The sequence below is a fragment of the Cheilinus undulatus genome, linkage group 15, assembly GCF_018320785.1.
Source record: "Cheilinus undulatus linkage group 15, ASM1832078v1, whole genome shotgun sequence".
NCBI lineage: Eukaryota > Metazoa > Chordata > Actinopteri > Labriformes > Labridae > Cheilinus > Cheilinus undulatus.
Genome location: NC_054879.1, coordinates 30,558,455 through 30,630,543, shown reverse-complemented (window position 1 = coordinate 30,630,543; position 72,089 = coordinate 30,558,455). Strand labels below are relative to the sequence as shown.

The following is a 72,089-nucleotide window of genomic DNA, read 5'->3' as shown; positions in this document are numbered from 1 at the left end:
CATGAACTTTTCCGGATAATAAAAATCTATTTTGCTGCTTTTTTTATTCACTTATGACCCCTTTTACAACCAAAATGCATGTATTAGCTGCTGAAGCTTGTAACTCTTTCAGAATAGTCATAGATGTCTTGGTGGCCTCTGTCACTGGTCTCCTGAGGACAGCCTGATCTAGGCAGATTCATGCATGCACCATATTCCATCCATTTCTTGATGATGGACTCTGGGGATGTTCAGTGCCCTGAACTTTTTTTTTGTTCATCCCCTGACTTATATTCTTCAATATCATTTTCTCTGAGTTGCTTGGAGTGTTCTTTTGTCTTCATGGTGTAATGGTAGCCAGGAAAATTGATCGACCAGTGACTGGACCTTCCAGACACAGGTGTCTTTTAACTACAGTCACTTGACACACATTCACTGCACTCAGGTGATCCCAGTTTCAGTAACTGTCAGACTACTAGCACCACTTGACTGGAGTTCTGTTGAATTAGGTCAGTCACTTTAAAGGGGATGAATATTTATGCAATCACTTTTTTTTACATTACATATTTTTATCTAACTGACATAACCTTGTAGAGATCTGTCTTAACTTTGGCATTAAATTTTTTTGTCAAAATAAAAAAAAATATATTGACCATGATTAATTAATAAAATCAATAAAAGGGTAAAACATCCAGAGGGGTGAAAACTTTTTATTAGCACTGTACTTCATATCTGATGCCTCTCAGTCATGACTATTGTGAGCATAGCCCTTCAGGAAACTGCCTACTGTTACCTGATGGTAAAACCACCAATGGTAGCAGTAAATGAACTGTCAAATATGGGCATGGCAAACTCTGAACTACTTTGGGAGGACTTAAAGGCTGGCTGATGCTAACCTTGCATGACTTACAGCGACCTTCATAAAAGTTGAGTACACAATCAAGCTCATTTAACAACTTGACCTTCAAACAACTTCACTTTATATATTAAGAATGAGGATAAATTCATAATGAGCTGTTGCCTCTGTGCTTATTTCATGCTGGACATTAATTTTTAACCCACGTTAGCATTTCTAGCATTGTCTATTGTTTATCCGGTATGCAGTATTTATTATGGCTTGCACGCTTTACTCACTAAGGACTTCTAATAGCCCCATATGATATGTGTGTGGTTTGATCCTGTGCTGTGCAGCTATTTAAGTTAACTGTATACACGCTAACTGAAGTTCATAACCGATAAAGTTATTTGAAGTTTGAAGTTGAAGTTAAGGCCGTACTGTTTCAGAGGAACAGAACTCTGGAGCTGCATAAACAGATGTTGTCCTAGTGTTGGGCAGTGATCATGATATACTGTAGGTTTGTCCATCAAATTTCAGGGGGCAGGATTTTTAGCTGTTGTTTGATTTTTGTTCTTTGAAGTTCTTTTTTCCTAACACTGGAAACAAAAATTCAAACAGCATAGAATTAGATTTATTCACAGGATGCATTAAACATTTAAGTCTTACTTTAAACCAGGGGTGTCAAACTCAATCACAGCAGGGGCTGGATTCTGGATTCAGGACTGACCTGAGGGCCTAACAGCGTCACCTTTATAACCATAAACTGTCAACCACATTTCACCAGTAATAAAATATGAAAAAAACTTAGCACTGATGTTAAACAATTGTGACAAGTTAAAGGCTCACAGTCTGAGAAAAGTAAATTTATTAGTTCAAAGAGGTCAAAACATGGAATTGAAATTGAAAAATAATGTTTTTAATGTCAAATATATTAGAAAGAAAGTCAAAATCATGAGTTGAAAAGGTCAAAATATGAAATGAAAGGATATCAACAAAAAACTGTGTTCAGGCTCCTAAAAGGTGTGTGCTTTTCAAAGCAAAGGCCCAGTTTAGCATCTCTGTGGAGAAACCTACCTTGTTTGAAAAGAATGCTTTTATATTTATTTCCTGGCTACACAATGAAACAAGTTACTTGTAGGAAGATTAAATGAGGTAAAACAAATGAAGAATGACTGGCTGTGACAGCAGGGAGATGCAGCTAACAGCTCAGTATAAATGCTATGACATTAAACTGGAGCAGACATGTGTAGCACCTGCACACAGACAAACATGCACCCAGTCTGAAACTGACAGTAATCAGAACAGTTCCAGCTGTACTACCTTTGTAATGGTTTAATTTTTCCATTGATTTAATTAATTAATTGCATTTGCCATGTTAAAATTCTGTTATGTTTACATTTGTCTTGTGTCCTTTGGCAGGAACTCAAATTGTTAGGATATAAGTAAAGATTCATCCACTACAATGTTCATGGGATCGCCACTGGGTAGCAATCCCACCTCCCCTATCCCACCCCAGAGTCCCACTTCTGATCATCAGTCTGATGGTCCTTCCCCTACACCCCTTCCTCAGTCCCCGCCATGTTGGATAACACAGGCACAATGCGACCTTGCCCAGGTAGAGGCGGAGCTACGATGCCTACAAGAACGCCACGCCAGTGAGACTGAATCTGTGAAGCGCGGTGTTGAGCGGGCCATCCTGGGAGCACGCAGAGAGGAACGGCGCCTACTTGAGAGGGTGGAGCAGGACCACCGGGACACTCAGCAGCGCCTGGAGCAGGTCCAGAGAGAGAACACGGCAGCAGCCCGGGTCAGCCAGGCCCTGTTGGACCAAAGACTTCGTAAACTGGATCAACTTAAGCAGCAGGTTCAGAAAACGGGTCAACAGTCAAGTCTGGATGAAAAGGGGCCCAACAAAAGCTTGCTGCTGAAAGAAGTGTCAGAGTTCTTGCAACCCTGGGAAATATCAGTTTCCCTAAAGAAAGTAAACTTCAAGCCCAGCTCCCAGCCTAATGCTGTTGCATTTGGAGATATTCGTGTCCAAGAGCAAAGCCTGTCCCTGCATGCTGGAGGGTGTGGCCCACATGGGCAGCTGTGTGCTCTCCACTCACAGGAGATGCATTGTGAGGAAAAAAACCATCAGGTGTCTGGGGGACAGAAAAGCACTCTCCAGCAAGGGTGGACCTCACCAACAGGCAGGGTTGTCAGGAAGATCAGCATCTCTAACCGCAGCGATCTGGAATCAGAGGAGGAGCCAAAGTTGTCTCCAGCAAAGATACGCCACTGGTTTCAGAAAGGGGAACAGTCTGACTTGGAGTCGTCCCAGGATGATGAAATGGATTCAGCCTCTTTCCAGACTCAGGGGGAAGATGTATTTCTGGCTGTTCCCAGTGTACTTAGAAACATAGATGCTGATGGAAGAGAGTCAGGGTTCAAGATGAGGAGTAATGGGAGACACTACTCTCCTAGGAGTCAGAGGAAATCAATGACTATAGTCACTGGTAGGAGGCCATCCCCCTCACCTGAACGAAGACGGGAACACACTAAGCTCAGTCACTGCTTGAGTTTGGACAGCCAGCAAGGCGATAAAGGAAAGCATAGACCAGAATCCAACAGCAGACATTCAAGGTACAGCAACAGTGGTCTATCTTCTCCAAAAATGACTCCAAGAGAGCACCTGACCAGCCAAAGCTGCCTGGACCTCACCTCCAGGGGCGGGCCTCACTCTTGCCTCAGCCAGTCCTCTGATGAACACTCTCTCGGGACACATGGCGATTCTGGCCGAGCACCATCCCCGACAGACAGTCTTGACTCCAGCTACACTTTCATTGTTAGCCCATCGCATGACTACAGCATGAACAGAGGATCCCTGAACTACAGTTGTCGTCTATCAAAGTCTGCCGTGGACTTAACTCACAAGACACGCCCGTTGATCAGCGTTGGGACAAATGAGCACATGTGGAAGGTGAAATGTGGCAACTTCAACTCCATGTCCAGCTCCTCCTCAACCTCGCCAACTTTCAGTCGAGGACCAAGGGTTTCTGACATGGGAGAAGCATTTGGGTATCCTCCTTACAGAGTATATAATATGCTGCAACATCCACAGAAGAAAAACACAACTGGCCCAAAACCTTCAATGGTAGCTAGGTCTTTGTCCATGCCTTACATTGAAGGTACATCATATGAAACAAAGAGAGGAAGAGGGGAAAGAGGAGAGCCAATGCTTGAAGAACTGGAAGAGGAGGTCGACCCATCCTTGATGGCATTCAACCCTAGAGGAATCCATCTAGTCAGGCAATTTGGGAAGCAGGGTTCAGGTCGGTCTGATCTCACCTTGCCAAGTGGTATTCATGCCACACCACAGGGCCAGCTCTTTATAGTGGACTGTGGGAATGCACGTGTTCAGGTATGTTGAGCAACTTTTAAATTCAGAATGTGGCATCATTTAAAACGAAATAAACAGGCTTTCCAGTGGGATAAGATTTATTGCCAAGAAGTATTGTTACAGAAATGTTTAGACTAACTTTTCATCTTCAACCAGGTGACTGATCCTCGAGGCAATGTCCTCCAGCAAGTGGCCTCCCCATCCACTGAAGCCTCTTCAAGACGATGTCGTAATTACTTTGACATTGCTGTCAATGCAAAAGGCTTGATTGCCATTAGCTGTGCAGCAGAGCGAGCCCTGCTTGTGTTTAGCCGACATGGTCGCCTGCTCCAGACATTTGGAGGGTCAGGGTTAAGCTCCGCCAAAGATGAGCTTGAGGCTCCTAGGGGTGTGACTGTCACAAGAATGGACGAGTTCTTGGTAGCTGATATCAGGAAAGGTACCCTCATTGCACTAAAGCTTGAACCTAAGACAGGCTGCCGTGTTGAGCGCACGGTGGTGACTGGATTCCATCGACCTTATTTAGTGGCGGCCTGCTTGAGCTCAGGCATGATAGCTGTGTCTGAAAGGGGCAATGAAACAGGACGTGTGCCTTGCATCAAAGTCCTGGAACCAGGCTGGAACACAATAAGAGTTTTAGGTGTATGTGCAGGTATGGGACCAGTCCTGACCTCTCCCTGGGGGATCTGTATAGATACTGATGGTAACGTGCTGGTTGCTGACTGGGGGGAGCAGCACAGAGTCCTGCTGTATCCAGCACAAGGAGTGGGGTGGCCCATAGTAAGCCAGGGGTTGAGTAGTCCTCGTGGCCTGACTCTGCTACCAGAGGGCCAACTAGCAGTGTCAGATAGCATGCACCACTGCATAAAGATATATCAGTACAAAGTGATCCAGGACTAAAGAGAGTATTGTGATGTTCTCAAGATGCATGAGTGAGAAAATTGCGGGAGCATTGGCAAACACAGCTGAGACCTAATCTGGAAACTCTAAAAAAAAGCTAATCAGAGTATGCAACAGCAATCAAAAGAAGCTCTTTTGTTGACTCTAAAAATAGATGAGTTGATGTATCAGTGATCAGGTTCAGCTGCACCGTGAGAGCACACAAATGCCCATAAGGATTTAGCAGTCAAAGGCTATGCAATTGTCATATAAGTAAGGTTTATGGAGCTAAACTATAGAGAAGAAAAACCTTTTATTAGTTTAGTTTGGTTGCTGATTTTTGAATTCATAGTCCATTTAAAATAATGCCTATAAAAGTATTAAACCCCTTGCATGTTTTAACCTTCCATTTGCTTTTTGACATAAAGATTACAACAAAAACCCTCTTGATGTGAAAGTGAAAATAGTTATGTCAATTAAATAGAAATATTAGATGTAAATAAGAGGTTGCATAAATATTCAACCCCCTTAAAGTGACTGACCTTATTCAACTGAGGTCCAGTCAACTGGTGCTTGTAGTCTCACAATTAGTGAAATATGGATCTCCTAAAGGCAGTGAATGCATCTTAAGGGATTGAAGTATAAAGACACCTGTGTCTGGAAGGTCCAGTCACTGGTCAATCATTATTCCTGGCTACCATTACACCATGAAGACAAAAGAACACTCCAAGCAATTCAGAGAAAATGTTATTAAGAAGTATAAGTCAGGGGATAGATACAAAAAAGTCCAAGGCACTGAACATCCCCAGAGTTCAGTTAAATCCATCATCAAGAAATGGAAGGAATGTGGCACATGTGTAAATCTGCCAGGGCCAGGCCGTCCTCAAGATTGGGCATCTATAACTACTCTGAAGGGGTTAAAAGCTTCAGCGATGGGAGAGACTCTGCATACAACAACAGGTGTCCAGGTTCTTCACCAGTCAAAGCTTTATGGCACAGTCGCAAAGGGAAAGCTACTGTTGAAGCAAACTCATTAATCATATCTAGAGTTCACCAAAAGGCATGTGGGAGACTCAATGGTGGTAGAAAGTTCTAGTAGTAGAATGTTTGGCGGACACCAAACAATGCACATCCCCACAAACACACCATCCCAACTGTGAAGCAGTGTGGTGGCAGCATCATGCTGTAGGGGAGCTTCTCGTGAGCTGACCCTGGAAGGCTTGTAAAGGCAGAGGGTAAAATGAATGCGGCAAAATACAGAAAAATCATTAAGGACAATTTTATTCAGTCTGCAAGAGAACTAGGGCCTGGGGGAAGATTCATTGTTTTTTTACCTCTGATGCATATGGGGAAAGCTACTCAGTTAAGGTATACAGACAACAAGGTGGATGTTCTGGATGGGCCGAGTCAAAGCCCAGACCTCAATCCAGTAGAGAATTTGTGACTTGACTTAAAAAGAGCTGTTCACGCTCAATGCCTGTCAAAGCTGACAGAGCTTTAGCAGTTTTGCAAAGAAGAATGGAGTAAAATTGCAGCATCTAGATGACTCAGACCTGTCCACACAGACTTAGTGCTGTGATTGCAGCCAAAGGTGCATCTACCAAATACTGACTTGAAGAGGCTGAATGTTTATGCAGTCATTTGTTTTACATTCCATCTTTTTATTTAATTGATATTAATTTGTAGACATTTGTTCTTCACTTTGACATTAAAGAGTTTTTTTGTAATTTTTTTTTTTTGTCAAAAAAGGCAAATTACATGAACATGATTGATTCATCAAATCAATAAAAGAGGACAACATCCAAGGGGGTCAATACTTTTTTCAGCGTTGTATCTGAGTGTACTGCCTTTGATACTCTTCAGGACATTTTATCTGCAGTCAGCTTTTACTCTCAGGTGTAAGCCTGCAGAGATTGTACAAGATGCAATAAAATATGGATGCAATCATAACAGCTGACATCATCTGTTAGTCGAAAGGATAATTTACTTGGAGATGCAGAGACCTCTCGGTCTTTCAGCGTGGCATTTTTATTTTGAAGTGTAAAATGAGTTCAATGTTTCAGTGGATTCTTGTCACTTTTGGTTTTAGACATTTTTTTGTACACTGTCACTGATCTTTAATGACAAGTGGCTTTTTACCCTGCCTACTCCCTTCTTTCTCCACCTGTCTGTCATGAATATATATCCCCTTCTCCTATATGGATTCTGTTTTTAATGTCGATTTTCTGCTGCCAGGTTTTACAAGGTGGGCGAGTAATCAACACTGATTCTATTCTGTAAAATGTGTCTGTTTAAAGCAGATGTTTCATTCAGAGGAATAATGCTCACTGCAAATTCCGCAGAGGCTTAACATTATTAAATTAATTTAACCAAGCTATGTGTCTTTGCAGTAATGCAACCTAAGAATTTCATTTCATCGCTGGTACTTTGAATTTTAACTCATCTCCTACTCAAAGATTCACATAGTCACATAGCTGCTCTGTGCTTTAAACCTACCACTTCAAAAGGGAGGCATCTTATCTACAAATGAGCTCTAGTGAGAGTGAAACAAATTTACTGAATGGAGAAGCTGGCATTATGTTTCATATTAGCAGAGTATCAAGAGCATACTGAAAAAAATCATTTACATGATACGTCAGTGGGTTTTTTTCTAGTGGGAGTTAAATTCTGCAGCACACAAACCATAATAACAATCTGAGAGCCGAACAAAATTAATACCCATGATTCAAAGTAGCACACAGAGAAAGAACAGAAGGAGGAATCTCTTGGGTCTCACACCCACTTGCTCATATCTGTTGCCGAGTGAATTGTAACATAAGAGCTTTGTTTGCATTTTAACTCAATTTCCTCCACATCTGAGAGATTCATTATCACAACACAAACCCCTGCTCTTATCAAACTGTGCAGACTCATTCAGGCTGGTGCCTTTAAGATCTGGGCTCATGCACAAGTGTAAAAGCAAGGGTTTATGGGAAAATATCTCATAGCCAATTATACACAGCCTTTGTTTACATGAGCCATCATTAAAACAGCCAGATGAGGTTTTATTTTTTATAGAATACCAAATGTCTGACTCTTTATAACATATAAAACAGATGCTTAGCCAGAAATGATGCTTTTAAAAGCCATGTTGTGTTTTGAACTATCTGGTGTGGTGGTAAACATTTGGGAATAGTGCACTTGAGAGCCTCAATATCAGTAATTTAACATTATGAGACTTTCTTTTTTTTTTTTTTTTTTTTTTGGAAACAGAAACAAAATCTCATCATTACTGTCAAAACAGCCGAATGAGATTCAAACATTATAGGGTACCAAATGTTTGACTCTTTAAAACATATGAAACAGATGCTAAGCTAGAAATTGAAATGGAATCTCATTTTCAACTGTCAAAACAGCTGGTAGTCATAATAAAAAAGTTTGGGCATTTTCATGGGAATTTGGGAAATTTGTTTTAGTGTTCGAGAAAATGTTTTTAGAAATATTTTGCTTTTTACAGCAATTTGGGAAATACATTTTCAATTTTTGAAAATGTGATTTGAGTTTTTATGGGGTTGGGATGGTTTGAAATTTTTGGTATTTTTAAATAATCTAAGATTTTTATGAAAATTTCAGGGAATTTAAGATGTTTCTATTTTCATTAAATTTGCTTGAAAATCGTCATTGAATTTTGGGGATATTAATTATTATATTATTGGAATGTTTATGATAAAGTTTCACTGACACATTTGGGAAATATTTGGAGAAATTGTGGGGTATATATCTATATTAGGGCTGTCAAGATTTATTGAGTTGATCATGATTAATAAAGGTCCACAGTTAGTGCACTTTTTTTTTTTTTAATAATTGCATGTTTTATTGTCCCCTTCAGCACACTTTGGTTAAGGCATGTCAGTGTCTACCTGCAGCCACAGTGATGTCAAATAAGTCCATTACTGTTTGTTAGTATCTCATTTTACTTCAGCAGACTCACAGACAGCTCAGTGGACACATCAAAAATCATCTGAACATTTTAATTTTCTTTTTTCATTTTCAATCTGTAACAAGTTCCTTTTACCATTTTTACAGGAAGTTCAAGTTAAAATCAAAACAGAGTCAATTACCTCTTGACAATAGAAACATTAAAAATTACACAACACAGTTAAAAATGCTATATAATATTATATGAATATGCAATAAAAGGGTGAGATAAGTTGTGATTAACTACAGACATTCTGAGAAAATCACAATTCAAAAATTGTATCTTTCAGCAGCCTTAAATTTATTTATTTATGGAATCCACCTTGTTCCTATCCCCCATGATTCTTTGCGTGAAATATGGGCACAACTTCCACTCCGTTCTATCTAATATTAAAAGTAGACCGTTTGAGGAAATATTAGCTTTAGCAGTGAAAACTGCTGAAATATCAAGTGTAAAACTCACCTGGAAAAGTAAACGTCCTGGAAACTTGTTGTTTTCTTCGAACAACTGAACAAGGTAGGTTTTGGCTATGTGTATTTGCTGGAATTACTTTGTATTTAAGATCCGAAGAGCGAGACTGCTGTTTTAGGTCTATTATGTTGCTGACAGGTGTTATGGTTTAACGAGTGACCTAGTTAACTGGTTGCATTCCTGGATGTTATATAATTATTAAACACATAAACTTCAGAGACTCTGCAACTGTCTCTGTCTAATTTATTGATATATTATCATAATGACCTGACCTACCAGATTTTATTTAATGAAAAAATACACAAGACGCATCTCAGTCACGACAACACTGACACATTTGGCTGAAAGTCACTAGACAACATGGTCACTAGTTAAAGCAATACACCACTCAGCAAGAAATTAGAATATCATGAAAATTGTTTGTTTTTCCTGTGGCTTAATTCAAGAACTCAAACTTCCATATACTTAAGGTATATCTCATACAAAGTGGAAAACCTAATGACTTTTTTGTTGCTTTAATGTTGATGATTACGGGCTCTAATTAACAAAAAAATCCACTATCTCAAAATATAAGAAAATCACAAAAATGCCAGTCCAAAAATGATCAGTGATTAGTGTTGTTTATATCAGTAGTTCCTTTTGATTAATTCATCACAGGGATGAGGAATGTGATTTAAAAAATCAAACTTTGATATCATCACACAATCGTCTAAAGTAGCTTTGAAACCTCTATTGGAACACATATAAAATTCTCTGTTCTCTTCCTTTTCATTAATTTATGGATAAAATCCCCACTTTTTTAATTGACTGATGGCACAAAAAGGTTAGCGCTCCTTTTACACAAATATACTGCATCTATGCGATGCAGCATGGAGGCAATCAGCCCGTGGCACTGCTGGGGTGTTATGAAGCCCAGGTTGCTCTGATAGCAGCCATCAGCTCGTCTGTATTGTTGAGTCTGGTGTCTCTCATCTTCGGGGTTCAGGTCAGACTAGTTGGCTGGCCAATCAAACACAGTAATACCATGGTGAGTAAACCAGTTTCTGCCCTTTTCCTGGACCTGTCTGTGTCCTAGCTTCAGTCCACTCCTTGGGAAGTTCCCCTGATTTCTTGAATCTGCGTTGTTTGGCAATCCTCTGAAAGCTGAGCTCACCCCTGTTGCTTGGGCTCCTTTTCTTACCTCACTTTTCCCTTCCAGTCATCTCTCCAAGAATATACTTTAATACAGCCTCAGAGTACAGCCTGCCCTTTCAGCAGTGACCTTCTGTGGCTTACCCTCCTTGTTGAGGATGACAATTATATTCTTCTGGACATCTGTCAAGTCAGCAGTTTTCCCCATGATTGTGGTTGTGTGTACTGAGCCATAGTGAGAGAACAAAGGCTTGGGATGCCTTTGCTAATCGGACTTTTCCACAATATTTATATATTTTGAGGTAGTGGATTTTAGAATTTTGTGAGCTGTAGGCTGTAATCATCAAGAGTAAATTAAAAAAGTCTTAAAATATTTTACTTTGTTTGAGATGAATCACAAATAAATGCACCTTTAAAATGTTTTGGGGGAATCCTTGTGTGATGATCAACTCAGGCACAGTCATGTACTTTCTTGCCCCTGCCACTGGGTGATACTCAAGAGACATTTTCTGCTAAAACCTCCCTTCTGGAACTTTAAATGATCTCAGTCCATCTGTTTTGTGTTGAATCATTCATCTCCTCCATTCATTGTAAATTTCACCTCCTTCTACATAGAGCAAACCTTCCTGTTTCCCATCAGCTGTTTCCTAGCTGCTAAACTATCCTGTTTCTCCATTGTTCTCCACATAAGCAAGTCTTCTTGTTTCCTCGCCAGCTGCTCATACTGTCATCCAGCTTTCCTGTTCCTCAGTCCGATAACCTCATTCTCCAGTTCACTTGCCCTCTGTTACCTCTAAAATCATATAAAATTAACATGCTTCTAGATAGTCTAGCTTTCAGTTTACTTGTAGCTTTGCAGTATTAACAAGCAAGTAATGCCCAAGAAGGATTTTACACTCTCATAAGCCGCCAGAATAATTAACTCCAAAATTTGTTTTTGCAGTTGATTCCAAATTACTTTTTAAAAAATTCTATTACCAGTCTTCCAAGCAAATAATCCAAAGCAATCGTTCATTTGTCTGGAGGAGGAAGTTTGTTTAAATTGCAGAATAATTGTTTAATATGAGCATCATAACCCTGAGCATGGTGCATTCAACAGGGCTGCTGCTTTCATTCATTTATTCAAGCTCAAGCTGTAGAGAGAGAATTATGGAAATGAGAGGGCTCCTACGCACCCGCACCAACATAAAATTACCAGATTGTTATGGGCTCTGCACATTTCAACAGCAGAAGAGGTTGTATGTCTCACATTCAAAGAGTGACGCCCAAAAAAAGTCACACTTTTAATTAATGTGCCTGTTCACTTGTCTGCATCTGATGTTTATCTTTGAAACCTGTCTACCAAACAGAGCAGGTGATTTCTTCCACAAATATTACGCAAACACATTTCCAAAACATGTTTGCTCTTTCTACTTACCTTAAAACAGTCAGGTTGACTGACATTTTATCTAGAGAGAGAGAGCAGCAGTGTGTTTTAAAGCTACAGCCGACCTTTCCAGCTGATCTTTAAAAAAGCAGCAGAACACCTGTCAGCTATTCAAGCAGTGCAACTCTCCTGCTTTATGTATACAATCATAATATGTAAAAAAAAAACATGTAAGCTTAAATAAGCAGCTGCATAAATATTCACCCCTTTTAAGTGACTGACCTTATGCATCAGAGGTCTAGCTAGTTGGTGCTTGTAGTCTCACAATTAGTGAAATGGGGATCTCCTGAAGGCAGTGAATGTGTCTCAGTGATTGTAGTATAAAGACACCTGTGTCTGGAAGGTCCAGTCACTGGTCGATCAGTATTCCTGGTTACCATTACACCATGAAGACAAAAGAACACTCCAAGCAACTCAGAGAAAAGGTTATTGAAAAGTATAAGTCGGGATGGATACAATTTTTTGAAGGCACTAAGCATCCTCTTGAGTTCAGTTAAAGCCATCATAAAGAAATAGAAGGGATATGACACATGTGTAAATCTGCCTGGATCAGGCTGTACACACAAACTGAGTGGCCCTAAAAGAAGGAGACAAGTGAGAGAGGCCACAAAGACACCTATGACTAGTATAGAGTTACAAGCTTCAGCAGCTGAGATAGGGAAAGACTCTGCATACAAATGCTTTTGCCCAGGTTCTTCACCAGTCAAAGCTTTGTGGGAGAGTGGCAAAGAAAAAGCCACTGCTGAAGAAAACTCAGATTAAATCAGGGCTACAGTTTGCCAAAACAGTTTGACTCCATAGTCAAGAGGGAGAAAGTTCTTTGGTCTCATGAGATGAAAATGGTGCTTTTTGGACATCAGACAAGATGCACATCACCACAAATACACCATCTCTACTGTGGGTCCTGAAAGGCTTGTTGAGGTAGAGGGTAAAACGAATATGAAAAATCATAGGAAAATCCTGGAGGACAATCTTATTTATTCTGCAAGAGAACTATGGCTTAGGAAAGGATTTATTTTCCAGCAAGGCAGTGACCCAAAGCATACGGCGAAAGCTACACAGATATGGTTTGGAGATGATAAGGTGAATGTTCCAGAGTGGCCGAGTCAAAGCCCAGACCTCAATCTGATAGAGAATTTGTTGCTGGACTTGAAAAGTGCCTTTCACCTCCGATCCTATGCAACCTGACAGAGCTTGAGCAGTTTTGCAAAAAAGAATGATGGAGTAACATTGCAGTGTCCAGATGTGCAAGCCTGACTGATACCTATCTACATATACTCAGTGCTGTGATTGCAGTCGAAGATGCATCTGCTATACAGACTTGAACAGGTTGAATATTTATGCAGTCACTTATTTTACATTGTATAGTCTTATTTAATTTACTTTACTTTGCAGAAATTTGTTTTCACTTTGACTTCAAAGAGGTTTCTTGTATTTTTTGTCAAAAAACCAAATTATATTGACCATGATTGATATGTAAAATGGTTAAAAGGGTAAAACATCTAAAACGGTGAATACTTTTTATAGGCACTGGTTATCTTGGTCTGGTTCTTGGTTGCTGTGGTGACAAATGCACTCAGACATTCAAACGTACTCTTTTATGGATGCAGATGACTGTCATTATTCATGTCTGTAGTTTCTTCTATTAGTTTGCCTTCCTGCATTATGCTTCTCCACAGAAAGCTTTTCAAAACCCTACATTGTGCATAAAACAGGTAGAAAAGGAGCTGTATACAAAAAAATAAATAAATAAATAAAAATACAGAAAAGAAAAAAAAGATTCCAGTAATTAAATCTGCATTATGTTGTCTTCAGTACCCTTTGGTACTTCACACAAGTTATTTTTTGGTCCATTTTATGTAGCTTTCTCGTGGTGATTTTATTCAACAGTCTTCCACAAAAAATATGAAGTTACAAGGGTATTTCCATCCTTGTTCAGGAAATTAGACTACTAGGATTTGATTTGCATCCAACAACAGCTCAAATGAGCCAATTTCTGGGCTCCTTCACTGTGTTAGCTGAATATTAAAAAATATTGTGCTTTGAAATGACTTGATTAGCTTTGAATAATAATCCAGACATGCTTTAGAAAGGAGATGAAATTAACTCTCTTTGGGAAACTCCATTTCATCAGTTTCTTTTTCTCTCTACATGTGGATTATTTTGTTTGTAATGTTTAAAGATACAGTATGTAGAATTTTCGCTCTGAAATATTTATATGAATGTAAAAAAGTGTCTATATGTACATCATACTTCTTGATTGAGGTCTTACAGTACCTCAAGCACATAAAGTTTATTATATTTTTGCACTGTTAGTGGGACATTTCTTGTTATTGTGGCTGCCATAGGACGCCCATACAGTAGACGGTTTTCAAATCTTAAAATGATTTTTAAAACGACCACAGACATCAGGACAATTTCAAACAATTTTTCGTCTTACATCATCTGAATGCACACACTACACAACTCAGCCAGACTGCCAGATCACTGGAAACCATACACCTGCCGACCTGCCTACGACCTTCTTAAAAAAACACACACGTATGTCTGTCAACATCCTCTTGATGTCCCTTCACAAAAGGCTGCCCTGGCATGTGTTACAGGTGCAGCAAAAATCAAACAATGAGGCAAAGACTTAGGATGAAATTCTGACTGGAATTAAGTTACAGTTGTGTATGTGGTTGTGAGCGGTGTATGATCCGGCTTGTGACACTACCTCATCTTCTCGCTCTCATTGGTTGTGGGCACGTTGTCAGAGGCACTACGACCTAGAATCATAAATATCAAACATGTTTAATGACTGTGTAAGTTGCACTCAGGCTGAAGAGCCGATTGGCTGGTAAATAAAGCCAGTATATATGCTCTACAAGGTGACATTTTTATTGAGCAGAGACCTCGAGAAGCAGAGATGGTCAGAGCTGGACAGTCTGTATACTTGTCATATTGTGTTATCATTCTGGTTGAGAGCCCCTTGGTGGCAGAATTTTACATATTATGTGTTTAATTCATCAGTTCTGCTGAGATACAGATACAGTTCAATATGTGCAGGTGTGCATGTTTCAGGAGACAGCAAAGTCTGTGCATCATCATTTCACACATTTTGTATCGAATTATATCATCTGTTGTATCGTATCTTATTGTATTCATTTGATCACATTTTCATGATTGTTGTGGGTTTTACAAATTTTAAACCTATAAAAAGAACAAATAGATAATGGCTATGACAATTCAGTGTGAAATCATTGAAAAATACAGTGTTTTTCTACACTATCCCTGAAAGGTAGTGATTTTGGAGATAGGAGGGTCGGACAATTGCAAGTTATATTTTAAATAAACCAAAACCTTTTAGGAATGCTAGAGGTTGCATGCAATATGTTGTTGGATATGAAATATCATGTCTTCTATTTCTAGAATGCTTTTCTTTTATGATTGCATTTTTTTTCATATTGTGTAAATTTTAGCATTGTTCCTACTTATTTATTTCTCCTTTCCAATCTAAGCCACCCATTTTTCTGGTTCTGTTTTCATGCATTACAGTAACAATAAAGGTCTAAATATCTATTGTTATGTACCGCTATGAGAATTTAAAGTGCTATAAATATTCTACTATTAGAGAATCGTGTTGGCTTTAGTTAGCTATATTTGTTTGCAACACATAACCTGAGTCCAAGACAAATAAATTAAAAAAAAACATCCTTTTTTCACCACTACGTTGGTACCAATAAATCAGAGGGTACCTGATAGCTAGTTTGAGCTTCATCAGACTGTCTTACATTGTTATAAGAGTGTGGCTGTAATGCGCAGGCCTCCATTCAAGATGACAAATGTACATACAGTATGCTTAGTGAAAAACATAACTCCTTTCCTTGAAATATTTTCCATTTGTTACAATTTGTGATGTGTGTATGGCGAATGCTAACTCTGCATTATTGATAAAAAATATAGTTGATTATGGAGGCCTAGTGTGATGTGTGTCTGGTTGCACTGTACCACAAACCACAAACTGGTTAAGGAGAGGAAGCTGGAGACTTCCTCACATAACCAAATTAAGCCATCCAATTGTTGAAGGTAAGTTTAAAGAGATTTAAGCTACTGAGGGCAAGAATTTAGGCCATGTCAAAAAGTTCAAATGTGTCAGATGTCTAATACATTGTGAACTGTACAATGTACCCAAAATAAATCCGTCTAAATGAGCAGCAATTTGGCCCTAAAACTAGGTTGAAAAAGTAATCGCATTCACAGCACAATACTTAACAAAAAAAGGCTCTGTACCCTCCAGCGCAGGGACAACATAACAAAGCCTCTCAGGCAGTCAATGTTTGTCGAGGCAAATATTGACTGAGGAGCTTAATGGCATCAGGAACAGCACGTGTGTAAAAGAAATGTAGCTCAGGAGTCTAATTCCCAATCCAAAGGTATGTCTGAAGGATAAGACACATCAGAAAAAGGAGTATAAGTAAATCTGGAGCCCTCCTTTCTGTTAAAATCTGTGTTAAAGCACTAGTTTTGTAATCCCATGAGACCACCATCAGCCCACTGTCAGCCTTTTTATCTCAGTGTGATGCTTCACATCAAAGCATATCCGTGACATTTTGTTGTAGAGAGCAGGACATAAAACATTCAAATACTTTCATAAATAAGGAGACAGCAGAGGCAGAAAGTCTTATGGCATCCTTTGCCATTTAATGAATGAATATAATTAAATATTAATTCAATGAAAAATGACAAAAAAAAGAAAAACTAGAAATTTCTTTTGATCATGAACAAGTTTGGAATCATTGATGCTCTGTTTTTCTGATCCAGCTTCTCTTCCTTCCTGCTTGCTCACAGTCACACAGCAAGAGCCAAGCTGGTTTGGCTGTGTTCTATAGTTTGTATCATAAACACCGCTCTGGGTTACGATGCATTTCTGCAAAATGATTTTGGTTTACAGCAACAGGCCTGTGGGCGATGCAGGCCAGTTTATAGTCAATATAAAAGGCTTCAATAAAGATCAAGGCCACAAGCTTAAAGCTCCTATACAAGGATGTTTACTGTGAAAACAGGGAATCTTTACTAGAAAAGAATAATTAAAAACATATTCCAACCTAGAAACCAGCGTTCTTTATTTAAAAGTCCCCAAAACAATGGAAAATAAGTTCCCATATGGAAATGAGCAGTATACTTTAAATGAAAAACCACAAACTTGTCAGTAGGAGCTCTGCTCAACAAACAAAATGGAAAGCCAGCAATGTCAGCTTTGATGTCTTTCTGTTATTTTCTAAAGCTTGGGGTAAAGAAACAAATTAGTTTTCTTTTATCTGCACCCAGAAAGTCACTGAAACTCTGTGATAACTACTGCCTCAAACTGCAAAAATGTCCTTTTTTTACCTAAAAGAAACACATTCTTATTCAAATTTAAGTTTCTGTGAATGCAATAACTATACACCATTTCAGAAAATGTTAGAAACCAGACAATAACTTGCAACTTGGCAAGTCAATTATAATCCTTAATAAATTAATGTGAAACCCCATTATATTCATTTAAAATGCTACAAAAGTCCTTGAATTGAGACAGTGGAATCAGAAAGTATTTGAGCAATTGCTTGCGATTGAATTGACATTTTAAGACCAATGTTTCTCAGCCAACCCCATACACTTAATAAAAGAAAAGGTTTGGGAAAGGAGTGTAGCAATAGCTTTGGTTAAGTACAACCCAGGCAGTCAAAGGGGGGTCTCTCTCTTGTACAAGGCTGCACTGGTGGGACCTTCAAACTGCAGTTTAATGGCCTGTTTCAGATTGAGCTGTGGATCAGCAGTTGTCATTGCAACCATAACATCTTCCGGCAAGGCACTACAAGGTGAGACTGGAGTAAAATTGTAGCAATTCGGTGACAAAAAGTTCTTTTGGGGTACAGAATCCCAAGCTTTCCCTTGTAGTTGGCTTTGAAGCCTGTATGGGTAGCCGAGAGGAGGACTCTCTCGGTCTTTAGCACCAACTGCAGGGTTGTCTTGCCCTGGCATTATCCCAAGGGAAGTCATGACTGATTGCCATTTGCCACCAGCATAGGTTTGTTGTTTGTACATTTTGTTGTGATATTCAAGACCGGACGACAAGCCTTTCTGAGGCAGTTCACAGTTGTGCACCATGGCAGTGACCGTGCAAACAGTGGGAGGGCTGCCTTTTGGATGCCTCTGGGTGCTTCCATGGAGGCTGCCCATGCCTGAGCTCCCAGGTGGGGGGAGGGTTGAGGGACGGCTACGACTGCGTGGCAGTGAGTGCTGTTGGATCTGCTGAATAAAGCTGAGACTGTCAGCTGGCACTGTCTGAACTGTGGCCAGTGAGTGACAAGTAGATGAGGTTTGGGAGCTCTGCATGGAGTGAAATCGTTCAGCAGTGGAGCCGGGAGAAGATATCGAAGACGAGGAGGTAGTGGCGGTGACTTCACCTCCGTTAATATTTGAGATGCCTGAGGAGAAGAGCTTGTTGGGTTTTATAGGGGAGAAAGTGCTGGAGGTTAGCAGGCCTAAGTAAGGCTTGGCTCCATAGCTCTCCAAAAGCCTGACAATGTTAAAGTGGCCATGTTTCCCTGCCACTTTGATTGGACTACGGGCATATTTATCCATGTGATCAGGGTTTGCTCCTCTTTCCAGTAGCATTGCAACAATATTGGCATGTCCCTCCTGGGCAGAAATGCTCAGAGTTGTTGCCCCCTGATGGCAAGCAAGGTCTATATTTACACCGTTGGCTTCAAGGAGACGATGTCCTACTTCAACATGTCCTGTCCAAGCTACTGAATGCAAAGGTGGTCTTCCCTCTGTGTCCTGTGCATTGGGGTTAGCACCATGTCTTAAAAGTAGGTCTACCATTTCCACAGATCCTTGCCATGAAGCCACATGAAGTGCTGTGCGGCCTTCAGGGTCTCTAGACTCCAGAGGCACCCCGCCTTTTTCTATGAGAAGTGTAGCCATGTCAAGACGACCCTCTAACACCAGGAGGTAGAGAAGAGGCCTTCCCTCTGCATCCCGGACATCAGTATCAGCACCTCGCCTCATAAGCAACTCTGCAACCTCAGTATGGCCTTCAAGGAGAGCGGCACTCAAAGCAGAATGCCCATCATATGCCCTGTGGTCAATGGGAGACCGTCTATCCAACAACAGTCTGACAGTGCTCCAGTGGCCTTCCTGAGCAGCAAGTATAAGAGGGGTGCGTCCTTCGATGTCCATCTCTCCAACTCGTGCCATGCTACCTCGCTCTGTCAAAGCGGCACAAACAGCCCGATGGCCTTCACAGGCAGCAGCATGAAGTGGAGTCCAGCCAAGGTCATCTTTGTGGTTTTCGTCCAGGCCTCTGTCCAGCAGGGATCGGACAACCTCAACGCTGCCTCTTGCTGCTGCCAGGCAGAGTGCTGTCCTGCCTTCAGAATCAATTGCATCCACAGCCGCCCCCCAGAAAAGCAGTCTTGATACTGTCTTCATGTGACCCATGGCTGCAGCTGCCAGCAGGGGGGTAACGGCAGCTGCAGCAGGGACATTGCCATCAGGGCCAGCAGTCTCATCTACATCAGCACCAGCTTCTAACAAAAGCTCAACTACGTCATCATTACCCTCATAAGCTGCCAGAAGCAATGGTGTCATTCCATCGTTATCTCTGCGGCCGGGATCTGCTCCACGCTCCAGCAACAAACTTGCCACCTCACCGTAACCTTTGACCCCTGCAGCTGTAGGGACACAGAGGGCAGCAACTGACAGAGCAGTGCGTCCATCTCCATCAGCTAAGTCAACTTTTGCATTGTGGTCCAGCAAAATTTCCACAGCTTCATGATGTCCCATATAGGCAGCAGCTATGAGAGGTGTCCGACCTTTGCTATCCACTTTGTCAACCTGTGCCCCAAAGTCCAAGAGGGTTAGGACAATTTCTTCATGACCACCCCATGCCGCAGCCCTTAGAGCAGTCCTGCCCTCAGTGTCACATCCATCCACTTCTGCTCCTGCATCCAGAAGAAGCCGGACAGCCTCGCTGTGTCCTCCCCATGCTGCGGAACGCAACGCTGTCCAGCCTTCATTGTCTACATGTTCCATTATCCGCATTGCAGTCTCATGCTCCTGACTCTTTGCCCACTCCAGGAGCACGGACAAGACTTTGACATGGCCCTGCCTGGAAGCCAAAGTCAGTGGTGTTTGACCGTGAACATCACATTCTAGTGGATTGGATCCATGTGCAAGGAGGAGTTCAGTTATATTTGCAGAACCCTCATGGGCTGCACTGGCAAGCAAGGTCCGTCCATCTGTGCAACCAGCATGGTTTACAGACAACCAGCTGTCCAACAGCTTCTTTACAGAAATGTCCTTTTCAAGTTCCTGTTGTGAGTTAGTTTCTTTTTCATCCATAGAGTTCACTTCAGCACTTTCATCAGCATCTGCAAGAAAAGCTGTAGAGACCAGCCCACTCCTCTTTAGCAGCTGCAGGACTTCCTGGCTGACCAGAATAGGAGGATGGTTCGTAGTGCTGCTGCTGGGAGCAAGAACAGGCACACCAGCCCATATCATCCAGAGTGCTAATAAAGAGGGATTTTCTTTATGGTGACCTGAGCAGACTAAATGTGTGGCAAGCTGGCAAGTATCCTCAATATCCAAGTATGGTCCCTGCAAAGTCAGAGCCATGGCAAGCATACTGTGGCCTTCAGTTTTGCTGCACAAGTACTTCTGTGTGCAATACTTCACATCCATCAGCCACTCAGCAAAGCTAGCATGGAAAAGTATCTTGGTGCCCCCAGGACCATCAATCAGGAGAGGAGAGAGGGTTCGTAGCTTGTTCTGGAAATCCTGAAGGCTGAGCAAGTTGTCATGGGTCCAAACTGCTGTGAAGAGTTCTTTGGGTGTGAGGGGTCTTGGGGCAGCCAAGAGGACATTGAGGAGAGGCCGGACATAGACAAAGAGCCCTCGGGGAAACAGTCTCTGGCACAACCAAAGGTAGAGTCCATTCAGAGTCCCTGGTATATCCCGGATCTCTCTGAGACCCACCAGTGCTCCTGCAACGCCATCCAGCACACGCTCGAGGAAGAGCATGCAGCCGCTGCTCTTGATGTGCAGGAGATTCAACATATCAGCTGTGTCTGGGGTGAGCTGACGACGGAGTGCTGCTTCTTCATCAAGCCGGCAGAGGATGTACTGCTGTACGTCACGGACTGGTGGGGGCTTCCTCAGATCATCCAGACAGAGCTTACGGAAACCTGCAACACAAAAAAGTCAAAATTGTTTTAATGCTAGCATCATAAACAAAGGATGTTTTAATTTCTGGTTACTGTCTCTCTTTCTCTTTCCCTGGCTGTCATCATATGACAACCTAAATTAGAAAAGCAGATGGCCTAATGCTTAAATGACTGGGAAGGCCGGATGTTTCAGCTTGAGAGATTTCTTGTATTAATTAAGCATTCCTTTACCCTTTGAATTTACCATATTGCTCAATGGAGGAGAAGACCTTTGTTATGCAAGTTTTGATCTTGGAAGAGGAGATAACATTCTGTGCTGTATAATTTGGTCATTAGTTTCCATTACACAACACATCCTTCCTCTATTTATAATTCATTGCTAAAGCAAAGCTGGGGCGTATAACAAGAGCACTCAGTGTAGCACCAGCTTTTAACAATAGTGCAATTAAAGGTCCTTTTTTCCGTAGATGCATAAAAATTGGATGCTTGTGCCTACTTTATTGGGGTTATTTTTGTATATTTTTGCATTTATATTCATCACCAACATAAGGCTGAGCAGATTGCTTTCTCTGCAGTTACTAAGTCAGTAGACGCATGGCTAATGTGGATGGTGAAATCAGCTGCAATAACGATCCTGTCAAAGGATCAAAATTGAGGATATCAACCCAAAACGAAGATAATTAAAGAAGGGGAGTAATCAGGGGAAAACATACTGCTTGATCACATGTGAATCATTTCCTTTAGTGTTGAATATACAGTGCTGTGAAAAAGTATTTGCCCCTTTCCTGATTTCTTTTTCAGCATATTTGTCACACTTAAATGTTTCACATCATCAAACAAATTTTAACTTTAGGCAAAGATAGTCAGAGTAAATACAAAAAGCATTTTTTTTAAATAATGATTTAATTTATTAAGGGAAAAAAACATTCACATCTACCTGTAATTGCCCCAATTTGATAAATCAGGAATTAACTGTGAGTAGCCACAATTTTTGGAAAGCTAAGATCAATTTTAGTAGCCACACCCAGGCTTGATTACTGCTAGACTTGTTGAATCAACAAATCACTAAAATAGAGCCTGTCTGGCAAGGTGAAGTTTATTGACATCTGTCTGGAAAGGGTTACAATGCTATTACTGGGGCTTTGGAACTCTAGCAAACCATGGTGAGAGCCATTATCCACAAATTGGTCAAACTTGGAATAGTGGTAAACATTCCCAGGACTGGCTGGCTAACTGAAATTACTTGAGGCACTTCGATGACTCATCCAATAGGTCTCAAAAGAACCCAGAACTTCTAAAGACCTGCAGGCCTCACTTGACTTAATTAAGGTCAGTGTTCATGACTCAACAATACGAAAGAGATTGGGCAAAAATGTCATCCATAGGAGAGTTCCAAGGTAAAACCCACTGCTGACAAAAACAACACAAAGGCTGGTCTAACATTTGCCAAAAAACATCTTAATGATCCTCAAGACTTTTAGGAATAACGAGACAAAAGTTGAACTTTTTGGGTTACATCTGGTTTACAGCACCATGCCAACAGTCAAACATGGTGGTGGCAGTGTGATGGTTTGAGGCTGCTTTGCAGCTTCAGGGCCTGGACAAATTGCCATAATTGATGGAACCATGAATTCTGCTCTCTACCAGACCATGTTTGGCCATCAGCTCTTGAACTCAAGCACACTTGTGTTATGCAGCAGGACAATGACCTGAAACACAATAGCAAGTCCACCTCTGAATGGCTTAAAAAATGAAGGTTTTGGAGCGGCCTATTCAAAGTCCTGACCTAAATCTGATTGAGATGCTTAAACAGGCCATTCTTTATCCAAAACCCTTCAATGTGGCTGCAAAGAAGAGTGGGCCAAAATTCCTCTACAGCAATGTGAAACTCATTGCCAGTTATCGCAAATGCTTGCTTTCAGTTGTTTACGCCAAGAGTGTTAGGTTTAGAGGGTTATTGCTTTTTCACATGGGCCAGGTAGATTCTGATGGCTTTTTTCCCCTTAATTAATTAAATTGTCATCTAAAAACAGCATTTTGTATTTACCCAGGCTATCTTTTTCTAATATTAAAATGTATATCATGATCTGAAACATCTAAGTGAGACAAATATGAAAAAAAAAATCAAGGGGGAAAATACTTCACAGCACTGCATAGCCATTAACAATCTCAGTAAAATAAGAAAGTAATTATTACAGTTAGTGTTTACTGTAACATTATGACAGATCGACATCCATTTCCCCTATCTTAATCCTGCCTAGACCAATATATTTAAGTGCAGCACTCATGAAGATAAGCTACCTGTTCTTCTTACCTGAAAACATCTTGCAAACAGTTTTATTGTGACGGCGGACAGAGCAGACTAGCAGCAGCCAGCCGGGCAGCAGGTGTTGATTGGCAGCCAAAAGCTCTGCAATTGAGCTGCTCTTTCCATCTCCAATGCCTGCCTCATATCCTACATCAAGGGAGTCCACCACCATCATTACAGTCTGGGCAGGAGGAGGAAGGTCCAGCAGGGGTCCCAGCACTGCTCTGAGGGTGAGAAAAAGACCAACATTAAAAGGAGAGGAAGAAAAATGCAGTCGTGGGCAGACGGCTTAAAGTAACACTAACAGAGCAGGCTTTTCTCTAATATTGCCTGCAGTGAAATTCCACAGATACAGAAAGAAGCAAGTCAGCCATTTCATATCAAGTCAGTGACTCTAAATGAAATCACTCAATCACTAGTCAGACAGCTATTTTCACATGACTTGAGGCTATCACTCTTCCTATACGGAAATGTCTTTTTCTTCCATATCATTAACCTTAGGAACAATCCAACCATAACTCTCAGGTTGGAAAAAAACATTTAAGAATTGAACAGTTTCATTTATGTAGTGAAAAAGAATCCCAGCATGATTGACTCTTCAAAAATTTCCTGTTGCAAAAACATAAAAAAAACTGAATCAGACTGTGAACTTCTTGCATTTTCATAGTAAAAGAGTGGGAGTGATATCTCAGCATCCAGGTGTTGCTCCATATTCATGACAAGAAAAATGCATTTTTAAGATATCATTATTCTCTCTAATAACTAACATCCAGTATTATAAAGCAAGCCTGGCACATACTACAAGATCCTTTTGCTGATATTCAGCCTGATTCCCTATTCAGGCCAAAGTGAACTCTCAATTAACGGATAGCTCAAAAGATTGTCTGGACAAATTGTCCTGTTGTGTGATGTGTGTTAAGAGTGATCTTTCCTTATCCAGTCGTCTCTGAAGATGATAGGAGCAGCTCCAAATATAAAGCATGTTCAATGTTTACAATCAGAAATTTCAAATGGCTCTATACTGCCCAGACTTACAGCACCTATTTAAAGTATTGACCCCCTTGGATGTTTAATACTTTTTGAACATTTTTATAAATCAATCATGGTCAATATAATTTGGCTTTCTTCAAAAAAAATAAAAAAGACCTCATTAATGTTAGTGAAAACAGATTTCTACAAAGTAATGCTAAGTAGTAGTCTAGTAGTAGTCTCACAGTTACTGAAATGAGAATCACCTGAGTGCAGTGAATGTATCTCAGGTAACTGCAATATAAAGACACCTGTGTCTTGAAGGTCCAGTCACTGGTTAATCAGTATTCCTGGCTACCATTACACCATGAAGACCAAAGAATACTCCATGCAACTCAGAAAATAGGTTTTTGAAAAGTATAAGTCAGGGGATGGCCTCAAAAATACCAAAGGCACTAAATATATGACAGAATTTGCCACGTGTTTATCTGAGACTTTTTTAACCTAATCACATCTATTTTGATGCCATTTTAGTCACTCTTGGCATCTTATTTACAGCCAAAACACACTTTAATAAGTAAAATTTTAGACATATACCACACATGGACAAAAGTATGTGGCCACACCTGTTAATTTTTTAATTCTGGTGTTTCAATCGGATCTGCTGCTAAATTTGTATGAAATCAAGCACACATTTGAGATTAAATCGCAAACATATGAGATACAAAATGGGTTGTTCTGAAGAGCTCAGTGACTTCAAGCATGGCATTGTGATGGATGCCACCTTTGCAGTTAGACTGTTGGTGAAATTTCATCCCTGCTGGATATGCCACAGTCAGCTGTAAGTGATATTATTAGAAAGTGTAAGCGTTTAGGAATAACAGCTACCTAGCGGAGGACCATGATAACTCCCAAAGCAGCATCAAGGATTGCTAAGGCACATGGTGTGTTAATGTCCCTAACAGTCTGCTGATACCAATGCTGATGATATCCGAACTTTCACTTGCATTAATGTGCACACAAAAACTGTGCAGTGGGAGCATCGTGGAATCGGTTTTCATGGCTGATCAACACTCTACAGAACGAATAGGCACAAATTCCCACAAAAACACTCCAAAATCTTGTAGAAAGCCTTAAAAGAAGAGTGGAGGCTGTTAAAGCAGCAAAATGAGGCCATCTCATCTCCATACAGTCCATGTACTTGATTACAGTGTGATTACAGTCCCTGTTGGTGAAATGGTCTGGCATTTGAATACTTTTGTCCATACAGTGTACCTCATTATTTGATGCAGATCTAAGACTATGCATCTTAAGGCCTTAAGCATGTTGAAGTAGAATCGGTACAACAGTGCTTAACCTGGAAAAAGTCTAATCTAAAGTGTATCTTTCCTTCAAAGAGCGCAGTCAGCAGTCGTCCTGCTGTGATCTTTAGATGACTCAGGTTAATGGAACTTCTCAGATTTCCTGCCTCACCCTGGGCACGCTCACACACACACAGGTTGATATGTGTACACATATAAAAACACAATCCTGACATACCCTAGCACACTTCACATCTCGCCTTTGAAGTCTTTCCTGAGCCTTAAACCCCTCACGGTATCAAATCAGAGCTTTGATTCTGTAAAACCCTTTACCTCCTTTGACCATAACATGAAGGATAAATCTGGTATTACATACATTTTCAGCATAATTACTCTATGCACATTCAGCTGAACATGGTTCACAAAATACTGAACAAAAAAATAAAGTGAAATGCTGCAAGTTTTTACATAATGTATCACAAAAACGAGAATAACAATGAAAAAATGACCTGAGCACAGCATAGGAGCACAGGGAGTGATGGAGTGTCAGACAGCAGTTGTAGCTGCAGGCTTTTATTCCTGAATCCTGACCTAAGACCTGACATGAGTTTATCTGAGGAGAATGAAATCCTGCACTCAACATGAAGTACAGAGCTGTCTGGCTGAGAGTAATGCGCACCAGAGCCAAAGACAAAAAACACTCCTGCTTCCTAACACATATAGTAATGATATGGTAGCTGTGTAGTTATAGTTATTACAGAAACCCATGTTCATCCATTGTTAACAAAGCCAAGAAGCAGCAGAAGTGCTTCAAACGCAGTAATTATTGGATTAATTAACAATTTGGTGGACACTGACATCATACATTTCAGATAGTTTAAGGTAGTGGCTGTAGCACTTTTAAAAAATGGAGAGATATCAGTTTTTAACAGCATTCCTGGCTGGTTGATCTGTGTTTTGTAGTGATTTTATATTTAATGTTTCATGTCTGTAACTCCGGTAATTGTGCTGCTGCCCTGTCTTGGCCAGGACACTCTTATATATCAGATTCTAAATCTCAATGAGGCTTTTCTGGTTACATATATCTAAATAATAATAGCACAGACATGTTAACACAGTTTGACCAAAATCTTTAAAAATTCAGTGAACTAATTCATTTTCTTGTGAGAATAAATCTGTATTACTTTGCTAATACTGAATGTGGTTATTCAAAATGTTTAAGAATTATACAAATTTGGTAATCAACTTTAATTCTACCAACGATCACATAACTCAGCTCACAACAGATATTCAAAGGACAATAAAGATGCCCCCAATGATCAAACGACGGTCACACTGGGTAATTTTCATTAAAAATACGTGGTTTGTGTATCAGAATCAATGCTTCTAGTCAATGACCTACAAACTAGACTGACTTTGATGTCTGCAGCTGAGAGGAGCACTGTGTTTAATGTTTGGTGATTCATACAGGCTAATTTAATTGCAAGCTAATAATAATCGATGCAAATCAGCACTATGACCCAGTTTAAACTGAAAAGCAACACCTTTAACTGTCAGCTTGAGAACAACTCTATCAACCTGTCTACTGCTGCTATGAGTCGGTCATCCCCCTCATTTACTCAGAGCAGCTGAGATAAAATCCCCTAAATCTTTGTTGAGAGTCCTTTTTGTTAAAAATATTACTCAGTGTTTAAAACTTTGTTGAAACCTGCAGGATTAAAGCTAGTTAGCTTATGAAAAGAGGTGATATCATGTTTCGTTAACGTGTTAAAGGTCAGGTTGGTAAAATTACTCTAAGGGCAAGGTAAGTGGAACATCATCATTACGTGTTTAAATGTAACTTTAAAAAAGGGGAATTTAGGTTTTGGAAAGAAACTCGAACAAATATAGTTGTTTGGAGGTGAAAAACTGTTGCCTTAGCAATCAAACAGTTGGAGAGTTGCTCTTTGTACTAATTGGCCTATAGGATTGATCATTGTTTTTTTCTGTGAGTAATTGTGTTAATTCACAATAATTGACACATGTAATGCGGGAATCATTACACTGTATAATTTAGTTGTCCTTACTGTAGGATGCTTGTTGCATTTCTCCACTGAAGGTTTTAGTACTGCTCTATGAAAAAGGTAAAAACATGTAGTTGTCTGAATAAGGATGACTTTTGTGCTCCTTTTATCATGTTACACTGCCCCCTGTAGGAACTCTCTGTGCACTACAAAGCTAAGTAGACAGGCCAACTGCTAAACTAGCTGCTAAAACCAAACACTAATGGGCAGATCCACTGCAGACAAGCACAGCAGTTGCGTGTTTTTAACTAGTCGTAAAATGCGTGCAAACTGCTCAGCTGAGGAAACTGCACCCAGTCTCATTTACATGTATGTAAATGGCGAATAGGAGGGGGAGAATTAGCAAATTCAGAAAGTAATCACAAAGGCCAGCACTAACTATCACAGGCAGTAAAAGTGGTGCAAGTTAAAGCAGATATTAAACTGGTGCTAATTTTATCCCCTCTTTCCCTTTCATTTCAGCTCTTTCCATCTCAGTCAGCCGTTACTCACTGAATGAGGTGGAAAGCATCTTTATGTAATATAGATAAGGGTTTCAGGGTTTTGTTTTCAGGAAAACAAAACATGTTTTCTTACTTTAATGTTTTAGTTTGTCAAAATCCCAGTAAAACAACCAAAATATACACCTCATCATGGGGCATAGAATAAAATAATATGTATGCATGCCTGCCAGTTTAGAGTTTCTATACTAATAAATGCACTGGTCCTGTCTTTTTGTTGAGTCACATTTTGTTCCAAATAAGATACAGGGGTCACTATTCTTTGTTAATAAAACTGATGTGTTGAAATTTCATGACTCCTTGTTAAAAAGGTGATGGTGGGTCCTGAGGCTTGACCAGTTGAGAACCACTGCTTTACAGGGTACTACATATAACAAACGTCAGACTCTAGGCCTGCTGAAAGACCCTCAAAATTATTTTATACCAAATATTTAATGTAGCAACTCCAACCCAACCCTTTTTTTGCAAGTCTAAAATCGACTCATCTCCTCTGACACTGTAGCAGAACAGCAGTCTACTGCCAGACAAATCTAAAATTGTCTTCAAATGTCAATTGTATCAAGTTTTTTCTTTTTTTTAGCAATATTTCAACATTTAGTTCTTGTATTCCAGTATGAATCCAGCCTTCTGCTTCACTCTTTGGTCCGTTATCCACATCTTTCTTAGAGCAAGTTTGTGTTTTGGGCAAAACAAAATTGAGTTTTTATTAAGATCAAAACCCAGGACTAAATTTACTGATTATATCAAATTAATTAACCCCTTTCTTGTCTTCTGAACAAACTGATTTCAGATTGTGATTCTATAAGGTATCTTCAGTGCTGTGAGTTTATTTTGTACTACTGAGCCCTGGCTTTTCTTGACTAGAACTATCAAAATAACAGTTTACAATCACATAAATTCACAAATAAACCTCCTTCATAGCTCCAGTTGTACATTGTGTTTGGTACTATTTATACCGCATGCTAATGCAATTAGCTGGTGAGTGCATAGTAAACACCACTTCAGCATTTCACACCAGGATGTCTGTATTCTAGCTATGGTCATGTCTGAATGTTAACATCTGCCTTGGTTCTTGGTTTCAAGAACTGTCATGGCCTCTTACTTCTTGCTTATAAAATGAGTTGATGAGATTTCCTTATTATTTTACATGTAAAACAAGTACTGCTCACTATCTGTAAAATTTCAGTTTAAGTTAGAGAACGTGAAGATAATCCCGTCAGACACTCCTGTTACTTTCTCATCTCTCTCTTTCCTTGTTCGTCATCCCTGTCAACACGAGTGACAGAAAACAAAATACAAACAGGGCAATGAAGCCGTTATGCTCCGGGTTAAGATACTCCGATAGTAATCAATCAAGCTGATTCTGCCCACACTAGCTGATGTCCTGTGCTGCTGGGACATGCTGATGTACAAGGTCCATTTTGTTTGTTGACCCTTCTTAGTGGATTTTGTGGAGTCTTGTTTTAAAGGTGACAAACAGTGATTAACCTGTGACAGCAGAGAGGAATGAATGGGTCACACTGCAGCTGAACTCGACTCAATTACCCCCCTCAATAAACACCGGGTGTGTGTTTGTGTATGCTGTCATTAGCTGTAATGTCTATGTTTAAGAGTGACCAAAAGGTCCAGTCACCTTTAGTCACCAAGCATGGGTCCTTTAAATCTGCTTTCAAGAACCCCCCCCAATATCTAAAATCCTTTTTAAAATCTATAAGAGAAAGAAAAGAAGATGCTGCTTTTGAGTCTCTCAATCAGCAACAGTGTCGGCAACTCTGTAGTGATTCTGATGCCAAATAACAGCAAATCAAACAATGCTTCCAATTGTTTAAAAGCAGAATCTTGTGCTGGCAGCTTCACAAGTGTTTATCAAACACAAAAAAGAGGTCATCCATCCTGTAAACCAAGGAGCTGAGGAAGAAATACAAGAATATTTCATTTTATTCAACCTGATACTGAAGCTGGGCAAGTTTATTAAACAGAAGTGGAATAATGAGTAAATTGAGGCAGCTGGGCTTTTTAACGGACATGCCAACATCGAAATCTTAGAATCAGGATAAACATACTGTTTTGGCTGGGTTTGACAAATGTAAGTCCTCTTTATGTATCATCAAGCTGCACATGTCCTTTTACTTGTCTTTCAATCATTAACCATACAATATATATTTTCAAACAACTGCCACTAATGAGAAGTAGACACAGGATTACTTGGTTAGAACACCCAAATATATTAAAGAAATTATTCAGCAGAGGTAGTAAACATCTCAACTTATGATTAATTAGTTTCTACATGACAGCCTGAACAGGAGTGACACATCCTCTCTAATTAACTGTCATGTTTGTTATCTTATCCTGAAAGTTTGTATTACTTCTTATGAAACAATATAAACTCTAATGATGTTACTGGAGGCACTGTTTCAGGCAAGATGCTATAAAAACTGCAGCGGTGTCAGCTGATGAGTGCATCACAGCTCCATATGAGAGAAAAATGGGGTCCAACATCTCAAGGTGAAAACTTTAATTGAATTTTTTTCAATGAAGCAAAATCCTAAACTACAAAAAAAAGCCTACATTTTTATGACAAAAGAGCAGGAATTGCACATGTCTTATACAAACCTAAATTCCAAAAAAGTTTGGACAATGTGTAAATTGTGAATAAAAACAAAAGTGATCTGCAAAATGCACTAGGCCTGTATTTAATGAATGCAGCACAAAGGCAAGATCCCTGATGATGTAGCTGATAAACTTTGTTTTTTGAAAAAATATGGGTCAAATACATGACATGTTTTTTTTTTGTTGTCATGTCATATATCATTTTGTCCTACAAAAAACCTACTTTGCTTGAATACAATTTCAAAATATATTAGTAATATAATATATTTCATATTTGGCATCTCAAACCCAAAAATGTCAGGTGGCGAGACCATCTGAGTAAATGAACTGATTACTGACACTATTAAAAATAATCATGAAAAATTTAAATTAGAATACTTTGGTATGATTTTATGGTTGAAATCACTAAAATAAACAAATGCTATTAAAATTCACGATTGTAAAGCAATCAAGATCAACAAAAACCTTTTGTACTGGAGTTTGCAATTCTTTACCCTCATGAGACCTGAGCTTTTGTTTGGTAAGCATTTTTAGTTTCTCCCATATCCCATTTATTTGGGATAAATGGACTTGATAAGTATAAAGCCTTAGCCCTGTCTTCAGAAGTAGTTTTCAGAGGACAAGAGGCTTTTCTTACTGTACAAAACACAATATTTTTAAAGAATAAAATTGGAGTTTCATTTTGTTTCAGCCAGTTGGAAGGGGGGGACTATTCAGTCAGCAAGGCCAGGTATGAACTTACACACAAAATTTCTAATCAAATTCCTAATTTAAATAAGTATGTTCCCCCAACATTATGTGGAAATTTTGGAAAAAATTACCAAACAAATTCCCCCAAACATTCAGACAAATCCCTTCAAAATTCCATTAAATTCAGGAGAATTTCAGAGGAAATTCCCCCAACTAAATTTACAATCACATTCTCAAAACTTTGAAAATAAATTTCCCAAATTCTCACGAAATACCAAAAGAAATCAATTTTAAAAACATGTCAAAGCACACTAACGTGTCTCTCCTCCAAATTTTCCTTCTGGTCATCCAATACATTCTGGGTCTCAGGTGATTAATGTCAGGGTGGAGAAAACATAATCATGGGTATTTTATTTCAAAATGAAGTCATAAAAACAGATTGTACAACAATGTAGTATTTGCCTGTTTAGTTTGAAATTAGTTGCAGATGTCAGGTGGTGCAACCACATTGAATGAAGCCTTATATCTCATTGACCAATTCTGAATTTGATGCTTGCAACATGTTTCAAAAAAGTTGGGAAAGGAGTATGTTTACCACTGTGTTACATCACCTTTTCTTCAAACAACACCCTGTAAGGATCTGGGGACTGAAACTGTTAATTGCTGGAGTACTGAAAGTTAAATCCTTTACTGCACTTGCTGGATGTGCATCTTACAGTGCACAGTTATTTATTTTGCACTTCATAATGCCACATACATTCTAATGGGAGACAGGTCTAGTGTTAGGAGATGGTCTTATAGCCTTTACCTTTAACATGTTTGTCTATAATTTTCTTTCTAATCTCCTGGGATGACTCTCTCCTTAGCTTTCTGTGGTCCATGTTCAGTGTGGTACCAAACAGCACAGCGACTACTTTTCACCCTTTAAATAGGCATATAGACTGATTAGTGAAGTTTGAAGAAACCTGTGATGCTGACTACACACCCAACAGCTTAGTTTAACGTGTCCCTGTCAGATTATTTTCAATCTTTTCTAGAGGTACTATCATTTTTGTCCAGGCCAGTTTCATGGGTTTTTTATCATTATTTTGTTGAACCACAACTCAAAAGCAATGTCTGATTTTCATTATTTTCAGTATTTTTTTTATTATTACTTTTATCAGTTTCAAGTTATCCAGTGACAATTATGGGTTTTTCTTTCTTTAACAGTAGGGTACCAATAATTTTGTCCACATGTATGCAATACTCCAAAACCTCTTTTGTGCCTCCTGTTATTAATTGTGCCTGCACAGGTGTGCACAGATGCTAGCTTTTCAACGTTGTGTTGATAACATTCTGGACGGCTGTTTATTTCCAAAAACAATTTGAAATGTGGACCATAACACTTTTCAAATTTAGGTCAGTCCATCCCAGATGAGTTCAGGCCCAGAGTGCCACTTAAAAATCTTGTTATATGGCACAAAGTATACAAGAACAGTATGACTGATGGCACCCTGAGCCCTGCTCCCTCCTCCAACCAATGCAACCATGCAGAAATCACTTAGTCAGAGATGTCCACCTCTATTGAGTATCTTATTTAGAAGAACATTTACAGACCAAGCCTTAATGTGTGTGAATCACCTCAGCCCTGTCTCACATTATCATACACAGTTGACTTTATTGTTGAGCATATCCTGTAATTAAAAGCAGATCTAAACCCTGCCATTGGTGTCTGCTTCATCTCAGTTTCAACAGGCTTATCAGTCGTCTGTGTGCTTTAGTCACCTGATTAAAGCGACACTCCCTCACTGGCACACTTTCAGCTCTGCAGAGGAGGAGGAGGAAGTGTAATGAATCCTGTGTAAGTGCTTCAGGTTTTCCGCTTCACTCAGCCCACACAGTCCTGGACACAGGTCTGCGGGTGACCTTGGACCCTGAGGACTTGTAGAGGGGAGCGTGTCACATTCAAGCGTCTGATAATTAGGATGTTCCCTCAGCCAAACTTTTTACTTAAATCACTTCACTGGCTGTCAGACCCATTCACAGACTGAAGTGAAATCCAATCCAGCCCTCAGGTGATGGTTTTCAAATTGCACATAGAAAAAGATCCAAATCCTCTTGTCTGGTGCAAACTACCTGAGTGCTCTTTACAACATTCATACCACACTCTTGTCTGTTCTTCTGGATGCATGATTGTGGTTTTTGTTTGTGCCAGTCTTTTCTGTTCTTCAAACATTTAGTTTTTTTTCCTTCTTTATTTTCCAATTTGCTGCATGCATTTAAGTAAAGAAAAGGTTATTTTTAGTGACACCTAGATCAAAATAACAACCTGATTTTGCCTCATTATTTACTTGCCCTAAGCATCAAAGATCAATAAGAAAACTATAAAGTTTTGCAGCTTTCAGTGTCAGAGATGAGCTGATGTGAACTCCTTTCTAGCAACACAGCGCTGATGCAAACATCTTTTTTTGTAGTTTATAATTTTAAGCTTAAAGCCTCTGTGAGGAGTTGTTCAGTGGTTATGAAACAGACTGAAATCAGAACTGACACCTCTTCAAATGCAAAGACCATCAGCATTAAGGGTGAACATTTCTTTATTTCTAATTGTTGTAAACACTACTTAGACTAATCGTCAGATGGATTGACTAAAGACTCATTTGCACTCCCTTCCCACAACAGATCAGTTTATTTTAAACAACAAAACCATTATTACCCATATACTTCTTAAATGCAATCACAAGATAGCATGTTCACAGGGGCTGTTTCGAGATCTGGTTCACAACTGTTTGACCAGGTCAACAAGTCCAATGCCAAGTGTCGGATGAAGTGGTGTAAAGCACACTGACACTGCACTGTGGAGCAGTGATGTATTCCTTGGAGTGGAGCTACGAATCATGCTTCTCGGCTTAGCAGTCAGATGGGCGATTGGTGGCTGTCTAGAGAACATTACCCACCTGACTGCATTGTGCCAACTGTGAAGGTTGGTGGAGGAGTGATAATGGCAGGGGCTGTTTTCCACAGTTTGGGCTAGGCCCTGTATCTCCAGTGATGGCCAATCTTAATGCTTCAGCTTCCCAAGACATTTCAGATAATGCTTTGCTTCCAACTTTGTGGCAACAGTTTGGGCATGGCCCTTTTCTAGTCCAACATGACTGTGCCTCAGTGCACAAAGAAGGGCTATAAAGACATGGTTTGATGTGTGTAGTGAGGAAGAACTTGATTGGCCTACACAGTCGCCTGACCTCAACCCCATCAAGATGAACTGGAATAGAGATTGTCCAACTCATCCAACATCAGTGTGAGCTCATAAATGCTCTACAGGCTGAATGGGCACAAATTCCTGCAGAAACACTCCAATTTCACAATAAATTACATGTATTTAAATACACCATTACAACCCCTGTTGGTGTCCAAATACTTTTGTACAGTGCATTTCTAAATGTAAAGGTAGCATAAATTAGCCTTTGCTAAGGCTTGGTATCTCTGCATATGTTGTGCAGTGAGGCCACTGGCAGTAAAGACTGAATTTTTGATACATAGAGATGTAGATAGGGCTGGTGGCACCACTTTTTAACAGCTTTTCTCCATCATTAGGTCTAAAGAAACTGGCACTCAAGTAAATAAACTTTTCAGATATAAGCGTGTCCATTGGAAAGACTACTAAAGCAACACATCAAGTGACCATTAGGGATAAAGATTTTACAGTAATGGTTTTAAAGCAAATCAAACATTAAAGCGGATGAAATAAGCAATGTAATTTTTTACTCAATATGTAATAATATAAATATGAAAAATCTGTTTATAACTACAGTAGCAGTTTGTCAGTGTGCTGTGGGGATTGTCTTTGATAGATTACCAACCTGCTCTCCTGAGTTCATTTAACACCATAGAGCAGTGAGCCTGAGGTTCTTTGCTTTCTAGATCAATAAACTTTTATTATGATACATTATAGAGACCTTACAAAGGTTTTCATGTTCTCAACATTGTTTTATCTGAGGTCAGATGATGAATGTATGTTTCCTTGGGTCAAATGCTAAAATAACCCACCTACAGCTTAGAGCTTACTCATGTTAAACTCTCTGGAGTCTACGCCTACAAACCTTGGAGCTGCACAGTTTTCTTGACTTTAGATGTTTTTACCTCTGCACTGGCTGAATGGATTGAAATCATTCAACATGCACTTGGAAGCTGATCTCTTTGTGATGAAGAAAGACCTCACTAGGGTTTGGAAAACACCAAAGTCCACAGCTGGTAGCTCACAGTCAGTAAACATGACCGGCTCTGCCATTAAACCCTTAACGTAAAGAGTTTTAATTAATAAAACTGGAGCAACAGTGATGTCTGAATATGTCTGTGTTGATGCTTTCTTTATATTTTTAACCATTAATAACCATCCTTTCAGTTATCATCTCGTTTAATCAGAAGTGGGATTTGAAGTACCGAGAAGCAGCACGCTATAGAAAACACAGTGGACTATCTGAAGGTCTGTAAGTAATTATGATTAGCAAGTACTCAAGTACTGAAACCACTGTAAAATCCCTTTCATACTACTTATCTCAGCAAGTTTAGAGAGGTGAAGCTGCTGTTTGTCATACACAAAATGGAGGTGAAATTTCAGCAGCGTCAGGTAGCATGCAATGTGTAATAGTTGTGACCCACTAGTGTAGACAAAGGTGGGAAAATCTCAGCAAAAATGCACTCTGATGCCCCTATGGATAGATAAGCATGATTAAGAGCCCTCTTTGGTAACTTTTAGTGGATAAAATATGATATAGTGCCCTAGAAAATGCCCTTTGAATAAATAAAATTTAACAAATCTCTTCTTTGTGCCCTCCAGTTGGACAAAATTTGGCAAAGTACCCTGTACGTGGAAAAGATTTGACAAAAAGTCTTTTAAAGTTAAAAAAAAAAAAAAAAAAAACGACAAACTGCTGCAAAGGGAGGGCCCTTTGAGTGAACACATTTGACAGATTGCCTCTTGGCCCTCTCTGATGCCCCTAGAGTGAGAAAGAAATAATAAAAAGCCCATTTTGCAACCTAAGTGGTTAAAACTTGGCTTCTTAATTCCCCAATAAAAGGTCAAAACTGTAAAAAGTCCCCTTTTTCTTTTGCCCTCTGAGTGGACATAACTGAACAAAGTGCCCTGTAATTGGAAAAAAATGTTCATGTGCTCTCATAAGTTCCTTCCAAATAGACAAAACTTGACAACTTGCCCTATCAGTGTGCTCTGAGTGGACAAAATTTGACAAATCCCCACTTTAGCATAATCTCAGTTGACAAAATTTGACAAAGGGCCCTGTAAGTAGGCCTGGGCGATATGCCCTAAAAATCATATCACGGTATTTTTCTTGCCTTTGACGATAACAGTACTATATCACAGTATCACAAAATTAAAGAGAGATAATGCTCTTTAGTTTAAATTCAAGTAGTATTAACCCCCTTCTCCCCTTGATGGCATACTCAATTTATCTTTAAGTATAGGAACACAGAAAATATGTTTTTTTTTTAAGTCTCTCTAGGTTTGCTTCTGTCTAACTGCACTCCAAGTTTCGCATTTCCTCTCTAACCTGATGAGGTGAGTTAAGCTGCTAATGACTTGAACACGTTTCCTAGTGAAGGAATAAAAGCGTTTCAGAAAAATAAGAAGAGCTTGACGGAAGTACTGTGTTTAGCATTGAGTTAGCTTAGCTTTGGCTGCTGTACCAGAAAATACGGCTAGATTACAGCAGCTTTTCTGACCTCATTTAACTTCGAAGCCAGGATCTTTGACTCACTGTGGACTGAGAAAATAAAGTCATAAGTTAAAATAGACTTTTAAACAGTTGTTTATGCCATTGTAAGAGGAAGAACTGCAGCGCTGGGCTGTGAGACCAGCCAAAGCAGCACTTACAGCCCCAGGTAGGCTGATAGAGACCGCACACTGACTTTGTTGCGGTACAGCCGTCAGACTTTGAGAGGAAAAAACACGTGTTTTTGCCTGCTAACTCACACTGAGGCAGATACGATGACATCATTAACAACCGTTATCATGATTGGTCGGTAGAGTCCAAATCTCTACCGTAGACCAAATTTATATCATTTATACCGTCTACCGCGCACCCCTACCTATAAATGGATAAAACTTCAACAATTTTCCTCTTAAGTTCTCTATAATTGGATAAAGTGCCCTCATAAGTTCCTTCCCATTGGACAGAATTTAACATTTTGCCTGTTAATTGCCCACATGTTGTCTTTAGTGCCCTCTGAGGAGACAAAATTTAATGAAGTGCCCTCCTTAGTGCCTTCTAAGTGCACAAAGTTTTGACAAATGGCATTTTTAATGCCCCCAAGAGGGCAAAATTAAAAAAAAAAAAGCCCTCCAAAGTGCCCTATTAGTGGACAAAATTTTGGAAAGTTTCCCATTTGAAGGCCATATATGTAGACAAAACTGTCAATTCTAAGTTCCTTCTACATGGACAACATTTGGCGAATGGCCTTATTAATGCCCTCTGAGTGGACAAATATTCACAAAGTTTTCTTTTAAGTGCCCTGTGAGCAGACAAAGTTTAACCAAAAAATCCTATTTAGTTCCATTTCGATAAATGTTTGACAACATCTGTGTGCTTTTTCCCCAACACTTACAGCAGGTGCCCTATATAATTTTTCACCCCTGACCCTCCAACATTTTGAGTCTACCACTGTCTAAATCAGTGGTCCTCAAGTGGTCCTGCCTCAGGACCCACTAACAACTCCTTAGTGAGCAATCACAACCCAAATTTCTGATGATTTTTTTTTCAACCAGATTTTTTAAATGAGCCGTAGTGCTGTTTGGACCTCAAACAGTACATTTAAAAAAACAAAGACTGAAAAAAATACACCAAAGTTTCAGTAGAAGTATCATTCCCAGTTTCTGAGACATATTTCAAAAAGTTTCCAGGAACGTTCTCAAAAAATGCCTGATGTTTCCACTGTAAATTCCTGAATTATTCCTGGAAGCCTGCCAGAAAAGACTTCTGAAATGTTCCGTGAAAACTTACTGCAGATGAAGAGTTCCTGGATCCTTGCGATTTTTTTGAAGATTTAAAAGCAAGGTCCAAAGGAATACTACCAAAGGAACCCAGAAAAATGCCTACAGAATATTCTCAGACATTGAGGGGAAATTAATTTAAGTTTCCCAAAAAGTTTAAGGGGGAAAATTTCACCAAGATTAAGGTAAATTCTCATTTAAAATCCTGAATTATTTAGAAAAAACTCTGGCATTGCATTTTTGTTTACCTTTCTGCTAACAACAGAAAACAAAAATTAAAAAAGCCTCATAGACTCTTTGTTCATTTTTGTCTCTGGGCATACATTCGCGATCCACTGGAGACAGCTCCACGACCCTGTTTTTGGTCCTGCACACCAGTTAACATGATAGAGTAAACCTTTGGATGAAAACAGGTCTATTAAAAGTGCATCTTGTACACTGGATTCTCTGATACTTGCTATATTTAGTGTGTTGCAAAATGCTAGTGAGAACAACATGGACCAAAACTTCAGAAAATGTAAGATATTTTGAACAAGTGAGCCAAACTTTATCTGAAAACTAACCTACAACTGTCAAACAATGACACATCAAGTTGTTTGTGCTTTTCTGATTACAATCCACAGGCTGTAACCAACTTTTTGAACTCTACATCTAACAGTTGGAGGTTGCAGGCAGTGGGATCTGCACCACAGAAAAGTTCATGAAACAGTTAATGATGTGCCGACTACAGACAGCTACCAGCCTGTTCAAGGCATTTGTCCCATGTGTTCCCTTTCGCTGCCAGTTCAAGCCTGCGTTTCATCAGTTTGTCTACGGCTGTTCTCACATGGCAGAGTCCGCCTGCAGCCACTTTCTCTAACAAGAGCTCCAAACCCAAACAGCTGCTGGATGAGAGCCAGCCGGGGGGGAATGTGGAATCCAGCTCGGTACTTCACACCAGAGGAGAGCAAACACAAGAGGAGCGTAAAAGAGCTCCGGCTCATCGCTGAGTAAACACGCCAGGAGAGAGTGAAAAAGTCGTGGAGAGGACTGCGACCTCACTGACTGGTGCAGAGACGGTCACTGGGGTACTGGAGGCATTTTTCACCTCTTTGTTCTTTTTTTCTCCTGCTCTGAAAGGATGTTGTGTCATAAATAACACTGTAGCATTCATTCACACTACAGGCCCATTGTGTGCGCTGTGAATGGGCGGCATTATGAGAGGAGAAATAAATATAAGACGAGGAAGAAAAGCTGCTGCCGCCTTTTCTCCTGTGACTGTTATGGCCTCTCCCGGCTTCAGAGATGTTTTTACATTTTACAAGCTTTGAAAGTCTCTTTGTGTGCTGACAGTACAAACACCTGCAGGGAATTGCTTCTCTTTGGAGAGAAATAGTTGCAGGCAAAAAGCTTTTGTGAATCCTTTTTTTTTTTCTAAAAAGAAAGTGGCAGCTGAGGCAGTTTGACACTTAATCATCTGCTTTTCCAGGCAACCTTGGGAGCTTTGTGTACATTCATGTTTAATTACAGCAATGCAAACATTGCAGGACGGCTGAAAATGCAAACTAATCGAGTATCTCTAGATAAGTGGTAGCAGTTCCACCCACTGTTTCTATGATGTATCTATCAATTAAATATGACTAAAGATTTAAACTTTTTATCTTTCAAAGTGCTATTTAAGAATGTTACCAGCTGACTTGAGAATAACTAAATCCTCAGACAATTTTTTTAGATAAAATCCAGAGGGAGTTTAATATTACTGTTGATCCAAATCATGACATTTTATATTTCAGGTACAACTTCAGAATGGTTTTTATCTTACCACAGAAACTGAGGTAGGTTTCGTGCTGCAAACATGTCATTATTTTTACCAGTTAGGTACGGTGTGCCCCAGGGGTTAGTTTTGGGCCCAATTTTATTTTTGGTGTACATGCTTCACCTGGACCACATAATGCAAAGAAATGGTGTTTTATTACACTTTTATGCTGACGACACTCAGCTGTACCTGCTTGTTAAAACCACTAGCCCTGGTAAGTTGATTGCCTAAATCAGGGGGTCCCAAACTGGGGTCCAGGGACCCCTCGAGGGGGCCCAGGACCCTGTCTGCTCTGACATCAAAATTAGATTGACATGTAAAGTTTTCTTTTAAAAATAATCTGTTTTTGAGGAAAAAGTCCATATTTTAGTGAAAAAAAAAAAAAAATTTGAGATTATAAAGCTATATATTTATAGAAAAAATTGAAATTTCCTAGTTTAAAAGTCTAAAAACTTGACATGATAAACAAAAAAATGTGAAGTTTTTAAAGTGTTACATTTACAACAGTGTAAGTCTAAATTTCAAGAAAATGAACTGAAAACAGTGGTTTGATTCTGGACTACTTAGTTCTGGTTGGTATTTTTTTTTGTCCCTGTAAATTAACTTTTTAAACTTGAGAATTTCGAGTTTCCTTTTTTTCTTGAGCGGCCGTAATACACTTTCATAATAACGGATAGTTTATTCATTGATTGTTTATCAAAAACAAGTATATAAGACTATTATGCTGGGATTTTTTTCATCACATCAGTTAACACTGATGTGTACTTTTTCCAAGTGGGTCCTGGGGGATAGAGGTTTATTTTATGGGAAAAGGTTGGGATGCACTGTCTTATATGACTGTATTTCTGATAAGAAAGACTGGATGTCTGAAGATATCCTGCAGTTGAATGCCACAAAAGCTGAGATCTGGTAATGGGGTCCCAGCAGATGGCAAAACAAATTCTGCTGTCTGTTGGTCCCTGTTAGGAAAATCAGCATCTGGTTTGACAGCAATTAGAACTTTGAGCAGCATATTGCCAAACTTGTATAGTTGTATTTTTATCTCTGCAGAAATGTTTAATAGATTTTTAACTTTAAAAGAAACAAACACATTTACATGCTTTTGTCTCATCATGGTTGGATAATTGCAACAGCTCAAAATCCCTGGATAGGCTACAGATGGTGCAGACTCCTGGTGCCATGATATTAACTGGAATTAAAAAACACGAACACATAACACCTGTTTCAGCATTTTTACACTGACTGCCAGCATGCTTTAGGAATTTATTTTTAGATTTTATTGATCACTTTGAAAGCACTAAGCTGTCTCGGTCTGAGTTATATCTAACCCTATTCTTCCGCATGCACATTAAGATCCTCGGACAGAGGTCTTTAATTCATATCTGACGCTAGGCTGAAAACTATTAACTTCACTCATAGCAGTCCACAGTCAACATTCCCAGCTTCACCAATCAGGGATGTTGCTTGGACACTCTATGGTTGTGGGTAATGTAGTGATGTTGCCTGAGGTCCTGAATAAAGCGTCTTTCTTTAGGTCAATAAAGAATGATACATGCTTGTGTCCTCAATTCTTCATTTAAACTGGCTTTGGTTGAAAAACAACGGTTTAATTCACTCAAAGGAAGCTGAAGTTCAACATTGCAAGACAGTCCGGCTGCAGACTGTACATGTCTGACAGCCACTCTCACAGACTGTTCATCTGAGATGCCGTGTATCTCAGAAAGGACCCAACACTAAAGCTGTTGAAATAAAAATGTGACTAAACCTCTTAAAAAACAAGACCTGAAAACCTCATCACAAAACATTTAAAAGAGAAGTAAACTAATTACATGGAAAAAACTCGCTCTTCATGAAAAATTTAGCTAAGAGAGCTATGTAGCTAACATAGCTACAAAACTAATGTAGCTAAAGCTAAGCTCACACAGCAGCTATGTAAGCTTTTATATCTACGTTATCTGTGTAGATAAGTAAGCCTTGGCTAAGTCTGCTAAAGCTCACACTGGTAAAGCAAACATGGCTATAGATAAGAGAGCTATTTTGCTAACATAGCTAATGTAGCTTAGTAGCTAAAGCTTAGCTCATACAACAGCTATGTAAGCGGCTTTGTGAGCAGCTATGTAAGCTTATGTAGATGCATTATCTACATAGTTACATTAGCTTAAGCTATGTTTGCTACAGCCCCCATTGCTTAAGTTAACCTACCTACTGGGGCTTTTGTACTAATGTTAATTATGTAGCTAGTATAGGTAGGGCTAAGCTCATAAAGTAGCTATGTAAGCTGCTTTGTGAGCAGTTATGTAAACTAATGTAGATATGTATACCTTATCAACTTTAGCTTTAGCTATGTTTGCTAAAGCCCCCATTGCTTAAGTTAACTTAACTACAGTGGCTTATGTCGTAACATTAATTACGTAGCTAGTACAGCTAAAGCTAGCACCTATGTAAGCTAATGTAGCTATGTAGACACATTACCTACATAGCAACATTAGCTTTAGCTACATCTGCTAAAGCTCCCTCTGCTAAAGATAACGTAACTACAGTGGCTTATGTTGTAACATTAATTATGTAGCTAGCATAGCTATATTAGCATAAGCCAATACTAACAAAGCTAAAGCAGGCCACCATTCATGTAACTTCTTGTAAAATGGGTCTGTACTTAATTTAATCCCATATTAAAACTCTGGCTTTTTCTCTGTTTTATCTATGAAATTTTTCTTAGTCTGTAATGTTTGCAATGTGATTATTTCATAAATATATAACTGCCAATGAATAAAGTTGAGTTACATAAATCAATTACAGAAAAAAGCCTAAAACTGGAGAAAAGTTGTACCGGCAAATTATGGCACTCCTTTTCTGAGGTATACAGCGTCTCAAACGAACGGTCTGTGAGAGTGACCATCAGAGATGTACGGTTTGCAGCCAGACCCCTCTCAGGACTTCAGTCCTTCAACCGCAAAAAACCCAGAACAAACTTTATTCCTTTAATCACACGTTTAAGCACGGAGAATAAACAAAGGGAAAGACTTTGGCTGATGTAGGCTCTGTTGGTCCTGCCCAAGCATCTTTTTAAAATTACTAACTTATTTGTGATAATTTAATTTTTAAGCTAATATCTGCCAATACTGGTATCATGCAGATAATACCGTGCATCCCAGTTTTACATCTCATCTGTGCATGACAAGCATGAGAATAACTAAACCCACCCACAGTAGGACAAGTATGTATTCATTTGTTCCATTAAGTCAAACAGCCAACTGCTTTCCTGGCAGTTTTTTTTCTTGATCCATGTGCATGTTGGATTTCATCAAACCACTATAATCTGAAAGTAAAACTTCTAGAAAATTTTAATGAGAAAGGAGCCCATTTTAAATGGACCATTTTCCGGTAAACCTCACCTTTAGTATGTGGACTGCAGTAGCTAACTGAACTGCCAACCTTTTAAGTGTGAGACAACTGATTCTACCATGAGCCACAGCCAAAACAATCCTCTAAAATGCTGGTGTGGTTTTAGCTAGTTACAAGCATTTTGTCAGTGTTTTAGTCTGCCAGTTTCTCCCTCCCGTTAAGGTAGTCTGGAGAGCAGCACTCTTCAGTCTATCTCTAGGGATTATAAATGAATTTTGTGACCCATTTTGTATTGTGTCACATTAAGATCATTAAGCATGGTCTTATGTCACAATGCTCAAAATGGGTCACTTGTGTCTCTGATCCATTACTGTTTGTCTTCTGAATTGCCTCAGTTATTGTGTCTAAAATGAGAACAACCAGTCAGTGAAATTCTAATGTTTAAACTGACTGTTGACAAAACAGACAGGGAACTTGTTTCACAGGTTTTTGACCTATTTTTAAGTCCTGCTGACTGTGCAAAACACCTTGTTTTCCTGCTGAAACACGTTCCATGGACCTTTGTTTCCCTCTTCTTGCTCGCATTAACAGTATCATCTTTTAAAGTAACGCCACACATGCATTTGGATTTACTGAGCTGGGAATGAGCCCCACTCTTGAGCATGCACACACATGAATAGTGCCTGGATGGCTTTCATGCTTGTCACATTAATTTCTTTTCCCTCTCATTTGGCAACCTTGAAATTTCCCTAAAGGGCAACCCACAACAGATGAAGCTTGAGTGTCAGGCTGTCAGAAAACATTAATCAGATGGAGGATTTTGAGAGTGAAATGGAGAAAAATGTGACACAAACCTCTTGAAGGTGTCGTCTGGGTCTTTCTGACAGGTGAGTGGATCCAGAGTAGGGGACACAGATGGGCTCTTCAGGATGTCTTCATACCCAGGAGGGAGGAGAGGTGAGACTCTAAGCTGCTCCACCAGGCTTAGGACAAACCTCCACAGCACCGTACTTCTCTGGTCCTCCCTGTGGCAGAAGTGGGAAGCCAGGCAGCGTGGTGCAAGCCTGACTTCCACTCCTGCTTTCGAGGTGGGCCACACCACCTCTGTGCACAGGGCGGTTTTTCCTGCACCTGCACCCCCTGTTACCAGCAGCCCCGGCGGGTGTCCTGGCATGGAGCAGTTGTCCAGGCAGCGCCGCAGCTTGTCCAGGGCCCATTCCCGGCAGTAGAATCGCCTGCCCTGGAGCAAGCTGCCAAATCCACTGCTGCTCATTTGCTCCTGGTTGTCAACTCACTGCTTTGAACTCCATGTCCCATGTTCCTCCAGGAATTTTCTCTTTTCCCCACTTTTAATTTTAGCTGCAGCTGGCGACAACTCTAGCTCGTGACAGCTGTGGTTTCCTCTCACTGTCAGCTTCTGGAAGAGTTGCATCAGGCGATCATTATCAGCTGCTGCTTTCCCCCTGAAGGTCTTTTTTTGCAGGAAGCAGAGTCAAAAGGAGGTTAATAAGCTGTTGGTTCCCCTCTTCATTTCCTAATTTGGTCCTTGTCTTTTAGTCGCTCCGGTTTGTAGCAGCAAAGCAAACAGGAGGATCCATGGTTACCACCACTCTTCATGCTTATCCTTCAGATCGCGGAGCTGCTCACTCAGAAATCTGAAGAGGGAAAGAGGAATGAGTCAAGAGAGGAACTGACAGCATGTTTCCCACAAATATGACAGTGTCTCAACCCCTCCCCTTACTGAGTTTTCCTCTGTCTCCCAATTACAGCGACAGCCTTCTCCTCTCCCAGTTTCTGTCCTGATTCTTCTCCAAATTACAAGAATGGAACTCAAACTGCAGCTCTGACATGAAATTCCCCTTCCCTTTCTCACGCTCTTTCCTGCCTCCCTCTCCCTCCCTCTGTCTCTTGCTCTCGCATGCTCTCTGGTTTTTCTTGTTTTGTTTTTAGTCTCCACCCCTTCTCTCGGTGTTTGTCGGCATGTTGGGACATGCACAGGAGAAGAGCGAGAGAGGAGTAGATGGGGGGGGGGGGCTGATGGCTGGGAGCGTTTCTTCAGCTGACAGGGGGGAGGGATTACCTGGGGTTAAGGTTCAGTCACAGGACAGGACTACACCTGGGGCTGTTTTCAGACTTGGACTTTGTGACTGGCTTTACCTTTAAGTGAACCTCTATGGACTGCTCTGGCTCGCATGCTGATGTCCACACAGACAGCCTCTCTGCTGCTCAGGTGCTTCTACTGACCTTCTCTTTCTTCACTAACAGTGAACAGTGACCTCTGACGGTCACCATGAATAATCCAATGTCTCATGACATTTACATCAAGTTTGGGTAGACTTTTAAATTGATACAGGAATTGCTGGGGTGCTACAAAATATAAAAAGTTGGGTTTTATTGAGTCTTCAACATTTTTTAGAAGCAGACATCAAAACTGTAGTGAAAGGTGCTCTAAAGCCTGAATGACACCAGTGATAAATAGACCATGTTCACAGGCTGTTTTTGCTGAAAAGTAAAGGAAAGATTAGGGCACTGGTTACAAACATATTTCCTCAGAGCCACTGCTACTTGTATCCAAGAAAAGCTGAGCCTGCCACTGGAACCAACATGAAGATTGCTATCAAAAATGAACATAAGTCTTAACTGTTTTCAATGTTAAAATCCAAAAAAGGATAGGCATACAAACAGGCCTGGCCCAAAGAAATGTACGAGCTCCAGAACAACCCAGTGTACTCTCCCCTTACCAGAAGTGATTTATGAAAATCACTGCATGTTTGCTGGATCAGTAGCATTAGTGCTAGCATTCTGGTTAACATTTCTCTTTTTGTTGCTCAAAAGTATAAAACAAGTTGTTTTTTGGTTAATAACTTCCAGAGAAAGTTCTCACAGTTTCTTCTCCTTCTGTGCTATGAAGTATGACATTAAAAGCCATCTGGTTTAGTTCAGGTCATAAAAAGGCTCACAGCATTTTAAGAAAAGGTGATTTACATTTCAAAACAGGTCAGTTTTACCAAACAATAAATTAAGTATATTTTTGTTGCATCAATATGAATGTTGATTATTTATGTTAAAAATAAAATGGGCGTTGGTAAGTAGGTAGGTCGGGAGGTAGGTTGATGGGTTGGTAGGTAGGACAGAAGTTAGTAGGTAAGTAAGTTGACAGGTTGGTAGGTAGGTAGGTTGGTAGATTGGTACGTAGGTAGGTAGATATGTAGTAGGTCTGGGTGATATGGCCTTAAATTCATATCACGGTATTTCTCTAGCCTTTGATGGTAAAGGGACTATATTGCAGTATTACAAAATTAATAAAAGATAATGCTTTTCAATCCAAATTCATGTGTTATCAACCCCATTCTCCCCTTAAAACAAGTCTGTGGTGGCATACTCAATTTATGCCTAAGCATAGACGCACAGACAAAAATATGTTTTTTTTAGTCTCTCTAGGTTTACTTCTGTCTAACTACACTCCAAGTTTCACATTTCATCTCTATTCTGCTAAAGTGTGTTAAGCTGCTAGTGACTTGAGCACGTTTCCTTGTGAAGGCATTCACAATCAAAGCTTTCAGAGAAAGAACAGCTACGGACTTTTATTGTGAAGGGCTTGACAGAAGTAGTGTGTTAAGCATAGATTTAGCTTAGCTTTGGCTGCTGTACCAGAGTTCTTGCAGCTAGTTTACAGCTAGTGCTTCTGACCTCATTTAACGTTGCAGCCTTGATCTTTGACTCACCGTGGACTTAGAAAAGACAGTCATAAGTTAAAAACACACATTTGGAGGGATGTTTAAGCTGTTGTAAGATGAATAGCTGCAGCGCTGGGCTCTACATAAACCGAGACTAACCAAAGCAGGCAGGCTTGGGTTACAGCCCCAAGCAGGCTGACAGAGATGGCACACTGACTCTGTTGCGGTACAGCAGTCAAACTTTGAGAGGAAAGAACACATGTTTTGCCTGTTAATTTGCTTAGTTATAATGGCAAGAGTGGGAGACATTCAGTTAGTTACCTGGCTACAGGTAATGCTAGCGCTAAACGTACTAATGACCGGACTCAGCTCACTGTCACAAATCACTTGCTACGCCAGCTGTGGGAGCGGATATGCCTCAGGTGTACATCACAGCACAACATAGGCATTCAAGTGTTAATAGTATTAATAGTATAGTATTAATACCGGTTTACCACCCACCTCTAGTAGGTAGGTAGGTAGGTAGGTAAAGGTTGGTAACCTCTACACTTCACCAAACATAACTGACAGACAAATATACTTCATTTGTGATTTCCCTGATTTACTTCATTGTTCATTTAGAATAAAAAAAGGTATAAGTTGCACAATCGTACTCTTTTCATACTCTCACACTCTTTTCATCACAGTTTACACTTTGATTGTACCTCTTCAACATAGGCAGGGTCATCATAGCACAGCTGTGTGAAACTGCCTCGAATCTAATACAACAAGAATGGAGGACATTGTGAGTTGATAGTCTATTTCAGTGGCCCAAGATCATGTGCCATGGCATGCTGGTGTGCCTTGAGACAAGCCAAGGTGTGCCGTGGGAATCCATACAACCATCCATTATTACGAGGGCTTAAGGTGCTGTAACATGTTTTAACTTGGGTAGTTTGATATGAATATGGTGTGCCTAGAGGTTTTGGCTTAATCATAGTTGTGCCTTGAGCAAAAAAAAAAAAGAAAAAGAAAACCACTTGTCTACCGGGTTCTCAGTCTGGGCCTTTTGTCCCAGCAAGGAGACAAGTTTTGTTCCAGAGACAAGGCAAGTGAGACAAAATACTACTACAAAAAAGTACAAGAGGGCTTGGTAAGTCTTACAGCAGCATGAAGCGAGTGAGAGGGGCTCAATTCTTGTGTCAGACATGCCATTTGTGAGACTCCCAGGGGCGACACTCCCTAGACATTAAGTAGTTGGCAGGATGTTAGGATCTTACCAGAGGTAATACAGAAAAAAAGCTAACCAGTAAGAGGAGCGATCTGTAATGAGCTGGCACCAAATGGTGGAAAGCACTATATGACTAGCATTACGTGACCACAGATCTTCACTGTAACAATCACCCAACTTTTCCCTTTGAGTCAACTTTCCATAATCGTGCTTTTATACAGCCTCTGAGAACAGCCTGTCATTTCAGCTGTGACTTTTTGTGGCTTACCCTGCATGTGGAGGATGACAATGATTGTCTTCTGGACAGTCAGCAGTCTTCCCCATGATTGTGGTTGTGTGTACTGAACCAGAGTGAGAGAATGAAGGCTCAGGAAACCTTTGTAAGTTGGAGTTTTCCCACTGTATTTATATATTTTGAGACAGTGGATGTTTGATTTTTCTAAGCTGTAATCATCAAGATTAAACAAATAAAGTCTTGAAATGTTTCACTGTGTCCGGGATGATTCTAGCAATCAATATGGCAATCCCTTTGTCACATCAACATGCTACACACCGTGTCTGTTTAAATGCATTGTTACTCATTTAACCGCACGTTCCTTATCCACATGTTACAGGTGTTTATAGTCTACTCTACAGAGGCAGACTGGCCATCTGTGTGTTCTGGAGAATCACAGAGCGGCTGGTATGCCAGGACGGCCGCCAGCCGCCACGCAGTCATCACCTTTTTTTTTTCCCCCCTGCTAATCTACTGTTTCATACTCCAGTCCAGTAGGTGGCAGCAATGCAAGTTGGATGCCAGCCACCCTTAGACGAAGGAGCAGAAGAAGAAGAAGTAATAGTGGCAGCAAAGACGATAATTTAGTGGTGGAAGTAGATCTTTGGTAGTGGAGGTGGCAACAATATGGATAACGGAGGTAAAAAAAACGTAAAGAAAAGGGTGGGGCTGAGAGGGCGAGGGAAAAAAATGCGACATTTAGAGCGTGAAGCCGCTAAATGTCGCAAATTGACTGAAATGTTCAGCAGCAGCAGCACTGCAGCACCAGTTCATGTTGATATTAGCACCATCCAAGAAGTGAGTGTCGAGGCCAGGACTTAGCCATACAGCTGTGCAGCCTCAGCATGGCACGGCCACCTGTGATGATGAGGGACAGAGAGATGAGCTGGTGGAAGTTCCACAGACAGATACAGGACAAGTAGGTATGGAACATGAGAAAGGGAGAAAGAGAGTTACTTGCTAGGGCTGACGTTAGAAAATGTTATTCAGGTTGCTACAATGTCTTTTGGGGGTCAGGATGAAGGGGACAGCCGTTGGAAATGAATGAGAATGGAGGAATGTTTGTACTTTATAGCTCTAGATGGACCGCTATGCTGCAATTATAAACTGAATATTTAACAGATTTACCTGGCACAGTAGCCATCAATCATAAATCAGTCAGTCCTGTAGACCTTCTAGCACCATCTTTCTAAATGAAGGAGTCTTGTACTGAGCTAAGAGACCAGCTGAGCCCTTTCAACATATAAAAGGATCCCCATTTTGTCATAAACATGCTTTCAATTAAAATGGTGATGTGCTATCAACAGAATAAACCTTGTTGGGTGAGTGACTGAGTAAGGATGTGCTGATCACAAAGAGCCTGTGCTACAAAAATGTCTATTTAATGTTAGCCACAGTAGCTAGCTCCTGTTTGAGTGCCAGTTTCCTTTTCACCATGTATTGTCATTATTCAGTCCACATTTAAAAAGCCTAACAGTTACCGAATGAAGAGCCGTTCGGGAGCCAAACAACCAGTTTCACTGAGCTGAGCCAAATTTTCTGGATCTCTACAAAGAGATGGATTTCTTGTTGCAGTGAGTGAGACTGGAGGTTGGGGAGATGGGCATCAGATGAGTAAACAGGGGTAAGATCAGAGTTTAATGTGCTAAACCATGACAAAACTGTACTGAACCAAACCGGACCGCTTTGTGAAAACACACCGTACATGAATGCTGTGTGACACTGCTAGTCCAAGCTTTATAATGATACCATTTAAACTCCTTCCTTTTGGACATAAAAGTATTTTAAGAATTCGTAATATTTATAATTTCACACTTTAAACATTTGTCATAATCCTGACCAGCTCAAAACATGGGCTTTTTGGTAGCATTTTTCTATGCAGAAGTCACTACTCAGATTCAGACGACTTTATTAATCCCCAAAAGGCAATTCAGTTTACAGTTTACCCTGCCTTATTGAAACGATCTAAACAATCATAGAACAAAGACAAACAAATCCAAAACATTCACTGCAGCAAATAAGCAACCACATTCACATGTCAGTGCCAACAGATCCACAGGATCAGCAATAAATACAATAGGTACAATTAATACAATGTCAAGGATGCATTAACGAGCAAAACACACCAATCAGATTCTGTTCACCTCTCAGCATTTAGCAGCCTGATAGCTGAAGGGATAAATGAGTTTGAGTATCTGTTGGTTTTCCTTGGGGGTGCATGATAGCGCCGCCCAGAGGGCATAAGAGAAAAGTCAGAGGAGAGAATGTGGTCAGGCTGATTTATTATTCCTCTGGCTTTCTGGACCACACGTTTCTTCCAGAGGGAGCTTAGGTCCTCCAGCTGGACACCAATAATCTTGGAGCAGACTTTGATTATCTGGTTTAGACTGTTCTTGTCCTTTACCGACAGTCCATTAAACCAACACACAAAGGAAAAAGTTAAAAGACTTTCAATAAAAGAATGATAAAAACAAGATAAGATGCCCTCAGAAACACTAAAAGAGTTCAGCTTCCGCAGCAAGTGGATCCTCTGCTGACCACGTTTGACTATTGACTCTGTGTTCAGAACAAACTTTAGTTCAGAGTCAAACACAACACTACTTGACCCCAAGGGGTGTTTTCCACTGCTGTGTGACGTCATCTGCTAAGAACCTATATGTAAAATAATAATCTTTTTTATTATTTTTCTTTTTTGTTCTTGTCAGTATCTTGTCCTTTCCATTTTGAAATCCACCACATGATTACCCCTGCCCTTGACACAGAGCTCTGCAACAACTAATTTTCCCTCATGGGGACTAATAAAATCTTATCTTATCTCAAAGTTTGGCCCAGTTTATCCACCTATTATCATGCTAGTAAAAGGTTATTTCACTGAAGTACTTTTAATCTTCAGAGGAAATAGTACCATCAAACATAATCCTGATTTCATTCAATTATTCATAAAAGTCCTTAGATGACCCACTTTACTGATAAGTTTAGTTGAAACATATTTGACAATTACCAAGTGATTCAATCTTTTATCAATTAAAAATAAGCACCCGGTGGTTTTTAAATAAACATTGTCAAGTTTTGAGCCTTTGTCTGGAAAAACAGTAGCTAGAGAAAGAATTTCTTGGGACTTTGTTAAGTGGTGATGCATTTTTATTAAAAAATTAGTAATATTAAATCAACTGAGTGATAATACAATAGAAATAATCACCTGGAATAATCAACTATCCAATAGATAGCTATTTTAGCACTTATTTAGGACTCATAAGGTCATGGCCATTCTAAATACTTTATAGTTGGTGACCTGCATTTGCACTTGAGGAGGATTTTGGACCCCATTAGCATTACATTTAGAGGGAGTTTAAAAAACCCATAACATTTTGCACTTCCAATCAAACTCACAAAAAAGTAGCTATACTTACCAAATTGAATTCTTAAACTTTGGGAGAAAAAAGTGCACAGTGGTTGGGATTACAGATTTGCATATCATTGCAGACTAGACTATTAACTTGGCAAAGGTTTCCTCTCTGCAAGAGCCTCTCTAGATTTAATCCTCACAATCCAATTAAAGTTTGTTTGTTGTATTTTTTTACCCCAGTGATTTAAAAAATGGAAACTAAATTCTGAATAATAATAGTCATTTGAATAACTGAGAGGAGGTGATAAAAGCCTGCAGGATGAAACAAAGCACGACAACTACAGGCAGCTCACTAAGAATGATAATCAAGTTGTAACAAGAAGAGAAGAGAAAAGCAAAAGAAGATATTTTGACCTTTAATGAAAACTCTTTAAGGAATCCAGACGAGGCATGTCAAAATCTTCTGTGACAAAGTGAAAACAGTGGGAGAGAGCACATTGCTCCACATTTCAAGTCAGTGACTCATCCAGCAGCAGCCACATCTGTCACATTATCACTGAATTTAACCATAAAAACCCTCACTGCTGTGCTTATTAGTTACAACATGATAGACTGGTGATGCTATGATTCAGAGAGCTACTGGGGATCGTGAAATCTATCAACAGCCTGCTGAAGCATTTCTAGAAATAAGCTTAAAATGCTTAATCACTCCAAGAACACACTGAGCCCTCCTGAAGGTGGATGACACATGTTTTGCACAATCGGCTAACAAGCGCCAGAAACTGAAAATGAGCTGGGAAAAAAAGACGTTTGTTGTTTTAGGAGGACGCTGAAGACAGGGCGAGGATTACTGACACAGAGAAGTGAAGTTGTCGACATTCTTGTCATTACTTGTGGTATTTACAAAGCCCTCTAAACCTGGCATGCAGCCTGCAGGGACACTGCTGTAGGAACTAGAAGCAGGAGCAGCAACTTTATAGCACTTTGCTAACATGCTGTTTATGCAGCAGCCAAGTCAAGTAAAGCCAATTAAACTTATATGGCCAAAAGACCTAAGCTACCTTACGTAGCCAGGTCTACAGAGCCTTATTTCCAAAAAGCACTTATTTAAGTGTTATTTGTTGTCCACTTCGGAATCAGAGTCATCTCTTGTTAGAAATGTTTTCAGAATATATAATCCGTGTGCAATGATGGTTTGGCTACAGCGTGTACAAAGGGTGCCAGAATGCTGAATAGAAAAGATCCAAATTATAATAACAATAATAATATGGCAGAGTTAAATGGGGTAGAAAAATTTAAAACAATTTACATAAATGTGGCAAAATGTGCTTTTCCACAGTCTGTTTTTCTTTCTTTAAAAAAAAAAAATAGGTAAAGAGACAGAATAGATATTTAAGTATTAAATTTCAGCATCTATAAGGTCAAAGATTGTTGTGAAATTAAAGGTTTTCTCACACTCTTTGACTGCTGAAAAGTCATCAGGATAATGGTGACAGTTACATGGTATTGACAGTAACTCTGTGAAGTGGTCATCATAAAGCTGTGATTCCTTACTGGTCATCAGAGTAGCTTATTTATGGAAGATGTCACCAGAGTAACTGCTGAGTGGTTATCATACATCATGGAAATGTAAGTTTGATGTCATATGTATGATCTCACAACTTCAGATAATCAATTCTGTTGCACCCAGCATTCTTTGGTGTTTTTTAACTGGTTTATTGTTCTATACGTGGTATCAAAAATATCAGTTTCACAACTGAACAAGACAGCCGACAATGCTGATTTCCTCTGGGTGTGGTTTACATAAGGAAAACACCCTCCCAGAGCGCCAAATTTATGCTGTTGTCCCTCCACACTCTCTCCACACTGCAAACATAATGAAAACAGGGCATTTTTCATTTTGTATCGCGGCTTACTTTAATGCATGATGACTCAAGGGTGAGGAACTCTTCCGCAGATGTTCTGACTCCAAACAAAAAGCCATTTTTTGACCAATCTTAATCTATTTACAACTACAGGTCCTTCATTTAAAAAAAAAACTGTCTATATAAATCATGCACACGCCAATGTGAGATTCACAAAAACTCTAAAGTTGCTGGTAACTACAAAATGTAAAGTTTATTTAAAGAAGCAGCGAACACTTTCACATTTGTTTTCAGCTGTACACTGAAGTATCTGACTGAACTATGATAAAACACATCAGTGATGGTGTTATTTCTGACATTTGAACCAAACTGATAAAAATCTGCATTTAATGGCTTTTAATTAGCTCAAATGGGCATCTGCTTTGACAAATCTTTTCTGAAAAGGCGGGGCTTATGTGACGTACAAACCTACCATCTGTAGGTTTCAAAACTCTATATAAAAGCTAGAATGTTACCGCCTCTAACTGACTTTACCATTTAGAGACCACTCCCATCCTCTCCTGCTCCTGCGCCGCCTCGGTTCTGAGAGCACCGGCTTTAGTAACGCCGATGCTGGTGCAAACGGCCCGAAAAGGTAGTGCTCAGGACCACGGTCTGCCACCACTCCACAGCCTGCTTCAGGGGACTCTGGGGGGGGGGTCCTCCTCCACCTCAAAAGATCGCTCGGAGGCAGCAGTCAGCAGTGCTGCAGGACTCTGTGTCACTTTCTAGCAAGGGGAGTCATTGTCACTTAAAAAAAAAAAAAAAAGTCCTTTTCCCCTCCCACCTCTCGGTACCAAACTGCTCACTTCCTGTGCATTTTTTGAAATCCTGAAGTGGGCGGAGTTAGCTTTGAGCTGGGGGTTCACTTACACTTTAAATAGTTCATGCCGTTGTGTAGTGGTGCTTGCAGATGTGGGTTTACTCTTAAATTTTTCTTAACATATTAGCAGCATTAAACATTTAGTTTGCCTAAAAATATATATTTTTTTTTTTGTATTTGCAAGCTGATACTTAACAGTATTATTGAAATATAATCCCTGCTCTTTCTTGCTAATAGCTAAATAAGCAAATCGAATCCCTGTTCCAAGTCTGTACAGTAAATATGAAGTTAAAATGGCAGCTAATAAACTAAGCTAGGCAAAAAGAATTAAATTGGGGTAAATGCTTGCCTTGAGCTACAAAATTTCTGCTTATTTTTTCTAAAATATGGTTAAAAGTCTGCATTCTCTAAAGCTCTCCATTTATTTATTCATTTATTTTGATCAGTACAAATAAACTAAATGTAATAAAGCCAGTTCACTGTTACATGAAGGCATTACAAGATAGGTAGCCCGATATTTTAAAGGTAGTTGTTGTGTTACGCTGGTTGTCCCTTGAGGTATCCTCAGTGAAGTAAGCTGCAACAGTGCTACCTCCAGCCTGTACCCAGTATTATTGTTTGCAAGTTGTAATACGGCTCAGTGTGTCCATTTTGGGCGCTGGCTGTGTGTGCTAAATGCAGCATATTCATTGTCTGGGACTTTTGCAGGGAAACTGTACCTCTACAGGAGCTAGTAGCAAAGCGCTGACTTCCTGACTTCCTAAACATGATAGCAATGTGTTAGGCAGCAGGTCCTGTTTGTATGATAGGCTGGGTTAGCTAAACAATAATTGCACACCAAATTTTACTGACATGTTCAGTAGTGAATTTTGATGTTCAGTGATGTTTGTTATGCTGGTTCAAACAACAACAACCTTGGTAGGTTAAAAGCGGGACAAGGACTGTTTGACACCAGGATACAGTTGTTAGTGTTTCTGAGATATTTGTTGGGTCTAAGAACATGGAGCTTGAAACAAGTTGTTCCCAGTCCAACAGGAACATAAGTTTGATCCAAGGATCCAAGGAGTGATTAGCGTAGTAGTGATGGGAACTCAGCTCTTTTTAGTGATCGGGTCATTTCATTTCAATTGCTCTTCATCTGGTACCACTTTTGCTTCATTTGACCAGCACAATTAAGAAATGTCATGAGATATGATTGATATTTGTGCTGGTATTTTACTCTGATTATGCTACATGTTTTTAATAATGAAATATATAATTATTTTGGAAATATAAACAATCTTTCAGGTCAGATGAAATCTACTCAGTGGCTGGGCTGTATGAAACACCAGATATTACACATTAATGTTATACATCAAGCATGAGTCCTTACTGCAGAGTAGTGTGGAGTAAGGATCATCCCCGCTAATCAAACACATAACACACGCACAAACAAAATATCTACACTGCCTGGCCAAAAAAAAAAGTCGCCACCTGGATTTAACTAAGCAAATAGGTACGAGCCTCCTATTGGATAATTACTGCATGGGTGATTATCTTTCAGCTGGCAACAAGTTTTTTAACCCCAGCTGATGCAATGAGTAACTTCTCATTTCTTAAACAATGGATTTTTTCTTCCCTAATGGCATGGGCATATTCCAAGATGACAATGCCAGGATTCATCGGGCTCAAATTGTGAAACAGTGGTTCAAGGAGCATGAGCCACCACAGAGTCCAGACCTTAACCCCATTGAGAATCTTTAGGATGTGCTGGAGAAGGCTTTGCGCAGTGGTCAGACTCTCCCATCATCAATATTAAAATTAATGCAACACTGGATGGAAATAAATCTTGTGACGTTGCAGAAGCTTATCGAAACAATGCCACAGCGAATGCGTGCTGTAAACAAAGCTAAAGGCAGCCCAACGAAATGAGTGTGTGACCTTTTTTTGGTGGCGACTTTTTTTTGGGCCAGGCAGTGTATAAATAATACTAGGAGTGGTAATAATGATATGAAATGGGAAACGGGATCCGGATCTTATCGGTCACGTAAAAGAGTCGGCTTTTTGAACTGGCTCGTTCACAAACGCCACATCACCATAGACCAGCTAAGAGTGAAGATTAAAAGTGAAACCACTATCATGACAGTGATGAGAAAAAGCAAGACCCACCTTTAAAAGTCACTATTACATGTATCATATTTTTCTCACCACCATGAAAATCCAAAAGAATGTAAGAATTTAAGCTACTGAATTCAATTTAAAGGAAGTCAAATTGTTTAGGGTTGCTTATATTGGAGGGTTCTTAATTAAACCACAATAATTTTCATCCTGTTTGAGAATCAAGATGCTTACCTTACAGTCTGTGGCTTTAAAGTAGCCTAAAAGATACCCCATGACTAAACCCCTTGCAGGAGGGGGAGGTAGTGAAGCATCCTCTCGAATATAACCTGTGTATTTCTTCTTTAACTCGTGCTACATAAATTAAGCTACTCTTATACTAAATGTGGCGCCTTCTATAGCCAAAAGTCTGATTACAGCCGTGGCCATGCTCATTTGTCTCCACGTGCCCCTTTGCAGGTTGTCAACCCTCCTCTACCTGCTAGCGTCTACAACAACTATGTGAGGATATTTCCCTGCAAGGAATGTGAATTTTAAATGAACTCACTTATCATTCGATTTGGTCGACGCCTTTGTAAACAAAACCACAAAGCCCCACTTCAAGTTACTTTGCTTCACCCAAAAGACCGCTCAAGATGGAAATGTCATTTCTTTCCCCAGTGACACACCGCGACTGAGTTTTAAATGGAGCAGAAAGGATCTTACCTGACAGAAATGCTCTCCGTCTCCCTCCTTCACTCCTGCTGAAAAAGCCCCGCACTTCACCGAATCCAATCACGTGCATCCACAATCCTCCGTGCCATCATATCGAAGATGAAGTTACGATCTCTGGTCCCGATTTCAAAGACTGTCTCTCAGTGGGTCCGCTCTCCCTGCTTCCTTCCTCGCACACTCTCAAAAAGGATGTAAGAGAGGGGGAAAAAATCACACTGTGTTACAAGGACATCCTCTGGAGGGCTGGTTTTCACACAGATATGATAGAGTGTACCAAACATTTGTCTTTAAGTTACTGTGGCACACTCAATTCATAAAAAGACACGAAAAAAAAAATGGCGGAATCCACGAAAATAAAAAAAGATTAACAAGTAAAATGGATTAGGTTATACATATTACATTGCCATTTTTCCCCAAAAAGTTTCATTTGGATTTTTTTTTCACCTCATACTTGTAAAAATCTCCTAATTTTTATAAAGATATACAGTACAAAATATGAATATATTAAAGATATGATCAATTTATTAGAAACTAAAATTAATCAGTTGGAAATAAAACTCCATAGTCATGTAATATGTCCTATCAGTATGAAGACTTTGAAAGTTTTCCTAACTATATTTTACTAAGTAAATAATTTTTAAAAAATGTTTTTGTTTTCTGTGTCATGACTGAATAATCAATTTGCACGTTTAGTAAAAGAAAAAATATCAGCAATCATTTCTTATTTGCTAAAATGGAACAACAAATTCCTAAATGCTGATGACAGTTTGACTTCCCTGCTGGAATCTGATTGGCTGTTTCATTTCATAGCTTTACAGAATGACATCAAAGTTCTGAGCTTAGTTTAATGGCATTTAAAGTACTGCGACCGTCAAATAAATGACCCCCTTTATTTTTAATACGGTGTTGAAGAAGCTAGGGATTTTAGGCCCCCAGAAAGAATGTTCCACAGGCCCCCCCTTAACAAGCTAGACAAGCAAAAAATTTAGCATTATTTTACAAATATCTATGCATTTTAATGTATTTTTACCATAATTTCCATAATTTGTGAGCAATACTTTTTACTATGGATAAAAAGAATTTACTTGCATTATTTTGCAGTGCTGACTATACCATTTGGGCATTTTTGGGATGAGCAGAAGCCCCCCAGTATTGTATTTTTGTCTATTTGATGCGAATTTCAGTCTGTTGACCGATTCATTTAGTCGCTTTGGTTAAAAAATGACACTAAGAAAAAATAAATAAATAAATAAACACGTCATTGCAGGCTTCTCAGGGGCCCCTCCCTACTGTGGCCTGGGTAATCAGTGCCCTTTTTCCCCTCTGTGCTGCGCCCCTGCAAGCAAGGAGGATACCAATGTGGAAATGTCGTCATTAGCTGAAGACAGCTGATAACGACGACGAGAAGGTGACATTTGTCTGAACGACCTGCAAAGTGGTGAGCTGGCCTAGAGCGGCATTAGCTGATAGTAAGCTGGTAATGTGCTGTGTTCACCTCCGTAAGTTCAAACTGGTAACACATCATCAAGCTAGCTTGCAGAGAAATCAAGTGCTTCTTCCACAAAAAAGACTACGTTAATGTACTTTGCTATATTCACCTACATGGTGTTCTACTTAACTTTGCTACTTATCGATATTTGCTACCAAGAGGTTCTCCGCTTAAAAGCGCATGCGCAAAGCCAAGTGTACGGCCACTGACTTTCCTTCATCTTAAGCTTGCATACAGATGTGTAGACCATGGTGAAAACCTGCAAAAGTCCCTTTTTTGATGGCAGCTATTGGAACATCATTTTTTGTGGCAGTTGTTGTGAACTTTCCGTTTGCATTTGATTTTTTTTTCTTGTGCTGTAACTTCTGTGCATATTAATTCTTTGCTTTGAATAAGTGCTTATGGTTTTCTTTTGTCATTTATTTTCCTTATCCGTTTCTTAGTAAAGATCAGTATCTGCTTTGCAACATTGCGGCCCCATAACTGCTAAAATAACAATTTCCAACACCATTTACCCCCTGAATTCTATGGACATAGGAGTATTCTCTCCAGCTTTTACTGCACTTTCTAAGCATGTCCTTAGTTCTTCCTTCAGTTGCATCATATTCAAAACTGACTGGCATGGTGAAGTCCTAAAACTCCCTTAGGCCTTACAGGGTGTCTGACTGACCCATAATGGCATCTGTGCTCACAGTGAAATGAGAAATGACCTTTTCACCCTGTTAGCTCATTCTCCAAATTTTAACATTCTCTATAGACTCATAAATACCAAAAATCTCCTTTGAACACTGACATTGAAATATCCCACAAAAGCTCTGTGATGACAACATTCATGACAACATTAGGTTCTAAATACCATGAATGTGACTAACTCAACATAAAGATGGGCTACACAAATGCACTGAACTAACCCATTTCATTTTCAGACTTTCTCTTTGCCGCTGCTTTATTCCACAGTTGCTGTGACAACCTTCATCATAAATAGGACAGTTTAACAGTGGACCTTAAAAATGATTTCTCTACAGTGTGGAGGTCTGTCACTGTCTTTGAATATATTTACTGGAGAGGCCTCTGCTGGACATCTGCAGTAATGACTGATTTATTTTGAAATACTTGACAATTTTTATCGTCTCTCACAGAATTTAAAAGCAGTATAAAAATAGAGGTTCTGCCAAGTTAATAATTTTGACAGTCGTCACAAACACATAGTGCTTTCCTACAGTGGTATTTATACTTTTAATGCAGTTTTCAAGGTCAATGTGCATGTGTAGTAGCACTTCAAATGGCATATAGTTTTACTAAAAAGTCAACAATAATCTATAATCAGCATCAGTCTGGTTGAAGTAAAAATACATAAAACTAAGAAACAGACATTTTTCTCAGAATCTCAAGGATTTGTGTAGCTCTTATAATTCTTTTAAGTAGTAAAGATTAAATCATATAATTGAAAATCAGTAAATACGTTTAAAAAAGCACACCTGGGATTGAAACTAAGTGCAAAATAAGAGGAAAAGTTCGGTGACATTATTATAAAATTGTACAGCATGCTATTCTGTGACACTGTCCACCAGAGCACAGTGGACCCAGTTTATAAAGATGCATTTAAATATACATTTTGCTTTTATTTCTCTATAATGTTATTCCTCTTTTTTCTTGCCCTTTCTCCCAAACTTCTGTTTCTCATTGAGATTCAGTGTATACCAGTGTAATGTGGGATCATTCATAACTGTCAACAAAAGCACTCTCCATCATCCCTGATACACCTGAGGGGGCTGAGAAAGAATGCATAACAACATCAAGTAGTATTCCGCCTCCAGTCACAGAATTGTATTCTTGATGTTGTGCGCTATAAAGGAAAGGGTTTACCTATTGATTGATTAATAGAGGTTGAAAAAGTTTTTGAGGTGACAGAGATAGATAACAATAATTGAGTTTAATGCTACAAAGAAAACATGGGTTGTTTGTGCCCTCCCACAAAAGAATGATAAAAACCCATATGTTTATTTAAAAAAAAGCATATTTGACTTTCAGAAGTGTAGGAGGGAAACAGAATCATTTCAGAGAAGTCAAAAAGTCATTATATTTGTTCTATATTTAGTTTTATGCCTCATACTGATGGTAGCCAGGGGCCAATGCATTTTGGTTTAATCAACCAACATTATCAGTCTTTATTTGTATAGCACTAGGGGTGTAACAGTTTTTGTAATGTGTGGCAAACTGTCACAGTCACATGACAAATACATCATGACCATAAGAAATAAGAAGAAAACAAAACAAAACGTGGCCGTGTTTACCCACCAATCTTGGCAGCATTAATGCTGGTAAGTGTTTGCAAACTGCTATTAAACCACCAACAAAGAAGAGCAAGTAGCCGGCTCAGTATACCAAAACACATGAAGAAGAAAAGTTGGCTCCCAGCTCCCGCTGCAAGAGAGGCAGGACAGCGAGACCCACTGCCCTTTTCCTTTTCTCCCTCTCCTCATCTCCGTGCAGTTAAAAAGCCTCCGGATGTGAAAGCAGAGAGGGTCACTGCTATTAGCCACTGCTAATACATCTTAATGGCTATACAAGGACCTGCTAACCCGGCACGCCAGATGGATGTGTTTCACACATCCATCTGGAAAACCTTCAAAACTAAGCGTTTAAGAAAGGGCAGAGGATTTGAAAAATACTCGGAGTGTGATTGGATGAACGTTCTGTCTGTCACATCTTTTCGGGCCAATCAGAGCAACAAAACACGTGACGTAGCCACGACTGAGGTGCGCGTGCGCAGCTACTGAGGAATAACGCGAACCATGGCGACTACAGACATGTCAGTATACGACTTTTGTCATTTTTGAAAAGAAAACAACTCACTGCTGTTCTTTGTTCTTCTTTTAACAAAGAAATGTCAAGTTCTGATAAAACTTTAGCAGCATCCACGCTAATGTCTTCTGCCATAATTGCACCGTCCTCTTTTTGCTGCTTGCTTACATCACGACTCCGCTGCGCCTGAAACTACTGCCCCTTGTCGCTGATTGGTCCTGTCATTTTTTAACTGGGCCCAAATGGTTCATATGGGAGCTTTGCAAGATGGATTCGCCAGTGAGAAACATGGAAATGGGCGTGTCCATCTGCTTTCCAAGGTTAAGGACCTGCAGAAGTAGAGATAACCATTTACAAGCGTGTATTTAAGCGCTCTGCTCAGACCCCGTAGCAACTTCCTATCTAATTTTTACATGAGCGAGTCAGTGATCCTTCACTGTTGACAAGATTCAGGATTTTGCACTAGTAACCACTGCACAATTGTATTTTTATTCAAAACTGCTTAACAGCACACTTCATAAATCAATTGTATTATACGTTGCTGTAGAACACACATATTTTAATATGCATTTTATGTTGTATTTATTTTACATTTTTCAAATCAGGAGATATTAGGCTGTTTTCTTCATTGCTTTTTTTGCATATTTTTTTGTTTGTTTTTGTCTCTTTTTTTTGTCTCACATCTAATGTATCACAGGCTGTACCATCTGTAACTGATAGTTGTAAATAACACTAGATGGAACAAAGTATTGGTTGATTGTAGGGGTGCACCGATTGATCGGCCAAAATTGGTATCGGCGCCGTATCCCTTAATTTCAGGAGATCGGTATATGCCTCTACCTTCTAAAATGTGGAAAATGAAAGACTAAAGGAACTGATATAATTTATTAGTTTGGACAGCAGTGCTTTAACCCTTTAACTCCTGAGCCTCTGGACATGTTCTTATTATAACTATAAATGCCCATTTTTCCACAATACTTAGAACATTTAATATATGGCAGTTATTTACATATTACTGCATATTAAGTGTTTTAACAGTTTAAAATGGGGGAACTTTATGCTAGAATCTTAGTGGGAAAAGGGGAAATTACAGAAATAACCGCATGCTGGCTGTAAAGCACAGTTTCGTAGCTTTCAAAAACTGTTTGAATTTTTCCGATAGCACAAATGGTTATGCAATTATGGTCATGTAAAGTGTTCTTCAACAGCACACTTTACATGACCATAATTGCATAACCGTCATGTAAAATGTGCTTCAACAGCACGTCGTCATCAACGCGCCAGGAGTAAAAGGGTTAAACTTTTCCTCTATATATGAGAGAACTACCTCATGTGCAGTTAAAACAACAAGTTTGTATTGTTTCCGGGTATTGTTCAATGTTATTCAATTAAAGTAAGATTGGAACATTGAATGTGTATGCTGTCAGTTATAAAAAAATCAGTATCGGAATCGGCAAGTCAGGCTTTTTAAAGATCGGTGATCGGTGATCGGCCAGAAAATTGCAATCGGTGCACCCCTAGTTGATTGATTCAAATGGATATTTCAAATATGTAAAAAAGTAATTGCTGCACTATTGTTAGTGAAAGAAAAAAAAAACAAGCGAGGGACATCTAGAATTGTAAATCTTCTTTTTTTTAATCAATTAACCAAACCTATACTGAACCTGACCACCGAACTGAGATACTGCCAAAAGTATTCACTCAACCATCCAAATAATTGAAATCAGGTGTTCCAATCACTTCCATGGCCACAGGTTTATAAAATCAAGCACCTAGACATGCAGACTGTTTCTACAAACATTTGTGAAAGAATGAGTTGCTCTCAGGAGCTCAGTGAATTCCAGCGTGGTATTGTGATAGGATGCCACCTGTGCAACAAGTCCAGTCGTGAAATTTCAAAAATTCCCATAAACACCCTCCTAAACCTTGTGGAAAGCATTCCCTGAAGAATTAAAGCTGTTATAGCTGCAAACAGTGGACTGACGTCATATTAAACCCCATGGATTAAGAATGGGATATCACTGAAGTTCTATGCGAGTCAATGCAGGTGAGCGAATACTTTTGGCAATATAGTGTATGAATGGGAGGTGTCCTCTGTGAACCCTTTCACCCCGTATAGCAAAATTCATAACCAATGCCATCTCATGACGTTTTACTAAAAGGGCAGATCTAGACTTTACTCTTTGTAATGTATATACAGGTTTAGATGAGATGAACTGAACAGATGTTGAAGGTTAAAGGTCAGGGTTATTTGGCCTCATGTTCGCCCCTTGTGTTTGAATGCTCTGTATCATTCTAAAGGATTATCTTTAAACTAGTATACACAAATCGAAGCTCAAACTCGAGGAGGAATCGATCAGATTTAATAGGTCAAAGGATAACGTCATGAAGCCTCACATTCATCCGTGCTCATGAACTGATTATTGTAGGAATTCATTGAAGGATTTTTGTTAGGGATGCATCAGTATTGGCATATATGAGTTTAAAAAGGGGAGTTACTGATATTAGCTGACATGGTGATGTTTAGAACCCATATATCAGCTGTAATTGTTGGCTGTATGTATTAAAAAGATTGTGTAGTTTGAGGCAGTACCAGCAGATCTGTGTCAGTCAAAGTCTCTTTCTCTGTTTATCTTTATTCCTTAAACTTTGAAGCGTATTTCAAAGACTTACATTTTAGGTCAGAAATTCATAATCAGTTATCACTATCAATAACGGTTACGTCTAAAATGAATCTGCAAATTCTGGTATGAAAGATATTGGCAAAAATCCAGTATTGAGCATCCCTTATTGTTGTTGAAACCTACACATGTGAACTGATTAGATTTTGGAGAGCACAGATTATATATTTTATGCATCAGTTTGACCTACATACACTCAATTTGCTGCATCATCCAAAATTTACTACATGTGTCTAAACCATTGAAGAAACAGAATGTCTGCTAGTCACACTACCACAAAATCTCCCCAGCCTTTCTTCTTGACCCACCACCGTAGTTTCACTGTCCAGTAATTGTATCCTCACAAAGACATATAACCACCAGATAAAGGTCTTAGTTTCTGTAACCGGCTTGGAGACCTTCTGATTTCAAAGCAGCTTTCTTCTAAACATTTGTCCACTGAAACGCAAAACATATTGTGCACAAGGCTTCCTATATTACAACTAAACCTAGTAGGAAGGAAGCATAATAGCTCAATCAAAAGTAATTGTTTTTTTATTCTACTTCTTTCCTTTGTCCCTCGTTAGACTAAAGTTTATTGCTTAACATTCCTTCTACCATTAATACTTAACAAAAATCCAGCCTTGTTATACTTAAATGTTTGTTTAATGATGAAATCATGTCATCCACACAAAAATCAAACCAACAAAAACTAACAAAGAAGAGGAGTATGACCTCTGAACATAGCGTCACTGTTTAATCACTGATGAGTCACACTTCTTTGTACCTGAGTCAATAACTTTTGAAATCTGAACTTTGGCAGAGCATGATTATTTTGAGCTTGTCCAAACAACCCCTCTGTTTGAAAAATTAAACCAAAAGATTGTAAGAATTTATTCTTAAATATACTGTTCACATTGCTATTATTTGTTCCCAAAAGTAATTTGCTTTCTACTTTTGTTGGAGCAACATAAAACAGATTTTTTACAATTTGAGTTTTGATCCTTTTGTTGCGGTTGAATATGATTACATTTTGATTTAGACTTCAGTTAAAAGTTAGGGTGTCTTGAGTTTGAAATATCTTTTTGTTATAATTGCAGCAATGTTATATCAAGAAATCAATGGGGAGGAAAAATAAGAGAAAAGCACAGATTCATTCCTGCAGATAAAAACCTTAACAGCCCATTGTTTACTGCAGTAAATTTTGTGCAAGACTTTTGTTTATTTGTGAAAATCAGCAGCAATGAACTCCAATAATCTGAACTCAGATCACAGACAGAAAACAGCATAAAACTAGAGCTGCAAACAGAATAACCAGCTATGAGCTGCCATGTCTCTTACACAAGAAGTGAGGTATGATCACACAGCATCAATATCAGAGAACCAACTGAACCATGTCAGACACATCATAATAGACCTTAACAATGGCACTATGATTGATAATTAATGGCAGCATGGAAGAACCTTTTTGTAGGCCCCGGTATTTCACACATGCAAGTACATTTTCTAATTCTAGGTTACACATGCAGCAGGAGCCTTCAGAATTTTGTAGGGGGCGCCACTGAGCCATTAAGCCATGCCTACTGATGAAACCCATCGGAAATTTCAAATTTATCCACTGCCCTTGTGTCTACCAAAATTTATTGCAGTACAGATGTTTTAAACCCCTGAAGCACTTCCTGTTTAGTGGCGAATATTGCATTGCCACTGCAACAGCTTTAGTCACAGACCTGTGAGCATCACATAATAGCATGGTAAGGTTGATTTAAGGATATTAGAATATATTTTAAGAGATTGAGGAAACCTAGAAGGATTTGTTTCTGTTTTTTTAAGTAAAAGCCACTTTCTGTGCGATGGTGACACATCATAACCTGACACGCCAGATGGTTGTGTTTCACACATCCATCTGGGAAAGCTTCAACAGGAAATGTCTGAGAAAAGGCAGAGGCTTTGAAAAAAACTTGGAGTGTGATTGGCTGAACGTTTTGCTTGTCACATCTCTACGGGCCAATCAGAGCAACAAAACACATGGCATAGGCGCTATCATGCTGTGCGCAGCTACTGAGGAATAACGCGAACCATGGCGACTATAGACATGTAAGTATTCAACTTTTGTCGCTTTTGAAAAGAAAACAACTCACTGCTGTTCTTTGTTCTTCTTTTAACAAAGAAATGTTGTCAATTTCTGATAAAACTGCCACTTTAGCAGCATCCATTCTAATCTCTTCCTCCATAACTGCACCAGCTCTTGCTGCTGCTTGTTTACATCATGACTCTGCTGCGCCTGAAAGTACTGCCCCTCGTTGCTGATTGGTCCTGTCGCTTTCTAACCGGGCCCAAATGGTTCATATGGGAGCTTTGCAAGATAGGATCACCAGTGAACAACAAGGAAACGGGCGTATCCATCTGCTTTGCAAGGTTTGAGACATCAAACTTTGAGGGAATACTACAGCCACGCCCTTGACATGGGTCAACTTTTTTGGTCCTTTCTGACACAGATTTGGCATGGATTTTTTTTTTTTTTTTTCTGAAACAACAGCTTGCACTATAAACCCTGACATTTCCTGTCACCACTAGAAGGTGATATGGTGTATGATTAAATCAGACTATATGAATAGGTGCAGGCATGGACGCTCCATTATATGCCAAAGTACAAGTCTATTAAATGAGATCTCTTGGACTAGTGAGATCAAATTTGACCCCCTGGAATAGGCCCAAAACACCCCAATTTTTGCTTATTTATACAAAATGGCAGAATTCTTGTTAGAAATAGAAACATGGATCTGCTGGGTTTTGTATAGATCTCCCTAAGCTGCATCTACACAACAAATTTTATAAGTCTAGCATAACATTTCTGCTGATAAAATTTGTATTACACAGTTATTTTGACTCACATTTCAGGTAAAAGAAATATTGCACCTTCTTTGATTTGTAAATTGCAGCTAGCCACATTGCAATTTAACATTTGTATTGATGAATTACCCAGCCTTAGTTATTCTATGCAACATGTGTTAAGAGACAGTTTCTGAGTTAATTTAATCCAAAAAAAATTCAACGATTCAAATGGTTGTGGACACATTGTGTAAAGCAGGGGTGTCAAACTCAATTTACAGCATGGTCCGGATTCTGACTTTGGGTTTAACCTGAGGGCCTAACAGGGGTAATATTTAACCATAAAATGTCAACTTGCTCTCACAAAAAAAAGAATTATTGGGGGGGAAAAAAGTCAATAAAAAAGTCTAAAGGCTCAAAATCGGAGAAGAAAAAGTCAAACGTTTTGGTTCAAAAGGTGAAAACATGGCATTTAAAGTCAAAATAATATATTTAAAAGGCAAATATATGAGATAGAAAGTTGAAATCATGATTTTTGATGGGGAAAAAATGAGATAAAAGTCAAAATCATAAGTTTAAAAGGTCAAATATGGTATGAAATCGTGAGTTTTAAAGGTCAAAACAATAAGATTATTCTTATTCAATAGTTTTAAAAGTCAAATAGGATATAAAAGTCAATATTAGGAGTTGAAAATGTCAAAATATGAGATAAAATTCAAAATCATGAGTTTTGAAAGCCAAAATACTGCTCAAAATTTAAAATTGTTGATCTGAAGGGTCAAAATGTAAGAAAAAGTCAAAATTATGAGATGAAAAGGTCAAAATATGAGATAAATTTCAAAATCATGAGTTTTAATGGTCAAAATGTGAGATAAAATAAAAAATTTTACTATTCATAATTTTTATGACTCATCGGGGATATTGTAAATCATCAAGGTTAAGTTCACATTTTTGTACTGGAGGAAATCTGCAGACCTCATACTGGGTGGGCCAGTTATAATAAAATTATGATATGATCTGGTGGGCCGGGTATAACTGCGACACATGCCAGATTTGGCCCCCGGGCCTTGAGTTTGACACCCCAGGTGTAAAGTAAACATTCAACAGCAATAAGCTTTTATGTGTAGAATTTAAGACAGTTCAAGAAGAGGTGCAGCATGATTTTATATGTTCTTTTTTTCTGTCAGCTTATTCAGAAAAGCCATGGTACATAACTGGTTTGTGAGAATAGCCCAGTTAAGCTGATCTAAAAAGTCCCCCGTCCCTGTTTGGCTCATGTTGTTTGATAGATAGGTTTTCCTGGTTGGAAAAACTCTGTTTATCAGATTTGTTGGCAGGATTTGAAACAGGATCATCTGCACCAATGCACTTATTTGAGACCAAATACAAGCATTTGCATGTGGGAACTCACCAACACTGTGAACAGTATGAAAACTTAAATATAACTTTACAGTTCTTTAAACTGTTTTGAAAGTTTAATTCATTTTCATCAGATTTCTTGCTCCTTATCTTGACTTTTTAGCAGTGCATGGTTTACAGTCTGCTCTACTTTTTTGCATTCATATTTTTGCTTAAATATCCCGAAGCTGCTGACATGACTCCAACTTGGCTACCTGCTCAAATAAGGAGAGGCTGACATCATGCTGTAAAACAATAGTGAGCACAGTGTCAGTAATGTTTTTGTGGACCAGTGCAGGCAGTTAGGCTTTATCTCAGCAACAATGCATTACTACAATAGACCATTCAGTTTACTGTGTATTTACATATGTCTCCCCCAGTTGTTTTTTACTTGTTCTTCTTTCACAGAAGCCTATGTTGTTCAGTGTCCTTTTGATATAGTGTGGATTCATCAGGCTGTTTATATTTCAAGATTTCTGTGAAAACTTGATGCACAGAAAAGTATTTTTATGAGAAATATACATACTGGAATTTGGCATATATCCAACATGTTGATATTTATAAATTCATTTTAGTTGATACCCATATATTTTTGGAGGTGAGACTTAAAAACAGTCCTTGAAACAAAAATTTAAGGAATGAGGATGAACAAAGTAAATACTTCAGCTTTCGTTGGTCTTGCACAAATTTATTTGTACAAGAAGCAAAGTTTTACGTCCAATAAAGGCCAATATTTGCAGTCAGTATATTAGTGGTGAATACTGGCAGGTGTCCCGTTATTGATTTTTTTAAGCTAATGTCTGCTGATAACGATATCATGCTTAAAATATCATGCTTCTCTTGATTTTTATATCTGAATTAATATTATAATTTTATATAATAAGCTAAAGAGTTGAACATTCTTATACTAGGAATTGTATAGGATGTAGCAATCTCACTACACTCTGTTAATGTCCAACTTGCAAATATTATACAACTCTGTGATTTTAGGTCTTTAGGGTGCAGTGGTCAGCAGTTTTTATTTGTTTTTGTTTGTGCATAGGGTTAGTTACCTCTCAGAGTTGGACCAGGTCTGAGATGCTGAGCCAACTTTGATAAGGCCAGGCTGGTTGATGTCTAGAATGTTCCAGAGATAATGACCACATATCAGGCTAGATTTCAGTTAAGCTCATTGTAATAAAAATTGTAGCTGCAAGATTTTTCAAAAGCACGCCCAACATTTTGTATTTAGATTCTATGTAAATGGATTATGAAAGTCATTAAAGCAGTTTTTTTCCCTTTTACTGAAGCCTACATTGCCAGCCAGCCTTTTGTTTTGTTTTTACTCATAGAATCTTAGTTGAGATGTTTCTTGATTGGAATCCACCAGTAGTAAATTAAATTGACCGATCATGAAAGGCGCGCACCTCTCTATAGAAAGCCTCACAGCTGACGATGCAGAGCAAAAGCCAAGCCATGAGGTCAAAGGAACTGCTTGCAGAGCTCAGATACAGGACTGTTGTAAGGCACAAATCTGGAGAAGGCAGAAAAAATCTATTACACTGAAGGTTCCCAAGAGCACAGTGGCCTCCATAATGCTCAACTGGAAGAGGTTTGGAACAACCAGGACCCTTCTAAGAGCTGGTTGCCCAGCCAAACTGAGCAATCAGGGGAGAGGGGCCTTAGTAAGAGAGGTGACTAAGAACCTGAAGGTCACTGACTGAGCTTCAGAAATCCTGTGCTGAGATTGGACCAAGTATTATGCTGTGCAATGTACACTGCATGTTCTGAACTGTCCTTGTACCAACATCTGTGCACCAAATTTTCTCCTGTGGGACAATAAAGCTCTGAAGTGTACTGAAAGTTCCAGAAGGACAAACATCCCTGCAGGTCTCCAGTGATCTTTGCTTATGGCAGAATGGCTAGACAGAAGCCTCTCTTCAGTTAAAAGCACACGCAAGCCCACTTGGCTTTCACATTGAGGTTTTTCTAATGCAAACTGTGTTTTTCACTGAGGAGAGGCCTCCATCCGGCCACTGTGATTTAAATCGTTGGAGAGCTGCAGTGACGTTTGTCCTTCTGGAACTTTGTCTCATAACTACACAGACGAACAATCAGGGTGACCTTCAGGTTTTTAGTCACCACTCAAACTAAGGCCCTTCTCCCCTGATTGCTCAGTTTGGCTGGGCAACCAGCTCTTAGATGAGTCCTGGTTGGGCCAAACTCCTTCCATGGGAGAAGTATGGAGGTCACTGTGCTCTTGGGAGCTTTTAGTGCAAAAGAATTTTTATAACCTTCCCCGGATCTGTGCCTTTTAACAATCATGTCTGTAAGCTCTGCAGGCAGTCCCTTTGACCTCACAGCTTTTTTTTTTCTCTCCGAAATGCATTGTCAACCATGAGACTTTCTATAGAGAGGTGTGTGCCTTTCATGTCTGGTCAGTTTAATTTACCACAAATAGATTCAAATCAAGGAGAACCTGAGCTAAAGTTCATCAGGCTGCAACATAACAAAATAGCATAAAATAACAAAAAATGAAGGGGGTCTGAGTACTATCCGAGGCCATGGTTTTTGTCCTATGTGCTTCCAAAAATTGCTGATCTGCCAGGATTACCATGCATGACGATCACTAGGGTCTACACAGAATGGTCAGAAAGAGAAAATATCCAATGAGCATTAGACCCCTGGGCCAAAATGCCTCGTTGATGGCAGATGTCAAAGGAGAATGACCAGACTGGTTCAAACTAATGGAAAGGCAACTATAACTGCAGTACCTACTGGTTACAGTTGAGATATGCAGAGGAGCATCTGTGAATGTACAACACAGTGATCCTTGAAGCAGATGGCTCCAGCAGCAGATGCCCACATTGGATGGATGCCTCTTCTGTCAGCTCAGAACAGGAAACTGGGGCTGCAGTACAGTTCACACATGCCCACCAAAATTGTAACTGGAAGATTAGAAAAATAGTGACTGGTCTGATGAGTATTGTTTCTACTGCAAACTTTGATTAATAGTCAAAATTTGGCATACATGGCATAAGAGCATGCCAGACCCCTATC

General features: G+C 39.4%; 1 protein-coding gene across 2 annotated transcripts; it reads right to left on the bottom strand.

Moving 5' to 3' along the window:
- Positions 1-16,738: 16,738 nt before the first annotated feature.
- On the bottom strand, positions 16,739-57,990 carry ankrd50l (ankyrin repeat domain 50-like). Of its 2 annotated transcripts, none has more exons than XM_041807847.1 (4): positions 57,858-57,990; positions 44,676-45,476; positions 23,570-23,787; positions 16,739-21,276 (listed from the first exon to the last, which is right to left on the bottom strand). In XM_041807847.1, exons 2-4 carry the CDS (start codon positions 45,092-45,094, stop codon positions 17,768-17,770), a joined length of 4,146 nt encoding a protein of 1,381 aa, XP_041663781.1. In that variant the 5' UTR covers positions 45,095-45,476; positions 57,858-57,990; the 3' UTR covers positions 16,739-17,767. The 2 variants fall into 2 exon arrangements, with proteins under 2 accessions (XP_041663781.1, XP_041663782.1); XM_041807848.1 differs by lacking the exon at positions 57,858-57,990 and adding an exon at positions 45,563-45,703.
- Positions 57,991-72,089: the final 14,099 nt, after the last annotated feature.

What these genes read in the sequence shown, in the direction of transcription:
- ankrd50l (XM_041807847.1), bottom strand. Translation starts at nt 45,094, where the DNA reads ATGAGCAGCAGTGGATTTGGCAGCTTGCTCCAGGGCAGGCGATTCTAC. An exon ending in CCAGACGACACCTTCAAGAG is followed by an intron (nt 23,788 to 44,675) that starts GTTTGTGTCACA and finishes TCTCACCCTCAG; the next exon opens with AGCAGTGCTGGGACCCCTGC. An exon ending in TGTTTGCAAGATGTTTTCAG is followed by an intron (nt 21,277 to 23,569) that starts GTAAGAAGAACA and finishes TTTGTGTTGCAG; the next exon opens with GTTTCCGTAAGCTCTGTCTG.